Source organism: Euprymna scolopes, unplaced genomic scaffold, assembly GCF_053919585.1.
Source record: "Euprymna scolopes isolate OS-2025 unplaced genomic scaffold, ASM5391958v1 sca5, whole genome shotgun sequence".
Classification (NCBI taxonomy): domain Eukaryota; kingdom Metazoa; phylum Mollusca; class Cephalopoda; order Sepiida; family Sepiolidae; genus Euprymna; species Euprymna scolopes.
In genome coordinates, this window is record NW_027633546.1 from 65,753 (window position 1) to 137,841 (window position 72,089).

Below are 72,089 nucleotides of genomic sequence, written 5' to 3' on the forward strand. Positions count from 1 at the left end.
TCGGAAAAATTTGTGCCTGTTTGTTCCGATTCCAAAACCGATACTTTATAATTTTTCATTGCTGATACCGTTGATAAATATTTATTCCTTTTAAACTATTAGTAAAACTAACCTCTATAGATCATGATAACATTAAAAGATCTAAATATATTTTATCTGTGTAAAATAAACAAAATAAAATTCGCTAGATAACCTTTAGAAGAATGCAGTTTATTTGCAAGGTATTGAAAAATTGTTTAAATTTAAAGAAATATTTTGTCAATAAAAATAATATCAAACATTATTGCTAATTAAATCAAAAGTAGAATATAATAGTGTTGGATTTTGTCCGGTTAGGTTTTTGTCCGCTCCCTTACTCGGCATTTGCAAATATGACAAGGAATGGCGAAAAAAAGCAATTGATTTTGTTTTGTATTTTTGTAGGGGAATCGATTTCAACTTTCACTTCATTTTTTATTGTTTTAAGCAAATGTTTTAGAGGTCACTTGTCCATCCCCATATCAAACAGTTTAAAACGGTCGTGTATTTTTTCGCACCTAGTTGCCAAATGATTACAGGCCGCTTCCCAGGGAGTTCACAGAAAAATTCAAACGTCTGGGCGAGTTTTATTTTATTTTCCTGGAGCCACTTTGTCTGACACCAGCTGTTTTTTTATGGTATCATTCTCGGGGTTTCACAAACGTTAATATACACATGATTATATCACAATGAATTTATCAAAGTCTGGATAAAATAGATAAAGAGAAAACATTTAGAAAATTTTCAAATTGAAACAGAAATTATATCTACATTTAAAAATACCCCCCACCCACATTGAAATTCTACTTTTGAGCGATATCTGTGAACCCACTAAAAACAAAAGTATTTAAGAATTTAGGATGGAGAGTTAGTAGCCCATATAAATTAATCTCTAATTAAATATGTATAAATTTTTAAAGAATCGGAATCGGGAATCGGATCGGAATCGGAAATTTTGAAAGGAATCGGTAATTGTATCGGAATCGGGAAAAATTTTGGAACATACACACACACACACACACACACACACACATATATATATATATATATATATATATATATATATATATATATAATTGTATAAAATCAACATTAGGTTCTCTACAGTGCAATGTAGACTCAAATGTATTGAGGACTATGTAACTGCGGGGAAGATTGAAAATGGACGACTTTACCTATTTCGGTGAGAATAAAATATAGGCGAAGAAGCATTGATTGATCCTCATCCAATCCCAGGTAACGTCAGGTCTCCCTGCTATGTTTACAGTAAGCCAGTAAATGGTAGTGAAAAAAGACCTCTCTTGAACGTTCAACAAGAACATCCAAGAAGGGAAGAGTGTTATCTGTCTCACTTTCAATGTGTCTTTAGTGTCCATTAACGAAAAGTCGAAATCGTAATTTCTAGTAACGCAATCACTGTAGATGGACATTTAATAATAGTTCTGCTTTTCTAAATATTTAAATTCGCTTGACATGCGTATGAACTGTTAAAAAATTAAAAATTAAAAATAAACTAAGATGAATTTACAAAATTTATAACGATGTTTTTTAATTTTGACTCATTTTTGACCCCTTAAAAACTTTTTTAACCAGCTAAATACGCATAAAGGAACGATTCATAATAAACCCAATAATAATGATATAGTAATGATTTAAAAAGTAAAAAGAAAAATTCTCGTCCACCAACACCGAGAATAGAAACCAAAACGTTTACTTTTTTCTGACAGTGGTTTCAGTTAGACGGGTGTTTTTCGTGAAAGATTGACGAGGATTGGAGCTCAGACGAGCACTTGTTATGGAAGCGGATTAAGGACTATCCACTCATCTAGTGTTTCCTTTTCAGATTAAATATGTTTTTACCTCTTTTTCAAAGTGTTTTTAACATGTTTTATTAACTGTTTGCATGGAATAAGATTTTTTTTTTTGTTTTATGTGTATTCCTTGTTGAATAATAAAAATTTTGTAAAACATTACTCATAGGTTTTTAAATTTTTTTTTTTTAATTTCGATAAATTTTCTGTATCAATTCTTAAAATCTTATATATATACCGTCTAGCTGAATCCACTGTGAAGAATTCCCCCCCCCACTCTTTATCTGTGCCTAAATCAAAACGTGGATTCCATGAACAAAGCTTCTTTCTTAGAACTGCACGCCTGTGGAACTCTGTTCCGTCTGCCTGCTACCCACATAACTACAACTTGGATGTCTTCAAGTCCAACGTTAACAAATTCCTAATGAACCGCCACCTTAAGTAAACACTTCATCAAATCTCCACACTAACGTAATGTACTTTCAATAACCCTTATCCCTGAGTTGCTTCCGGGCCTTGATAAGGGGTGACCACTGCGTAAAAAAAATACTAGCCTGGGTACCCGGCGTTGGCTGGGTTGACATGAAGTTCCGTTTGGAACACACCTGCTATACTAATCACTTTCATCATGGGCAACGTGGATATCCCCACAACAATTCCCAAAAATAAAACATCGCCCCAAAAAGGTATTTTTGATATTTCGGCAGAAGGAGTACAAAGAGAATAAACTCTTCTCCGGATATTGAGCACTGGAAAGACCCCCCCCCTCCAAAAAAAATAATTAAAAATAAATAATTACAACTTTCGTTTCAATAAAAATAGCAGCAAAGGCCCGTGCGATCGCAAAAAAAAAACAACTTGCCAAGTAGGCAGAACCCATAAAAAAATGAATTCCAAAAACAATTAAATGAAATTTTTCGTCATTGTAATGCCCCTCCCCAAAGTGGGGGCTCATTTTGTTTATGAAATTGTTAGATAAAAGTACAGGGTTGTCTCATAAAAATGAATTAGATTTATCGTTATTTTATGTTTTAAATTCCCGTCTCCCTCACCCCTCCCACAAAAAAAGCAAATTGTATTTGTAATATTTTGCCCTTCCCCTCTTGAAAAGATGCTAGGGTTGGCATGTCTCATTGAGCGCTTGATAGCCAATATGTGAGTGCGCATTTTACGTTAAATTAATATGGAAAAATGATCCCCGACCCTAAAATATTAAATAAAAAGATTCCCGAGGTGGAACACAAATAAAAAGATTCCCGAGTCAGAACACAAATAAAAAAGATTCCCGAGTGTGAACACAAATAAAGATTCCCGAGTCAGAATGCACATAAAAAGATTCCCGAGTCTCATCACAAATAAAAAGATTCCCGAGTCTGAACACAACTTCCAAGGTTCCGGAGCCGGAAAACAAATAAAAAGACTCCTGAGTCAAGGTAGGGGCTATATTTTAGAACGCAAATAAAAAGATTCCGAGTCGGAACACAACTTATTAGATTCCCGAGTCTTAACACAAATAAAACTATTCCGGAGCCGGAAAACAGATATAAAGACTCCCGAGTCAGAACACGAATAAAAAAGACTTTTCGGTACGGGCTTTATTTTAGATAGTTTCACATTAGATTCAGTTTTTATGTTTTATTAAATTTCCTATTTGTTGACTATTCTTCCGTTTTGTTCTATTGAATTCGAAATATTCGCCGTGGCATTTCCACGGGTCTCGATTATTTCGTTTTATTAATCTTAAGTTTCATTGAATAAAAAGTTCAAATACAACTTTGCCGAGCCATTTGTAATCTATTTCATTTAACTTCCGTTCGACCCCGCACCCTGGCTCGTGCAGAGGACTCGACTCTTCCTCCCTTTCCTTTCCCCACCTCCTCTCTTTCCCTCTTCTATCGATTCTTTCTTTCTTCTTCCTGCTCGGTGACAAAACAGGGAACAACTTGTCGGCACGTGAAAGATTTAAGTTGTCCGTTGAAATAGACTTTTCGCCGCTAGACCACGAATTAAAAAGAATTACTTCAACCGACGTCGTTAAAGTTAAACATATTTTTTAATCTCTAAGTTTTTATTTCAGCAAATAACAAATATATATATTTTTAAAGGTTATAAACGATATAAATATATTTAATCATTTCCAAACAATAATCAAAAGCTCTGTCATTTTACTGCAGTTACACAGTATTATCATTGTTTTAAACCAAGTAGAATTGGGGCGTTAACGTTTATATCGATGTCGATTACTTGGTTGTAAATTCGATAACTGGCTGTGATAAGTTTAGTCTAGTCACACAAAAGAAGTGTGACACAGCGGAACACTCCGTAAGACTTTCGACTGTCGAATTAGCTGGTTGTAAATTCAATGACTGGCTCTGATATGTTTTAGTCCAGTCAACCTTAAGAACTGTGATACAGCGAAACAGTCCGTCTGTGGACAATTAGCGATACTAGCTTAACTCAGTAAAAGTGTTGGATTTAATTACCTGATTGTAAATTCGATGACTCGCTCTGACAAGTTTTAGTCTATTCAAACTTAAGAACTGTTATACAGCAAAACAGTCCGTCTGTGGACGATTAGCGATAATAGCATGACTCAGAAGAAATGCCAGATGTTGATTAGCTGGTTGTCAATTCGATTACTGATTCTGACAAGTGTTAGTCTAGTCACACTTAAGACCTGTGATACAGCGGAACAGTCCGTCTGTGGAAAATTAGTTATAATAGCATGACTCAGTAAAAGTGTTAACTGTCGATTAGCTGGTTATCAATTCGATAACTGGCTCTGATTAATTTAGTTTAGTCACAATTCAGAAATTTGATACAGCGAAACAGTTCGTCTGTGGACAATTAGCTCTTATCGCATGTCTCAATAAATTAGCTGGTTGTAAATTGGATAACTGGCTATGATGAGTTTTAGTCTAGTCACAATTAAGAACTATAATACAGCGGAACAGTACGATTCCCGAGTGTGAACACAAATAAAAAGATTCCCAAGTGTGAACTAAAAATAAAAAGATTCCCGAGTCAGAACAGAAATTAAAAGATTCCCGAGTGTGAACAGAAATAAATATATTCCCGAGCCGGAGCACAACTAAAAAGATTCCCGAGTCAGAACACGAATAAAAAAGACGATTCGGTTGGGGCTATATTTTAGATAGTTTCACATTAGATTCAGTTTTTATGTTTTATTACATTTCCTATTTGTTGACTATTCTTCCGTTTTTTTTCTATTAAATGCGAAATATTCGCCGTGGGATTTAGTCTAGTCACACTTAAGAACTGTGATACAGCGAAACAGTCCGTCTGTGGACAATTAGTGATACTAGCTTTACTCAGTAAAAGTGTTGGATTTAATTACCTGGTTGTAAATTCGATGACTCGCTCTGACAAGTTTTAGTCTATTCAAACTTAAGAACTGTGATTCAGCAGAACAGTCCGTCTGTGGACGATTAGTGATAATAGCATGACTCAGTAAAAGTGCCAGATGTCGATTAGCTGGTTGTCAATTTGATTACTGATTCTGACAAGTGTTAGTCTAGTAACACTTAAGAACCGTAATAGAGCGGACCAGTCCGTCTGTGAACAATTAGCGATAATAGCATGACTCAGTAAAAGTGTCGACTGTCGATTAGCTGGTTATCAATTCGATAACTGGCTCTGATTAATTTAGTTTAGTCACACTTCAGAACTGTGATACAGTGGAACAGTTCGTCTGTGGACAATTAGTGCTTATCGCATGTCTCAATAAATGTGTCGGCTGTCCATTAGCTGGTTGTAAATTGGATAACTGGCTATGATAAGTTTTAGTCTAGTCACACTTAAGAACTGTAATACAGCGGAACAGTCTGTCTGTTGAAAATGAAATGGAGAAGCCAATAATTATGATTCCTTTGTGCTCGTACACTAAAAGCGCCTTTCACCCTTGATGATAATAATTGTTGTTCTTAGTATTGTTATTCTTACTGGCTTCCATTTCTGTTGAAAACAGAAATCCATTCCAAACCAAACTTGTGAAGGCTGACCTTCTCCAAAGAAACAAGAACGCCGACACCCGACAATTTGTCGCCACTCAGATCTTCGCACTAGTACGTTAATAAGATTATTCTTCATGTATATATCTGAACGGGATCAAAATGGCGAATCTCAATTTGAGTGGAAAGTCAAGTTAGACACGAGAACAATTTATATAAATTATAACAGTTGATTTAATCTATTAAATGTAAAAACTTTGCACAACTTTCAATACATAAAGTCGTGCTAAAGTTTTTATAAACATTTTTCGAGTTATTTAATGTCAGGTGCAATCCGGCCATTTACTTTGCATTGTTTTATGGCATATCACCCCATTTTTGTGTTTCAAAATGGAGTACAAGATTCTCGAGTCAGAACAAATAAAAAGATTTCCGAGTTTGAACACGAATTAAAAAAAATCCCTTAATCAGAACACGAATAAAAAGGCTATAAAGGTGAAAAAATAAAAAGATTTCTGTATCAGAACACAAATAAAATGATTCCCGAGTAAAAACATGAATAAAATATTCCTGAATCAGTGTATGAATAAAAAGATACCCGAGTTAGAAAATTAATAAAAAAGACTCCAGGGTAAAAACACGGATAAAAACATTCCTTAATTAGGATATGAATATAAAGATTCCAGATTAAAACCACGAATAAAAACATTCCTGAATCAGAACAAGAATAAAAGGTTTTCCAAGTCTTACACGAATAAAATGATTCCAGGGTAAAACAACGAATTAGGAAAATTCCCGAATCAGAACACGAATAAAAAGGTTCCAAGGTAAAACCATGCATAAAAAAGTTCCTGAATTTGTATATGAAAAAATAGATTCCAGACTAAGAACATGAATAAAAGATTTCAGAACACGAATAAAAAATTTCCGACTCAAATATGAATAAAAACATCCCCGATTCACAACAATAATAAAAATATTCCCGAGTCAGTGAAAGAATAAAAATGATTCCCGACTCAAATATGAATAAAAAGATTCCCGAGTCGGAACACAAATAAAAAGATTCCCGAGTCAAAAGACACACAAAAAGATTCCCGAGTCAGAACACAAATATAAAGATTCTTGAGTCGGAACACAAATAAAAAGAGTGCCGAGTAATAACAGAAATAAAAAGATTCCCGAGTCTGAACACAAATAAAAAGGTTCCCGAGTTGGACACAAATAAAAAGATTCCTGAGTCGGAACACAAATAAAAAGATTCCCGAGTCTGAACACATATTAAAAGATTCCTAAGTCAGAAAACAAATTAAAAGGTTCCCGAGTCGGAACACAAATAAAAAGATTCCCGAGTCAGAACACAAATAAAAAGATTCCCGAGTCAGAACACAAATAAAAAGATTCCCGAGTCGGAACACAAATAAAAAGATTCCCGAGTCAGAACACAAATAAAAAGATTCCCGAGTAGGAACACAAATAAAAAGATTCCCGAGTCGGAACACAAATAAAAAGATTCCCGAGTGTGAACACAAATGAAAAGATTCCCGAGTCAGAACACAAATAAAAAGATTCCCGAGTCAGAACACAAATAAAAAGATTCCCGAGTCAGAACACAAATAAAAAGATTCCCGAGTCGGAACACAAATAAAAAGATTCCCGAGTCAGAACACAAATAAAAAGATTCCCGAGTCGGAACACAAATAAAAAGATTCCCGAGTCAGAACACAAATAAAAAGATTCCCGAGTGTGAACACAAATGAAAAGATTCCCGAGTGTGAACACAAATGAAAAGATTCCCGAGTGTGAACACAAATGAAAAGATTCCCGAGTGTGAACACAAATAAAAAGATTCCCGTGTCGGAACACAAATAAAAAGATTCCCGAGTAGGAACACAAATAAAAAGATTCCCGAGTAGGAACACAAATAAAAAGATTCCCGAGTCAGAACACAAATAAAAAGATTCCCGAGTAGGAACACAAATAAAAAGATTCCCGAGTGTGAACACAAATAAAAAGATTCCCGAGTGTGAACACAAATGAAAAGATTCCCGAGTGTGAACACAAATAAAAAGATTCCCGAGTAGGAACACAAATAAAAAGATTCCCGTGTCGGAACACAAATAAAAAGATTCCCGAGTCGGAACACAAATAAAAAGATTCCCGAGTCGGAACACAAATAAAAAGATTCCCGAGTGTGAACACAAATAAAAAGAACCCCGAGTCTTAACATAAATAAAAAGATTCCCGAGTCAGAACACAAATTTCCCGAGGTTCCCGAGTCAGAACACAAATGAAAAGATTCCCGAGTCGGAACACAAATGAAAAGATTCCCGAGTCGGAACACAAATGAAAAGATTCCCGAGTCGGAACGCAAATAAAAAGATTCCGAGTCGGAACACAACTTATTAGATTCCCGAGTCTTAACACAAATAAAACTATTCCGGAGCCGGAAAACAGATATAAAGATTCCCGAGTCAGAACACGAATAAAAAAGACGATTCGGTACGGGCTTTATTTTAGATAGTTTCACATTAGATTCAGTTTTTATGATATGTTTTATTAAATTTCCTATTTGTTGACTATTCTTCCGTTTTATTCTATTGAATTCGAAATATTCGCCGTGGCATTTCCACGGGTCTCGATTATTTCGTCTTAGGTTTCATAGAATAAAAAGTTCAGATACAACTTTGCCGAGCCATTTGTAATCTATTTCATTTAACTTCCGTTCGACCCCGCACCCTGGCACGTGCAGAGGATTCGACTCTTCCTCCCTTTCCTTTCCCCACCTCCTCTCTTTCTCTCTTCAATCGATTCTTTCTTTCTTCTTCCTGCTCGGTGACAAGACAGTGAACAACTTGTCGGCACGTGAAAGATTCAAGTTGTCCGTTGAAATAGACTTTTCGCCGCTCAACCACGAATTAAAAAGAATTACTTCAACCGACGTCGTTAAAGTTAAACATATTTTGTAGTTTTTTATTTCAGCGAGCTTATAACAAATATATATTTTTAAAGGTTATAAACGGTATAAATATATTTAATCGTTTCCAAACAATAATCAAAAGCTATGTCATTTTACTGCAGTTACACAGTATTATCATTGTTTTAAAGCAAGTAGAATGGGGGCATTAACGTTTATATCGATGTCGATTAGCTGGTTGTAAATTCGATAACTGGCTGTGATAAGTTTAGTCTAGTCACACATAAGAAGTGTGATACAGCGGAACACTCCCTAAGAGTTTCGACTGTCGAATTAGCTGGTTGTAAATTCAATGACTGGCTCTGATAGGTTTTAGTCTAGTCACACTTAAAAGCTGTGATACAGCGAAACAGTCCGTCTGTGGAAAATTAGCGATAATAGCATGACTCAGTAAAAGTGTTAGATTTAATTACCTGATTGTAAATTCGATGATACGCTCTGACAAGTTTTAGTCTAGTCAAACTTAAAAACCGTTATACAGCGGAACAGTCCGTCTGTGGACAATTAGAGATAATAGCATGACTCAGTAAAAGTGTTAACTGTCGATTAGCTGGTTATCAATTCGATAACTGGCTCTGATTAATTTAGTCTAGTCACACTTCAGAACTGTGATACAGTGGAACAGTTCGTCTGTGGACAATTAGTGCTTATCGCATGTCTCAATAAATGTGTCGGCTGTCCATTAGCTGGTTGTAAATTGGATAACTGGCTATGATAAGTTTTAATCTAGTCACACTTAAGAACTGTAATACAGCGGAACAGTCTGTCTGTTGAAAATGAAATGGAGAAGCCAATAATTATGATTCCTTTGTGCTCGTACACTAAAAGCGCCTTTCACCCTTGATGATAATAATTGTTGTTCTTAGTATTGTTATTCTTACTGGCTTCCATTTCTGTTGAAAACAGAAATCCATTCCAAACCAAACTTGTGAAGGCTGACCTTCTCCAAAGAAACAAGAACGCCGACACCCGACAATTTGTCGCCACTCTGATCTTCGCACTAGTCCGTTAATAAAATTATTCTTCATGTATATATCTGAACGGGATCAAAATGGCGAATCTCAATTTGAGTGGAAAGTCAAGTTAGACACGAGAACAATTTATATAAATTATAACAGTTGATTTAATCTATTAAATGTAAAAACTTTACACAACTTTAAATACATACAGTCGTGCTAAAGTTTTTATTAACATTTTTCGAGTTATTTAATGACAGGTGCAATCCGGCCATTTACTTTGCATTGTTTTATGGCATATCACCCCATTTTTGTGTTTCAAAATGAAGCACAAGTTTCCCGAGTTTGAACACGAATAAAAAAAATTCCTTAATCAGAACACGAATAAAAAAGATATCAAGTTGAAAACATAATAACATTTCTGTATCAGAACACGAATAAAATGATTACAGGGTAAAACCATTCATAAAAAGGTTCTTGAATTTGTATATGAAAAATAGATTCCAGAGTCAGAACATGAATATAAGATTCATGAATCAGAACACGAATAACAAAAATTTCCGTCTCAAATATGAATGAAAACATCCCCGATTCACAACAATAATAAAAAGATTCCCGACTCAGAAATAGAATAAAAAGATTCACGAATCAGAACAAAGATAAAAAGATTCCCGAATCGGAGCACAAATACAAAGATTCTCGAGTGTAAACACAAATGAAAAGATTCCCGAGTGTGAAAACAAATTATGAGATTCCCGAGTCAGAACACAAATAAAAAGATTCCCGAGTCAGAAAACAAATAAAAAGATCCCCGAGTCGGCACACAAATAAAAAGATTCCCGAGTCTGAACACAAATTAAAAAAATTACCGAGTCGGAATACAAATAAAACGGTTCCCGAGTGTGATCACAAATCAAAAAATTCCCGTGTAAGAACACAAATAAAACGATTCCTGGGTTGGAACAAAATAATAAGATTCCTGAGTGTGAACACAAATAAAAAGATTCCCGAGTCAGGACACAAATAAAAAGATTCCCGAGTCGGGACACAAATAAAAAGATTCCCGAGTCGGGACACAAATAAAAAGATTCCCGAGTCGGGACACAAATAAAAAGATTCCCGAGTCAGAACACAAATAAAAAAAATTACCGAGTCGTAACACAAATAAAAAGATTCCCGAGTCGGAATATAAACAAAAAGATTCCCGACTCAGAACAAAAATAAACAGATTCCAGAGTGTGAACACAAATGAAAGGATTCCCGAGTCGGAACACAAATAAAAAGATTCCCGAGTCGGAACACAAATAAAAAGATTACCAAGTCAGAACACAAATAAAAAGATTCCCGAGTCTGAACACAAATTAAAAAAATTACCGAGTCGGAACACAAATAAAACGATTCCCGAGTGTGATCACAAATCAAAAAATTCCCGTGTAAGAACACAAATAAAATGATTCCTGGGTTGGAACAAAATAATAAGATTCCTGAGTGTGAACACAAATAAAAAGATTCCCGAGTCAGGACACAAATAAAAAGATTCCCGAGTCGGAACACAAATAAAAAGATTCCCGAGTCGGGACACAAATAAAAAGATTCCCGAGTCGGGACACAAATAAAAAGATTCCCGAGTCGGGACACAATAAAAAAAATTCCCGAGTTGGACACAAATAAAAATATTCCCGATTCGGAACACAAATAAAAGATTCCCGAGTCGGAACACAAATAAAAAGATTCCCGAGTCAGATCACAAATAAAAAGATTCCCGAGTCTGAACATAAATTAAAAGGTTCCCGAGTCGGAAAACAAATAAAAAGATTCCCGAGTCGGAACACAAATAAAAAGATTCCCGAGTAGGAACGCAAATAAAAAGATTCCTGAGTGTGAACACAAATAAAAAGATTCCCGAGTCGGAACACAACTTATTAGATTCCCGAGTCTGAACACAAATAAAACTATTCCGGAGCCGGAAAACAGATATAAAGATTCCCGAGTCAGAACACGAATAAGAAAGATGATTCGGTACGGGCTTTATTTTAGATATTTTCACATTAGATTCAGTTTTTATGTTTTATTAAATTTCCTATTTGTTGACTATTCTTCCGTTTTGTTTTATTGAATTCGAAATATTCGCCGTGGCATTTCCACGGGTCTCGATTATTTCGTTTTATTAATCTTAGGTTTCATTGAATAAAAAGTTCAGATACAACCTTGCCGAGCCATTTGTAATCTATTTCATTTAACTTAGATCTTTGCACTAGTACGTTAATAGAAACAAGAACGCTGACACCCGACAATTTGTCGCCACTCAGATCTTCGCACTAGCACGTTAATAAGAGTATTCTTCATGTATATATCTGAACGGGATCAAAATGGCGAATATCTATTTGAGTGGAAAGTCAAGTTAGACACATTTAATGTCAGGTGCAATCCGGCCATTTACTTTTCATGGTTTTATGGCATATCAACCCATTTTCAAAATGAAGCACAAGTTTCCCGAGTTGGAAAACGAATAAAAAGATTTCCGAGTTTGAACACGAATAAAAAAAAAATCCTTAATCAGAACACGAATAAAAAGGCTATCAAGTTGAAAACATAAAAAAATTTCTGTATCAGAACACGAATAAAATGATTACAGGGTAAAACCATGCATAAAAAGGTTCCTGAATTTGTATATGAAAAATAGATTCCAGAGTCAGATCATGAATATAAGATTCGTGAAAAAAAAACACGAATAACAAAAATTTCCGCCTCAAATATGAATGAAAACATCCCCGATTCACAACAATAATAAAAAGATTCCCGAGTAAGAACACAAATAAAAAAGATTCCCGAATAAGAACAAAGATAAAAAGATTCCCGTATCAAATATAATATAAAAAGATTCCCGAGTTGGAACACAAATAAAAAGATTCCCGAGTCGGAACACAAATAAAAAGATTCCCGAGGGTGAACACAAATAAAAAGATTCCCGAGTGTGAACACAAATTATGAGATTCCCGAGTCAGAACACAAATAAAAAGATTACCACGTCAGAACACAAATGAAAAGATTCCCGAGTCAGAACACAAATAAAAAGATTCCCGAGTCTGAAAACAAATAAAAAGATTCCCGAGTTTGAACACAAATAAAAACGACTTTTCGGTACGTGCTATATTTTAGTAGAGTTTCACATTAGATTCAGTTTTTATGCTATGTTTTTTTAAATTGTTAGGTGAAAGTACACGATAATGTTTAAAGATCGCAGTAAAAAAAAATGGGATAAAAATTCTGCATAGTCATTCAAAATGATATCATGTTGTTTTTGTTAAATATTAATTAATATTATTATTAATAAATATTATATGATAACTGAATATAACTATATATTGAACGAGGAATAATTTCAAGTGAAAAATCGGGTGTCGCTTTTAGATAAACTCGACATCAGGTCAAATTCATTTAGTTTTGCTTTAGCTTCTTCACATGCATTTGAAGCATTTTTTTTTAAATTTTGCATGCATAATACGTAATGGATTTTAAATAGAAATGATTCATTTCATTTATTAATAATTAATAAAAATAATATAAAACTATTTTATTATTTTTTCGCCTTCTTCTCTGGTCTCCACCTTTAAAAATTACCCTGTATGCTACTAAGTACCGACTTTTCTATACGATAGCAAGACTGCGTAACGTAAACATTAGAATCGTATTCACTGCAGTTTCCGAGGATTTTCATTTCACGAAGCAAAAAAAAAAAAAATCAAAACAAACAAAACGTAAAATTTATGGACCATCGAATGAAGTTTCACATTTTAAATCTTGAGAAAAATTCGTCCTCCGTCAAATTTATTTTTTGTCATAATATTTTGTTTTCCGTGGCAGTGTCCAGATTTTTCCCCTCCTTCGATAACACCACCATTCCTAGACTTATCCCCCCCCCATCGAGAAATAAAATATTTAAATAAAACAAATAGACGGAGAGCTGGATTTTCTCACATTAAAATCGATCCTGTGTCAAACTCTGCCCTCGTAGGGAGGCAACTAACCATCATTCCCAGATTTCCAGCCTCCTATTTTAATAAGCATTGCAAATCAGTTTGCGTTATCGCAACAGCTGTTCACTATTTTGTCTTCTGTTCCCTCAACAAATTAATTTCTATTCAACAGTTTAAAGACTTAAAAATTACTTTTAAATTCTGAAAGTTGAAAGTTATTTTGAAGATGGTTTGGCTTTGACTCTTACTTCAACTGTTTTTTGCAGTTATTTAATGCTGAAACAGAACTTCGTAGTAAACTGTACATGCTATACAATTCATTTCCATTTCAAGCAAGTAATATCTTACATGAGCACACATAAGTTTAAGGCCATTCGAGGTCATTCAAAATTTGTAGGGCAGTTAACCAATGTTATGTTTTGCTATGGGAGATAAATTCTTTTCTTGTTATTTTACGAGCTGTCACTCCTCAAATAAGCATAAAAAATAATGTCTTTATTTGCAGTTGACTTCAGCGAGAGGGACTGGTGTGAACCAATATTTACGGCCATGGGGACCGATCTAAATAAGCACCAACGTTTGCTAGATTTTCTTCATTATTACAATAATAATTCTTTTAATATAGATATTCATCTTTATATGAAATTATTGTGAAATATATGAATGTTTTTGTTGTTTTAATTTTTTAAATTTCGGCCGAAAATTCTACATATATGTATATAAATATATATATATATATATATATATATATATATATATATATATATATATATATATATATATAGAGAGAGAGAGAGAGAGAGAGAGAGAGAGAGAGGGAGAGAGAGAGAGAGAGGGAGAGAGATAGATAGATAGATGTATAAAATACAATGTTTTTTTAATATTTTTATCACTTTTTAAAGTTTCGGGTGCTAACCCCCCCTCTCTCTCTTTCTCTCTCTCTCTCTTTCTCCCTCCCTCTCTCTCTCTCTCGCCCTCTCGGTCTCTATAAACTTGTGTGTGTGTGTGTGTGTGTGTGTGTGTGTGTGTGTGTGTGTGTGCGTGTGTCCACATCCCACTTCAAACCAAACAAGTTTAAATCAACCAATGAAAAGGCAGCTTCGTAACACAAACTCCATAAAAGGTAAAACGGTTGTAACGTCGACTGCGAACTTTGATTTTTCCCGGAAAAAGTTAACGGTTTTCACGCCGATAATGAAATATAAAAGAGCCCTAAAACGGGCTCGAAATTCAGTTTGACCGTGGCAGCGAGAAGAGTTTCCAGAATAATAGATGACCAGCCAGAAGACCCAGCTAACCCGACGCCCTACCGCTGCTATATTTCTGTTTGCTTCTCTGATGTCAAACAAATTTAAGGTAACAACACATTTTCATCGTTTCAAAATCCAAAAGTAGACGACGCATTTATTTCAGATGTGTAAACTGCACAAGTGTTCAAATGAACGTTGTTAGTATGAGCACAGTTCACAAACACGTCGAATTTCTTTTCAAATTTCGACACTTGTGTAGTTTACAGTATTTTCAAGTTTAACGTCTTTTTATATTTAATTTTTATACTGTTAGAAAGCGTGACACTTGTGCAGTTTAGATACACATATTACACACATATTATTATTTCAGGCCGGTCCGTAAACTATAGAATTAATCAAATGAGATTTCTTAGTATGACCACACCTTTTTTTTTCATTTATAATTTTATTTCAGTTTTATTTAATTTCAAATATTCACATCGCTTTTATTTTTATTTATTGAAATAACAAAAAAATCATAATTATATTGTTGGTAATAAAAAAAATAATCACATGTGAGATTCACTTGTGCAGTTTATAGACCGTGTTTTTCTTGGCTAGAATATTTCAATTTAAATAGAAATTAACGTCTTTTTTATAATTTGTTAGATGAAAGCACGCATATAATGTTATTATTTAAGGCCGGTCCGTAAACTGTAGAATTAGCGTGACAATTGTGCAGTTTATAGACCGTGTTTTCTTGGATAGAATATTCCAAACGTTAGTTTTTCTAATAGATATTTTAATTTTTAATAAAAAAAATACCGCCGACCGCCAAATTTCTCTAACGGCTTTTTTTTTTAAATTTTATTTATTTTTCTGTAACTGTCTTTGAAATGTTTTGTCATATTCCAAACGGTAGGTACTTTTTCTATTAGACATTTTAATTGTTAATAAAAATACCGCCGACCGCCAAATTTCTCTAACGGTTTTTTTTTTAAATTTTATTAATTATTTTTCTGTAACTGTCTTTGAAATGTTTTGTCATATTCCAAACGTTAGGTACTTTTTCTATTAGATATTTTAATTTTTAATAAAAAATACCGCCGACCGCCAAATTTCACTAACGGTTTTTTTTTTTTTAAATTTTATTTATTATTCTGTAACTGTCTTTGAAATGATTTGTCATATTCCAAACGGTTGGTACTTTTTAAAATAGATATTTTAATTTTTAATAAAAAATACCGCCGACCGCCAAATTTCTCTAAAGGTTTTTTTTTTTTAAATTTTATTTATTTTTCTGTAACTGTCTTTGAAATGTTTTGTCATATTCCAAACGTTAGGTACTTTTTCTATTAGATATTTTAATTTTTAATAAAAAAAATACCGCCGACCGCCAAATTTCTCTAACGGTTTTTTTTTTTAAATTTTATTTATTTTTCTGTAACTGTCTTTGAAATGTTTTGTCATATTCCAAACGTTAGGTACTTTTTCTATTAGATATTTTAATTTTTAATAAAAATACCGCCGACCGCCAAATTTCTCTAACGGCTTTTTTTTTAATTTTATATATTATTTTTCTGTAACTGTCTTTGAAATGTTTTGTCATATTCCAAACGTTAGGTACTTTTTCTATTAGACATTTTAATTGTTAATAAAAAATACCGCCGACCGCCAAATTTCTCTAACGGTTTTTTTTTTTTTAATTTTATTTATTGTTCTGTAACTGTCTTTGAAATGTTGTGTCATATTCCAAACGTTAGGTACTTTTTCTATTAGATATTTTACTTTTTAATAAAAATACTGCCGACCGCCAAATTTCTCTAACGGCTTTTTTTAAATTTTATATATTATTTTTCTGTAACCGTCTTTGAAATGGTTTGTCATATTCCAAACGTTAGGTACTTTTTCTATTAGACATTTTAATTGTTAATAAAAATACCGCCGACCCCCAAATTTCTCTAACGGTTTTTTTTAAATTTTATTTATTTTTCTGTAACTGTCTTTGAAATGTTTTGTCATATTCCAAACGGTTGGTACTTTTTCAAATAGATATTTTAATTTTTAATAAAAAATACCGCCGACCGCCAAATTTCTCTAACGGTTTTTTTTTTTAATTTTATTTATTATTTTTCTGTAACTGTCTTTGGAATTTTTTGTCATATTCCAAACGTTAGGTACTTTTTCTATTAGACATTTTAATTTTTAATAAAAAAAAATACCGCCGACCGTCAAATTTCTCTAACGGTTTTTTTTTTTTTAATTTTTATTTATTTTTCTGTAACTGTCTTTGAAATGTTTTTTCATATTCCAAATGTTTTTTTAATAGACATTTTAATTTTTAATAAAAATACCGCCGACCGCCAAATTTCTCTAACGGGGGTTTTTTTTTTTTTTTTAATTTTATTTATTATTTTTCTGTAACTGTCTTTGAAATGTTTTGTCATATTCCAAACGTTAGGTACTTTGTCTATTAGATATTTTAATTTTTAATAAAAATACCGCCGACCGCCAAATTTCTCTGACGTTTTTTTTTTTTTAATTTTATTTATCATTTTTCTGTAACTGTCTTTTAAATGTTTTGTCATATTCCAAACGTTAGGTACTTTTTCTATTAGACATTTTAATTTTTAATAAAAAATACCGCCGACCGCCAAATTTCTCTAACGGTTTTTTTAAAAAATTTTTTTTCTGTAACTGTCTTTGAAATGTTTTGTCATATTCCAAATGTTAGGTAGTCTTCTAAAGTATTTTATTTAATTGATATTTTTATTGTTAATAAAAAAAAACAGGACGTTTATGTTTATGTTCGAAAAACATTCAGTGTTTATCGATATATTTAAAGAAGACAAATGTTGGCGAGATTTCTCTTGAATACGTGAAGTTAAAATGAGTTTAAACTAGAAAATTATACAAAATGCTATTATAAACTCACTTAATATATGTTCCGGTCAGATAGGCGGACAAATATTGGGTGTGTTTCTGACAGTATTTTGTATAATTTTTTAGTTTTAACTCCTTTTCCTAACCTTAATGTAAAGCACGCGAATAGTAAGATTAGTAATTGTGGATGTGTATTTTCCCCCCTAAAGTCCAACCCTATCCTCACCGTGGTAGGGGGGTGTAACGTTGTAGTTTAACAGCTACACGGCTAAATGGGCTCTGGCAAAAAAGAAATCCAGAAAATGTCGGCATGAGTTTGTTGCGTCCGTCATCTGGTCGTCTTTTTATACGCTTGCATGTGGCGAGCAAAAAGGCGTGAAGGGGGGCAGGCTGAAAGGAGAACAATACCCGAAAGATGTAAACCGAACGAAAGAGAAAAATGGGCCTCCCGTTTGCTTCCAAGGCCCCAATTGAGCGTGTTCTCCCCAGCCTGCTCCCAGTTTCCCCGACTTTGCATGCAACTGGGTTTGAGCTTTTCGAAAGCTCTATTCTCAGTGTCAGGGTGTTGACTCCACTTCCAAGTTAACAAATAGCTGCAAGTCTGGGTACGGTCCGATTGGTTCCGAAGCTGTTCCGCTGTGAGGTGCGCTTTCGAATCTCCCCATGGGGGCTACCCTCTAAGCAGGCGACACGTGCTCGTGTTACTATGTAATGCATGCTTGCCTCGACTCGACCAAGGACGACTAGAGTTCGACTAGATTGTGTGCTCACAAGCCGCTTTAAGGCCGCTTTTATTATTCCTACTGTCTACAAACTCCGAAACGGTATGGTAGTGCATTTATATATGACGGTCCTCTGATACGAAATGGTAGTGCAATTATATATGACCGTCCTCCGATATGATAGTAGGAATGCCAGTTTTGTGAGCGATCATCGCCGTCTTATGAACACAAACTAGTGGTATCTTTACAAATCCTGTTGGGTAGAGAGAACACCTCTGTTTTCTGCTCCGCCTGTTATTCTGAGTAGAAACCGCTTTTTAGGAGATGTTTGCAGCAAAGCTTGTTTTTATATAGTGCCCCTCCTTTCGGGAGTTCATCACCTCGCTGCCCAGACGAGAGCTTTCCCAGGCGGAACCTCTTTTTTTTTTTTACTTTCCAGTTTAATGGCGAACGAACAGTCACCAGCAAGTGGTCTGCTCCGACAGGAAGATGAGTATAGTATCACCCTTTCTTCTTTCTATTTCGATTTCAATCTTTGTGATGTGAAAATTTAATTTAACTGTTTCCATTGTTCGAGCTTTCATACAGCAGTAGATTATCAACACTATAAATATGATCTGTTTTTTATAGATTGGAACAAGCAACGAAACCTAGCAGCATCACCGTTCCTGTCTCCACATGTGCTGTACAGTTTGAATCAAGTATTTCTTTCTTTGCGTTAAAGCACATCTGGGTACAATCAAACTGTGTATGATGTATGTCTATTTGTTTCTTCCAACATTAGCATCTCAAAGTCTTTGCAGCAATCATTGTCATAGAAGTAGAGTAAGTATTCTTTTTCTTTCCTTCTGTGTGTATATCTTTGTAATTTCATGTACTCCTCTTGATCATGATGGAATTCTACTATCAGCTGTTGTGAGAATTATGTGGATTGGAAAAAAACAACTGAATCCAGCAGCATCACCTATCCTGGCTGCCACATGTTTCCTGTAGTTACAGAAGTCCTCAAGTAAGTGTTTCTTTCTTTGTGTACATGCACATCTGGGTACAATCAAATTCTAAACTATTAGCTTTATTTAAATGAATGCAGTTCTGCTTGTATTTCTTCTCATCAGCTAACTTATGCAACTACAAAAAAAGTACATAGGTGTTTGATCATAGCCAGAAAGTTAAATATATCATTAAAAAAGATCCACTAGTTATATTATTGTCTCTCTTTATTATATAAATCTAAAAAAATGTTTTTAAATAATTAAAAGAAAAAAATCATCACAGTAAAAATTATATATATATGTAACAAAGAACACAAACAAACATTAAATTGCCATGAGTTTCAGCAAGAACCAGAAAAGAGAAAAAGTGAAGATAACACCTGGGAGGTAACAGGTAAGAATTTTCTTTATTTCTTTTATTTCTTGTCTTGAATAGCACATAGATTTTTTTCATGTGTCAATTAAAAAAAGATAACCCAAGTCAAAAAATTGATGGAAAAAAAATTCTAATAATTATGTGATCTATATACAAACACTTCTAATAATTATGTGATCTATATAAAAATTCTCAGTTGAATATATATATATACTAGCATGGGTTCCCGGCGTTGCCCGGTTTTTTGGCGTTGTATGCGTTGTATACCCCAACCAAAAAAAAAAAAAAAAAAAAAAAACCGTCAATTTTTTCAAGTTTGACCCCTATTATGAACCCTTAAAATTTATTGTTTTGTGCTCGAATCAAGTTATTAAGTTAGAGCCATGTTTAAGGAAACTATATCTAAAATTTCAAGTGTTCAGACCCATAATTGTCGGAGGAGTTTTGTAGAGTTCTCAAAGTTCAAATCGTTGAACTTTGACCCCTTAATCGCCAAATTTCTGTCCAAAAACTGATCACAGATTTTCACATATCTCAGTACCCTGTATATCAAATTTTGAGTCTGTAGACTAAAAATTGACAGTTATTGCGTAGGAAAATTTACACACACATACACAGACAGACATTTTCACTTTTATAGATAGATAGATAGATAGATAGATAATGAGAGACAGAAAGATAAATATATACAGTGATTAATGAATTAGTAGAGATAGTTGTTAAATTTTTGGAAATATGTATGGAATTTAGATGACAAGAGCTACTGCTAGAGTGCTCAATGCATTAGTAGAGCTAACTGTTAAGATTTAAAATATATATATAGAAATTGAAATGACAGGACTTATATGTAGAGTGCTCAATACATCAGTAGAGCAAGTTGATAAGTTAAAAAATGCATACGTCAATTTAGATGGCCACACTTTTTTGTATTGTTTTAATGACATATTATAATATACATTTTACTAATTTTATTCACATTTTTATGAATTCTCAATGAAAAATCTAAAATGTCAATATTGCTCTATGTATGATAAAGCACTCACATATAATTTTCTTTCATTAATATAAACGTTTGATAATATCAGCTCTTTCTAGTGTTGAGCACTATTTAAAGTGTAATTATTAAGTAAAACTCTAAATAAAATGTCTTTATTGTTCTATGTCTTATTGAGCACTCTTATATAACTCTGGTTAAATCTTAATATTTATTTACCTGTAATAAAATAAACGTTTTATAATATCAGCTCTGTCTAGTTTTGAGCACTATTGATAGTGTAATCATTAAGTAAAAATCTAAATAAAATGTCTTTATTGCTCTGTCTTATTGAGCACTCTTGTATAACGCTCGTTTATATCTATTTGAAGAAAAGTAACCTGTAATAATATCAGCTATTTTTTCCAAACTCTGTATTTAGTTTTGAAAACATTTGTCATTTATAGCAGAGAAATTTCCTTTAAGAGTGCTCAATGTATGAGTTAAGCTTTGAAGTTATTTGAAAAATATAAATTTCTGTTATGCGATCCAAAATTCTTTGAGACTGCAAAATAGATAAGTACAGCTCTGTAGTGAGTTTTAAAATTGTGTATTGCGAGTATGCTAGAAAAGTAATTACCAGAGTGCTTAATACTGTGGTAGACTCCTGTGGAAAGATTTGAAAGAATTTTTCTCATTTATTCTAGACAAATTTACTTCGAGTAAAGCTCTTTTGTAAGTTTAAAACATATATGCCAATGATGCTTGCATGTGCTCCATAGTTTAGTATAGCTGTGTAGTAAATTTTAAAATTGCATTGTTTAATTATGCAAGACGAATTTACTTTGAGAGTGCTCAATGAATTTATAGAGCTTTGTAGTAAGATTTGGAAACATTTTGGCAATTATTTTAGACAAATCTACTTCCAGGGTGCTCAATATATTAGTAGAGCTAAATAAAACATTTGAGAAACAGACATGGCATTTCAACTGCATAAATTTATTTTGACAGTGTTCAATATATTAGTCGAGCTAAATATAGACTTTCAGAAAACATGTATGGCAATTCAGCTACACGAATATACTTTGAGAGTGCTCAATACATTAATAGATGAAGGCATAAAATTCAGAAAACATGAAGAGCTCTGCAGTATGTTTTGAAAACATAAATGTCAATACATAAGGATAGATATACTGTAGTTTTTTAAAAATATATACATATACATATGACAAGAATTTGAAACAAGTTTCCTATTTGGGAGCTCTATGGTAACTTAAAAAAACATATTTCAAAATTATGTTGGACAAATTCTTTGAGAGTGCTCATTTCTAAGTAGAGCTCTGTAGAAAATTTTTGAGACATGTTCGGCAATTTAAGTTCATATCGGTTAATAAGTAGAGCTATATAGTGAGTTTTGCAAATTTATATGGCACTTATCCTAGACAAGTTAGCTCTTGTAGCTGTGCAATACATAAGTAGAGTTCTGCATTAGTTTTGGGGTATGGTTCTCACTTTATTAGGGCAATAACTTGGACACATTTTACTCTGGACAGATCTATTGAGGACAGCCAAAAGTACCCTGTTTTTTTTCCACTCTGCTGAATAAGACTTATCCGTCTTCGTTCACTCTTGGGACATTAAAACAAAAAAAAAGTGAAGAATTAAAAAATAAAAAAGAATGCAAACATGTAAATGTCTTTGCAAGTCATTCATTTTCACTTCATAACACAAAAAAATCTGTAAGAAATTGATGCACAAACAATAAAATACAACTTTACTGTCTTGGAACCTGAAATCAGCAGAAACTTCCCCTACTGAAATTCCCGCACACCTCAAGAAAAAAAAAATAAAATAAAAGAACCCTTCCAAATGCAATACTTTTCAAGCAATTACAGTGTCAGACTTGGTACTGCAATGACTCCGTAAACTAATATATACATATATATTAAAAAAAATGTTTAAGCAAAATTGATTCATGTTAACCTCTCTCCGATTGATTCATGTTAACCCCTCTCCCAACACCACAGGTTAACTAAAAAAAATACTTGATTAAAGCAAGACACAATTACAAATGTGTATGAAAAGAAAAAAAAATTAAACAAAATAAAAAGTCAACCAAACAATGGATCATGATTTTCTGGTGTTTGATGGAATGTAAGTAGGCATACAGCCTGGATAATTTTCAAAGGTGAGTGATGATATTCATTATTATTGTCTTTTTGGAGTAGTTCAGATATATCTCATAACTAATTGTTTTATGTATATATTTATGTCTAGATATTATGTGTGCTATTTGCTTGTTCCCTACAGAAAAAAATCTACATAAAATCTAAACGTGTATTCTGGTGTAAAATTAACCAGTAAAAACAATGCTTGTGTTCCCTGTCTCAGTTTATACCTCTGTATTTATCTAGATCTGTCTATCTCTCTCTTTTTATTCTTTATCCCTATTCCCCCTCTCGCCATCCCCTATGTGTGAACATAAATTTCAACATGTCTAGATTGATAATCTTCACATTTACCGGTACCTAACGCCCGTTTTGAACTTAGTAGTGTCAACTTGAATACACGTTGATATGTCAAGGTAAGAGTAGGCGCAGATCGGGCACTTCCAGACGCCAACCTACACGGTCCAGAGAAAGAAAAAAAACTAAGTCTCGATGGGCCTAGCAGATTAGAAAGCATTTTGCAACGTCTACATGTACCCAAGGTGGCAGCAGGCTCGATCGGGCATTCCAGATACTTCCTTACACTGTTTTGAACTTAGAAATTTTCAATTGAATACATGCTGACATGTCTTGGCCTATTAGCTTCTCATCTACCCATACCTACGTCTCCTCTTGTTTGGACTTAGAAATTTTCACCTAAATACACACTGACACGTCATGGCCTATTAGCTTCTCATCTACCGGTACCTACATCCCCTCTTGTTTGAACTTGGAAATTTTCAATTGAATACATGTTCACTTGTCTTTGTCTATAGGATGCTCATCTGTCGATACCTACACCCTCTACTGTTTAGACTTGGAAATTTTCATTTTAATACACGCTGACATGTCTTTGTCTAGTAGCTTCTTATCTGCCAATACCTACATCCCCTCTTGTTTTGACTTAGAAATTTTCATTTGAATACACGTTGAATTGTCTTGGCCTATTAGCTTCTTATCTACCTATACCTACATCCTCTCTTGTTTGGACATAGAAATATTCAATTGAATACACGTTTACTTGTCTTGGCCTATTAGATTCTCATCTACCTATACCTACATTCCCCTTTGTTTGGCCTTAGAGATTTTCATTTGAATACACGTTGACTTGTCTTGGTCTATAGGATTCTCATCTTCCTATACCTACATCCCCTCTTGTTTGGACTAAGAAATTTTCATTTGAATACACGCTGACATGTCTTAGTCTAGTAGCTTCTTATCTACCGGTACCTACATCCCGTCTTGTTTTGACTTAGAAATTTTCAATTGAATACACGTTGACTTGCCTTGGCCTATAAGCTTGTTATCTACCTATAACTACATCCCCTCTTGTTAGGACTTAGAAATATTCAATTGAATACACGCTGATATATCTTGGCCTATTAGCTTCTTATCTACCAATACCTACATCCCGTCTTGTTTTGACTTAGAAATTTTCAATTGAACACACGTTGACTTGTCTTGGTCTATAGGTTTTCATCAGCCTATACGTACATCCTCTATGTTTGGACTTAGAAATATTCAATTGAATACACTTTGACTTGTCTTGGCCTATCAGCTTCTTATCTACCGGTAGCTACATCTGCTCTTATTTGGAGTTAGAAATATTCAATTGAATACACGTTGACTTATCTTGATCTATTGGCTTCTCATCTACCTATATCTACATCCCTTCTTGTTTTGATTTAGAAAGTTTCATTTAAATACACGTTTACTTGTCTTGACCTATAAGCTTGTTATCTACCTATAACTACATCCCCTCTTGTTAGGACTTAGAAATATTCAATTGAATACACGCTGATATGTCTTGGTCTATCAGCCTCTTATCTACCGCTACCTACATCCCCTATTATTTGGACTTAGAAATTTTCAATTGAATACACTTTGACTTGTCTTGGCCTATTAGTTTCTTATCTTCCTATATCTACGTCCTCTATTGTATCGACTTAGAAATTTTTATTTGAATACACGCTTACATGTCTTTGTCCGTAGGATTCTCATCTACCTATACCTACATCCCCTTTTGTTTGGATTGGAAATTTTCATTTCAATACAAGCTGACTTGTCTTGGTCTAGGAGCTTCACATCTCCCGATACCTACATTCCCTGTTGTTTGGACTTAGAAAGTTGTATTTCAATACACGCTGACCTGTGTTTGTCTATTAGCTTCTCATCTACGTATACCTACATCCCCTCTTGTTTTGATTTAGAAATTTTCCTTTAAATACACGTTTACTTGTCTTGGTCTATAGGATTTTGATCTTCCTATCCCTACGTACTCTATTGTTTGGACTTAGCGTGTATTCCAATGGAAATTTCTGACATGTCTTTGTCTATAGGATTCTCATCTATCAATACATACATCCCCTTTTGTTTGGATTAGAAAGTTTCATTTGAATACAAGCCGACTTGTCTTGGTCTAGTAGCTTCTCATCTCCCGATACCTACATCCCCTCTTGTTTGGACTTAGAAATTTGTGTTTGAATACACGTTGACTCGTCCTGGTCTATTGGATTCTCATCTACATATACCTACGTTCTCTATAGTTTGGAGTTAGAAATTTTCACTTGAATACACGCTGACAGGTCTTGGTGAAGTAGCTTCTAATCTACTTATACCATCATCCCTTCTTGTGTGGGCTTAGAAATTTTCACTTGAATACACGTTGACATGTCTTGGCCTATTAGCTTCTTATCTACCGGTACCTACATCCTCTATTGTTTGGACTTAGAAATTTGCATTTAAATACACGTTGACTTGTTTAGGTCTATAGGAGTCTCACCTACCTATACCTCCGTCCTATATTGTTTGGACTTAGAAATGTTCATTTGAATACACGTTGACTTATCTTGGTCTATGGGATTCTCATCTACCTATACTTACGTCCCGTCTTGTTTGGAGTTAGAAATTTTCATTTGAATACACGCTGACATGTGTTGACTGTTGGTCTATTAGCTTCTCATCTACCTATACCTACACCCTCTCTTGTTTGGACTTAGAAATTGTCAATTGAATACATGTTGACATGTCTCGGTCTACTAGCTTCTTATTTACCGCTACCTATATACTCTCTTGTTTGAGCATAGAAATTTTAATACACGTTGACATGTCTTGGTCTATAAGCTTCCCATCTACCGGGACCTTCATCCTCTCTTGTTTGGACTAAGAAATTGTCAATCGAATACACGTTGACGTGTCTTGGCCAATAAGCTTCTTATCTACCGGTACCTACATCCCCTCTTGTTTAGATTTAGAAATTTTCAGTTGGATACATGCTGACACGTCATGGCCTATTAGCTTCTTTTCTACCGGTACCAACATCCCCTCTTTTGGAGTTAGAAATTTTCATTTGAATACACGCTGACATGTTTTGGTCTAGTAGCTTCTCATCTACCTATATTTACATACCCTTTTGTTTGGATTAGAAATTTTCATTTGAATACAAGCTGACTCGTCTTTGTCTAGTAGCTTCTCATCTCACGATACCTACATCCCCTCTTGTTTGGACTTAGAAATTTGTGTTTGAATACACGTTGACTTGTGTTGGTCTGTTGGATTCTCATCTACCTATACCTACGTTCTCTATGGTTTGGAGTTAGAAATTTTCAATTGAATACACGCTGACATGTCTTGGTGAAGTAGCTTCTCATCTACTGATACCTACACCCCCTCTTTATTAGAGAGAAATTTTCACTTGAATGCATGCTAACATGTCTGAGCCTATAAGGTTTTTATCTACCTATACCTACATCCCCTCTTGTTCGGACTTAGAAATTTTCAAATGAATACACGTTGACTTGTCTTGGTCTATAGGATTCTCATCTACCTATACCTACGTGCTCTATTGTATGGACTTAGAAATTTTCATTAGAATACACGCTGACATGTCTTTGTCTGTAGGATTCTCATCTACCTATACCTACATCCCCTTTTGTTTGGATTGGAAATTTTCATTTCAATACAAGCTGACTTGTCTAAACATTTTGAATTTTAGATGTAGGTTACTTAAACATAAATCAATATTTTTAATTCGAGTCAAAGTTTTAAAAAATTGACCTCTGCAGTCTCTACCAAATTACTCAGCCAATTCTTGGTCTAAACATTTTAAATTTTACATAGAGTATTCAGACATAGGGCAAGCTTTTTAATAGATACTTATTATATACTTTCTTTAATTCATAGTTTATGTTATAATTTCTATTGTATTCTGTCTTAAGTGATAGGATATTTTATGTTATAATTGCTATTGTATAATCTCTTAAATTTATAGGATAGTTTATGTCATAAGTGCTATTGTATTCTTTTTTAAATTCATAGAATAGTTTGTTATAATTGCTATTGTATTATCTCTTAAATTCATAGGATAGTACATATGTTATAATTGCTATTGCATTCTCCCTTTAATTCATAGGATATTTTATGTTATAATTGCTATTGTATTCTCTCTTAAATTCATAGAATAGTTTATATGTTATAATTGCTACTTTATTCTCCCTTTAATTCATAGGATAGTTTATGTTATAATTTCTGTTGTATGATTTCTTAAATGTATAAGATAGTTTATATGTTATAATTGCAATTCTATTCTTTCTTATATTTATAGTATAATTTACATGTTATAATTTCTATTGTATTCTCTCTTAAATTCATAGGATAGTTTATCTGTTACAATGGCTTTAACTGACAATGTACTTTCAGATAATATTATGTATCTATTTAAAAGGTTTCATAGCCTAAAATTCTTAATATAAAAAGAACAGAATAGAACAAAATTTTCGCTTGTTTAAAGTGTAATGAAATTATACAAATAAGGCTATTACGAATGAAATATCGATTTATCTGATGACAGTTAAAAATATAATGGAGGAATACAAAAAGTATGCTAGTTAGAATCAAATATCGCAGTATAAATATATAAATTATTTTCTCATAACACTCTTAGATGTTCTTTAGCGATTTGATCTTTATTTCTGACTTGAAAATTATAGATGTTAAAAATATTAATAGGAATTAGAGTTCAGGTACGACGCAAAATACACCGGGGTCCATATTCGTTTCCAATGATTAATTCTATAGTACGATGTTTTTTATTAAAAAAAACAAAATAGAACTATATTTGTAAAAATAGTGTGGAAGGAGACATAATATATATATATATATATATTAATAGGACAGTGTGTTTGTTATTTTCTATGTCACTCTTACATCCATTTCTTGTAATAAGACGTTCCGATCCTGTCTCTGCTTTATCGTTATTTTCATGGCAAATGCTCACCAGAGCGTCAATCTATGGTCTCCCCTTGCCAAACTTTCACGAAAAACACTCGTCTTACCAAAACCACTATCAATAATTTCCCACACTCTTTATCTGTGTGTTTGAACCTAAATGGAGATTCCATGAACAAAGCTTCTCTCTTAGAACTGCACGCATGTGGAACGCTCTTCCGATTGCCTGCTTTCCAGCTGACTACAACCTGATTGTCTTCAAGTTCTTGATGAACCATCCCCCCAAGTAATCCAAGTTACAAAATTCCCGCTACACTATTGTTACAATATTTTTTATGCATAAGTGGGTGGTTATTTAAATTGCTGCCCGCCTCAGCAAAATGTGGCACAAATAGAACTATATCCAGAGGTTTTGAGGAGTTTTGATTCAAATGCACTTATGGCGGCAGCCTATATACGCAACAAGTGCTTTAACAAAACACTATCTAAAAATCCATATGAATCTGTCTGTGGTAAAAAAAAATTTAAGCAGAATGCATATATTTGGTTCAGCTTGCTTCGCATATATAGATCAAAAGAGTAAATTGAATATGAAAGCCGACAGAGGTATATTTCTTGAATACGATAAAAACAGTCCAGCCAATTTAATATTTTTTTCCAGAGAAAAATAAAATAAAAAGAACCCGATGTGTAAAATTCACAGACACGTTTAATTTTAAAGACAATACCCCGTCATATGAAGAAGATGAAATTATATTTCCTCAAATTATTAAAACAAATGAAAGCAAAATAATTCACGGATACAAGAGTATCCATAATGATGATGATGATGTGATGATGGTGATGATAAAGTCGAAAGATATCCCAAAAGAAATAGAAGGCGACCCGATTTTTTTGTGGTCGACAATATAAAAGATTATCAAAACGACTATTGCTATTCTATGTAAAATGCGCCAAAAAGCTTTAACGAAGCAATTAATTCAGAACATTGTGATGAATGGAAAATTTCCATGAAAAAAGAAATAGATGCTTTAACCGAAAATGATACCTATACGGTAGTGCCTCTCCCAAAAGATAAACATGTTATTTCTACAAGATGGGTCTTTACAAAAAAGACTACAGCATCAGGCGTAGAACAGTACAAAGCTAGATTTGTTGCTAAAGGGTACTCTCAGATTTACGGTATAGAATATTTTTCTACGTTTTCACCGACCACAAACCTAACGACAATCAGAGTTTTACTGCAGGTCGCATCACAATATGACCTAAACATCCATCAAATGGACGTAAAAAAATGTTTATTTGAATGAGCCAATAGACTGTGAAATTTATATTACCCCTCCAGAGGGATTTATAATGAAAAATAAAAATAGCGTGTGGCAACTTAACAAGTCATTATATGGTCTAAAGCAGAGTTCTCGGTGTTGGAACACAGTATTTCATGATTATATTATTAAACAACAATTTAGACAATGCGCTGCAGACCCCTGTTTATATACCCAACACAAAGACGATAAACTACTGATTTTGGTTTTGTGGGTCGATGATATTTTAATCGCATCAAATTGTGACATAATGTTAACCGATGTTAAGAACAAATTAAGTAAAAGATTCAAAATGACCGATCTCGGCAAAATATCCTGGTTTTGGGGGATAGAATTTACTCAAAGCACAGGACTTGTCACGATGAATCAACCGAGATACATCGACAAAATACTATTAAAATTTGGAATGGGAGATTACAAGAAACGCTCTACACCGGTCGAAAATGATATTAATAAAATATACATACAGAATCTGAAATAATAAATGATAAATTATACCGGGAAATTATAGGTAGTCTTATATATTTAATGACTGTGACCAGACCCGATATATGCTATACAGTAACAAAACTATCACAAAAATTATCACAACCGACAATGAAGGATTTAAACAGAGCTAAACCAGTCCTTCGTTATTTAAAAGGAACTAAAGAACAGAAGTTAGTATTTAGAAAATAAAAAAAAAATCCCCCAATATTAGAAGGATTTTCGGATTCAGATTGGGGAAACGACTAATATCGAAAAAGTATATCTGGATATTGTTTCAGACTCTCAGAAAATGGGCCTATTATTTCATGGAAATCTAAAAAGCAACAGATTGGATCTCTCTCTACGTATGAAGCAGAATTTATCGCGATCACACACACGACCCAGGAAGCACTTTACCCTAAAAATATCCTAAATACTATTTTAGAGCTAGAATTAACTAAAAGCCTCGTAGTAATTAATTGTGATAATCAAGACAGTATAGTCTTAGCACAGAACTCGATAATCAACCAAAGATTTAAGCATATAGATATACAATGCCATTTCGTAAAAACCGAGGTGAAAAAGGAATCCATTATTTTGAATTACATATCATAAAAAATATCGCTGATGTATTCACGAAACCCGCAATTAGAATAAAGTTAAAGCGTTTTTCTTCGAAACTCGTTGGGAGATTCGATTGAATAATTTTTTCCACGGGCCTGTATGTATATAAATTTCTATATATTAAAAAAAAGTAGTCCTGGGTAAAGACGTTAAGCTGCATCCATTTTGTTTGTATTAACACTTTAATCTACTAATGCGTAACTAATACTTTTACTAAAATAAATTTAAAAAAAAAGAAAAAAGTAACTTGTTAAAAACCTCTTCTTTGTAATTTTCCTTTTCGACAAATACTTTTTGCATGCTTATTTTAAGGCAGACATAAATTAAAATTGACTTTTATTTTTTTGGTGCACATCAGTTTTCTTTCTTATTTTTCAAAAATGTCTTATTTTGTGCATTGTTTTAATCAACAAAAAAACAAAACAAAAAAAAAACAAAACAAAAAAACTTTCTTTAAACGTATGTTTATTTTCATGCATACTTGTTTATATGTATACATGTATGCGTTTTTTCTTTCTCTTTTTTACAAAACTGCATAATTAAATTTAAGAAATGGCTTCTTTTTTACATACCCACCCCTTTTTAAGGTAAAAATACCTTCCATATATTTTATTTCTCTTTTTTGTACACAGATATATCTGTTTTGACATCTGAACGGCGTCTTTTTACATGCTAAAATTTTAAGATCCAAATGATTTCTAATTTTTGTTATGTATAATTGAATATAAAAATATATATTGATTTTTGAGCAGAACGAACACAAGGGACCTCCCCATTATAAGAATAGGGGGGATGTTACAATATTTTTGATGCATAATGGGGTATGATCCTACACAGTCGGGCGATTCTATTTATAGACGATGCTGCTAGGAACTGACGAATCGAATTAATTCACGTTCTGCTACCAACCAAATAGAAATCAGAATTGCTCCATAAATATTAAACCTTTTCTGTAGCAATTTCGCATATTTTTTTTTCGTCTCGACACGGTAAGAATCTTTTTCTCTGTGGAACTGTCTAGTTAAAACCAGTCACCTCTCAGGATTAGTGTGGAAGAACGAACCATCGGAAACTGTTCTGTCTACTGCAAACCAGTTACCTCTAAGGATTAGTGTGGAACAACGAACCATCGGAACTGTTCTGTCTACTGCAAACCAGTTACCTCTAAGGATTAGTGTGGAACAACGAACCATCGGAACTGTTCTGTCTACTGCAAACCAGTCACATCTCAGGACAACGAACCATCGGAAACTGTTCTGAAACTAAACATGGCTTGTACTTCTAATTACATTGACTAATGTATACCTGTGTAAAAGTACCCTGGGATCCTTATTCGTTTCCATTGATTAATTCTATAGTACAATTTTTTTATTAAAAAAGAACAAAATAGAACTATATTTTGCTTTGTAAAAATATAGTTGAAGAAGACATAATATATATACATTAATACGACAGCGTTTGTGCTACTTTCTGTGTCACGCTTACATCCGGGTCGTTTAATTGTTATATACTTCCATTTCTTGTCATGAATAATTTTACCAAGAATTCTTCATAAGTTTTGGTTTCAGTTTCGATTATGACTGATAGCACTCCAGTAATTTTTTTATTAATAATTTTATCAAGAATTCTTCATAAGCTTTAGTTTCGGTTTCGATTATGGCTGAAGGAGCTTAAGTTACATATATATATATATATATATATATATATATATATATATATATATATATATATATATATATCATAAGTTTTTATTTCGGTTTCGATTCAAGCTAATGCACCCAAATGCTATGAATATATGTATTTTTTATTTTTGAAATCGAAATTTTATAAAATATGAAAATCGATAGAACATTAACTCTATAATAATAGATAGAAAAACTGCAATATTTAAAATATCATATTTAAGCGTACTTGCCGGACCTTCGTGCTAGCTCAGATTACAGTTTTAACAAAAAAGCTAAAATAATATCAGAGAGTCTCCATTAACACTGAACATCTACAGAATGCTAACATCAATATATTACATATGAAAGTGTCCTCTGTGGAACTTCCACAGATCCCACTAGTGAAAAATCATATGCTAGTTAGAAGCGAATATCGATTTTACTGATAATATATCTATCTATAACATATTGAAGAATAGACCGCGTTTATTTCCATATAATATTTTGAAATTCACTCATGAGAATGGGGTTTTGTAGTGTGGCTTGATTTCCTTGTTTTTATATGTTTTGTTTTGTCGATCGTGATTTTTATTTTAAAGGGTTTTATTTTCTTGCAGATGATTATGGATATGAATATGATGATGGTGATTATGGAGTTACAGAGGATTGGGCATTTCAAAATGATGATGAAACTAAAGATGATGATGCCGTTACACATTATGATGATGCATTACCAGATAATGGTGGAGTTACATATGATGATGATGCAGTTAAACCTGATGATGATGGGGGTAAAGATGATGCATTACCAGATAATGGTGGAGTTACAGATGATGATGATGCAGTTAACCCTGATGATGATGGGGGTAAAGATGATGCATTACCAGATAATGGTGGAGTTACAGATGATGATGATGCAGTTAACCCTGATGATGATGGGGGTAAAGATGATGCATTACCAGATAATGGTGGGGTTACAGATGATGATGATGCAGTAAACCCCGATGCTGATGGGGGTAAAGATGATGCATTACCAGATAATGGTGGAGTTACAGATGATAAGGTACTTCCGGACGATGATGCTAAAGGTGGGGATGAAGTTGGTTTTTGCCAGCAGTCATACAAAACCATCGATGCGGCCATGAGAAGTAAGTGTTACATATTTTTTGTATAACTCTTAAGCTCCGATTCGAAAGTTTAGCGTGATTCTCACAATGTGAACGGAATTCTCGAGTGGACTATGAGCATTTGTTACATAATTCCCGGCAACTGTCGTCAGAAATAAATCTATAAGTGAGACTTACTGATCCTGTCGATCTGGGAGACGAGTCGGGAACGTGACTGTCTTAGAATGGGATATGGAAAAGCTATGTGTGAGAAACTAATCCAATTACTATGATATTAAACTCACCAAATGCAGGTACTTGGGCACCAATGTCTAAAAAAAAGTGTTGCATCTATGCTGTCGGAGACTTAATTGTTTAGGGTACAGTCCTGGGTCGAGATAAAGGGTAAAGAAAATATAAGTAGCTATTGTTACAAGTTTAGTCTAAGGCACATTGAGGCCAGGTTGTTTGATTTTAGTTTGGATTCTCTCATCAAGGAGAGTGTGTTTCGAATATAGACTCCAAGTCCGTGCAATTCTGCCTGATTCCTTACGGCAGAGTGGGAGATAATCAAGCATCTTAGAGTGGTTAGACGGGCGAGTGTAAGTTAATTTTTTTTAGAACTAAGATATCCGGGGACTTTGCTAAGAAATAATTTTCTACATTATCTAAATTAGTTATAAATCCACGGATATTTCTGACTGCGAACATCAAGGAAAAAGGCGATTTAGTTTTATTTGGATTTGTGCCTCGTTTGATTGTAGTTTTTGTTTAAGCTGTCATTTTAGTTAATGGTTTCAGTTTGAGGGCGAGTAGTGCTGGATAAATTGGATGTACATAAGTACCAAACAGGCAAAATGTAGACCATCTGCCAACTCTTCATCCACATGATTGTGGCCTTGGGAATGCTCATCGGAGATATGTGCAGGGCCCCTTTCATTGCCCACTACGACTATACTAATATAATAAAACAGCCGCTCCAATAGGATAGGTTCTAAACCAAGTATTCCTGCGCTCCCGCATGGTAATTTGGGTTAATTGAGTTCGCACTAAGTATATATATGTTTACTGAAAAGTTACACTCGTCAAAAGAATTAAAGTGCTTCCTTCAAGCTGTTAGGCTTAACATTCACAAACAATATGAATTTACACATGGACTCTCTCTACCGTGCTAAGAGATTACTCACACCTGAAAGTACCCTGTATCTTTACAAAGCAACTATTCGCATATGCATGGAGTATTGTTGTCACATCTGTGCTGGTGCATCTACCAGTAGCCTGTCGCTCTTAGATAAAGTTCAGAAAAGAGTCGTCAATCTAATAGGTTCCACACTGTCGGCCTAACTCCAATCACTGTCCCATCGCCGAAATGTGGCATTCCCGTGCCTGTTTTACAAGTGCTTCAATAAAAAATAAAAAAGGCTCGGACGAACTCAACATAGTAGAGCTCCCACGACATTAATGGCCCGAGAAGTAGTAAAATACCATCTTTTCACTGTTGATGACGTAAATAATTCGAGATGCTTCAAAGCTTTCTACTCAAACAGCTTCTTTCCTCAAACTCCTAGACTTTAGAATTACCTCCCGGGCCCATACTTCCGTGACTGTACTGACATGCAAAAGTTCAAGTGTAATGTGCCCAACTCCCTATAAAGTATTCCTGCAAATCTGATCCCAAATAGAATCCCCTATGAGTTAGTGCAGAGAAAGTATCGTTCTATTTTTTAAAATAGTATTTTCAAGTAAAATCCACGTTTTACTGTATCTTTTTTTATGAAATTGTAAGGTTAAAGTACAGAATACTTACAAAACACCCTTCTCTCTCCATGTTAAGATTGAGGTTCTAAATAATAACGTTATTATTTCAGCACGGTATCTATTCTGCATAAGTACTTAATTTTAAAAGATTTTAATTATTTTTCTGTTTTCAGTAAAAGAAGTAGATTTTGTGTTTGTTGACCAAGGAGAAGTTATTGACGGACAAAATGGAAAAAAGACGCCTGTCCAAACTCTTTTCCCCGGTGGTCCGGATTTGGTACAAGCCGCTGTATATTCAAAGAAAACCAGCAAAGCTTATTTATTTAAAGGTAAATGTATTTCTAATTAGTATCACATCTTCCAGGTGTGAATCTTATAAAATACGAAATACGGTTCGCACTGAAAGTTTTGTAACGTTTATAATTAAAATCAAAAAGTACATAGTATATCAAAATGTGGTCTGATATTTATTGCTTGTACGTATTGAAATGAGTTTGAATTATAAATGGAGGTACGAAAATATAGCTAAACATTTATTGATACTTTTTTTTTCATTTTCACACAAAACAAATGCCACTTTGATGTAGGGGTAGGGGTCTACTATCTGGGGCGTAAATTGCAAGGATGCTATGTAGGGAGTTGAGCAGCAAGATCTCTGTTTACATTACAATTGAACTTCAGCATAGTACAGTCAGGGAAACAGGGACCCGGACGGAAATTCCAAAGTCTTGCATTTTTGGAGAAGAAACTATTAGAGTAGAATATTTTCTGGCATCTGGGGATCTCTACTGTGTAGGGGTGGGATTTTGCTGTTGCCGGGTCTGTTAGGTGATATTTACGACGAGGTGCTACAAGAATTTGTAATTCGTCGGAGCATCCACCATTAAAATACTTGTGAAACAGGCAGAGGGATGCAAGATTTCGTCGATGGGACAAAAGCTGAAGCCAGCTAACAGTTCGGGACCTATAAGGTTGGCGACTCTCTTTTGAATTCTGTCCATGAGCGAGAGACTAGTAGTAGATGCACAAGCCCAAATATGATAACAATTCTCCATGCATGAGAGAAAAGTTTTATTGATCATACGTTCATATGTTGTCCATGTGTAATAGTCTGCGCATTCAAAGGGTTTTGCTTAATATTTCAGTTGTTTTACTTATTTGCTTTTCTTCTTCTTCTTCTTCTTGTTTTTGTTCTTCTTATTATTATTCTTCTTATAATTATTATTCAGATGAAAAAGTATGGGCGTATACGGTAAATTCCGCAGGGCAATTCACTTTGTCTGAAACTTCTCCAAAAGCTACCTCGAACGAAAAGAGCCACAGCCCCGAATGTGCAATTCAGTATTATGATGGCGGTGAACGCATTTTTCTTTACAAGGTTTGTACAATGTTACACACAAAAGCACGCACGCACACACACACACACACACACACACACACAGATATATATATTAATAATAGCTTTGAACAAGATATCCGGAGACATACCGAGCTGGGAAATAAATAATAAAGGGGAAAGCGTTAATAAAAACGATTTAAGAGTAAATTTATATATTTATAAATAGTGATTATAAAAAAAACTAAAATAAACCTCGAGACGTCTTTCAACCGATATATTGTCAAGAGAAAACATCGATTAAGAAAGTATATATATATATATATATACATATATATATACATACATATATATATATATATATATATATATATATATATATATATATATATATACAGTCCTGATCAAAACCACTTAAGAAAGTAAGCGTTTACGCATATTATCGAATTTTTAATCAAACAAATGGTTGAAACCATTGCTAAAAGGGAAAATTATTATGTTAAAAACTTCTTTCATGTATGTACATTAATCTTATTCTGAAAAGAAATATTCGTCAATAATTCTCCTTTGAAAATGATATTTCACCACTGACGCTTCTCGCCGTTTTATGTGATCTAATCATATCAGGTCTCCCAAGCTTCTTCCATGTACGTACATTAATAATGGAAATGTCAGACCTACCATCAAGCTGTAGTCTTACTTTCTTTTTAAACATTTTAACATATTTCTGGATATTTCGTTCTTCAGATTCAATTTTGTGAGTTTAATGGATGTCTTTTTTCTAAGAGATTTTTTCCTACAATGTGATGCCTCATGTCATTTCTGGTAGCATATGTCACACTGTTTAAATTTGTAGGGACACTCATTTTACCAATGTTTATCTTCAAACCTCCAACACTGTCCAGGTGGATCTTTTCCCTGTTTTTTTCCTCTGGTTATTTTTTTAAGTTAATTTTTTCGTCTGATGGATCATTTTAATGTGCGATACTCCGTTTTCCTCTATGTCACGACTGTCCTGCTTCAACTCAATAAGCCGTTCACAGTCTTCGGCTAAGCTTTGTAGTTTTTCATTCGGCTCGTTTTCAAGTTTATTTAAAACACGACGCCTGGTTTCAGCGTCTTTATTAAAAACCAGCCCTTGCACAAAAATTGTCTGTTTCATAACTAGCACAAAGAAAAATGTTAACTTGTTCGAACATAAACAAAATGATGTCATCAGATTACTTAAAAATACACGTATGAGTTTGTCAAGAATTGGGAGTCAGAGAGAGCAGACCTAGTTGGTAGGCAGAAGGAGCCATTACGGTCCTCAGACCATAATGGCTCCGAGTAGAGGAAAACATCGATAGTAAAAATCTAATGAGCAGTGTTACAGCTTTCCAATGAGGGAAACATCAAAAATAAAGCTGCTGAAAATAGCAACAAAACTTTATTTTCCGAGGATCCGTCAAATGAACATGAACCCAGATGGATAAGGTATTTTTTACACAGGCATCACCACATTATCAAGGCCAAGAGGCCACTCAAGGATAAGGGTTAAAGAGTGTACAGTAGAAATTGGACAATATACTAATCATTAGTAATGACAATTTGGTAAATTTGATAACTTATATGGAACGGCTCATCAAGAACTTATTTACGTTAGACTTGAAGACAACCATATTGTAGTCAGCCGGAAAGCAGGAAAACGGAAGACAATTCCACAGGCGTGCAGTTCTAAGAAAGAAGCTTTGTTCATGGAATCTACGTTTAGGTTTAGGCACAGATAAAGAGTGGGGGGAATTATTGATAGTGTTTACAGCTAGACGAGTGTTTCTTGTGAAAGTTTGGCGAGGGGGGACCATAGATTGAAGCTCAGTGGAACACTTTCCATGACAATAACGATACAACAGAGACAAACTCGCAACATCTCTTCTGTGAGATAGAGGTTGCAAGGAAGAGAAAAGGACATCTCCTACGAGGTTACGAAGTCTACTGTGAACTCTATCAAGGCAGGACCAGTCCTGGTATGTTTCTTTATTGACCGATGTGAACCCTAAGAGACTGTTATTTGTCCCTGTTTGTTATAATTGTTATAGACGATGAAATATATCGACACGTAAGCAATATATACTCGACAATGCTAAACAAGATTGAAATGTAGAGATGTAGGCGGTTTAATAATTTTACAAATATTGTTGTTTGCATTTTTGCAGGAGGGCCATTTTTACATATTCTATCCGAAAGATGAGGACGTCGATCAGAGGGATAAATACCCAGTAAATCAATACTTCCGTGGTATTCCCAGCAAAATAGACGCCGCAATTTCATCCGATGATGAAATAAACTTCATAGTGGACAAGCAGTAAGTAGTCGTGTGGTATAATTATGGATACTATCTTTGCCCATGTACAAGTTGATTTAATAGTTTATATATATATATATATATATATATATATATATATATATACACACATATGTGTGTATATATATATATATATATATATATATACATATATATACATATGGTAAGTTATAAAAACATATATGGCAATTAAACTACACAGAATATTCTGCATTTCATTCTCGTGAGATTGCGTCAGGCGTACGAGAATGAAACGCGAAATAGTCTGTGTAGTTTAATTTTTATAACTTACTACCTAGCTCTACATATGTATTGAGCACCGTTGAAGTAAATACTGAACATTTACGCATAAAATTATATTTTCGTATATTAATTTAGGTGATTAAATAAAGTAGTTGATCGACAATACACACAAGAATCCCGAGTTTCCTTCGAAGTAAACTTCTACGACTGCAATGCACTTGCTGTGCCGTTCAAACAACTCCTGGGATGCCCAATTGAAATCCTTTTGTGAAAGCGTGTCAATGGCCCTCGTCACGGACTCTTTTCTCATCTCAATTTTCTCATAATGACAGCCTATTTAAATAAAATTAAGTGTAGGTTCTCTACAAAGCAATGTAAGCTACAGTGTATTTTGGACTAAGATACTGTTCGGAGGCATGTGAAGCTTCCTCCAGCTATGGGTCCTAACCAGGAGCATGTAATCAATCGAACATGAGACGGGCCTTAAAGTAAATACCGGATTTTTGGGGCAGATTTGCAATTTAGTTGTATAATATCCTCAAACCAGGTAATCACTAAAAGGGACTTAAAAGTTGTTACCTGTATCGATCAAAATTTAAAACCACTGATTATATGTCAGCCTACATCACAGTAACATATACTGAGTGAGTTCCTAACAGTATTTTGTATAGTTTTTTAGTTTAAACTCATTTTCCCAAAATTTCCCCAAACTTAACATGTTCGATACAGTCTGCCGCCATTTGTATTTTTCAAATATACCGATAAACACTGCATGTTTTTGAACTGATTAAACATTATACATTACATAAAAACACTACAATCTTATCCAGTTAGGTAGAACATTTACTTTTCTTGCCTTTGATAACATTTATTTGTTATATATTCATTTTTTGACAACTTCTTTGTATCTGTTAATACAAACCCTTTTCATTTAATGTAACGTTTAGTCAGCTCGAAAAACTGTTTATCGTTGTATTTGAAAGATACAAATGGTGGCGGACACTGTTAATTATGGTAAGTTTGAGAAAGTGAGTTAAAACTAAAAAACTATAAAAAATACTGTCACAAACCCACCGATTATGTCAGCCTATGTCATGGTAACGTATTCGGTGGGTTTTTGACACTGTATTGTATAGTTTTTAGTTTTCAACTTCATTTCCCAAACTTAACGTATTCAACAGTTTGCAACCATTTCTGTTTTTCCAGCCGATTAAACATTTTACCTTACATAAAAACACTAAACAACTATCCAGTTAGGTAGAAATGTAACTTACCTTACCTTTGCTTTCATTTGTTTTTGGACAACTTTTTCGAATCTGTGTATAGTAACCCCCCCCATCACTCAAATATTAATTACTAACTCACATTTTTGTATACAGAAAAAAAAAATTAGCGTTTCAACGTTAGCTTTATCCACTGATTGTTGGTCGAGCCCAAGCCATGATTGACGGCAATCCTGAGGATCAGGATCCAATTCTGCAAGAGTACCATTTTTTTCATATTTTTCTTTTTTTTTTAGAGTGGATTGCTGTACTAAGAATATAAGAAACATGCATTTTCTCTTTTTATTAGAATTTTCCATTACACCAAATTTAGCCAGAGCAACGCGTGGCAGGGTACAGTTTTATTTATTTATATTTATATTTATATATTCATATATATATATATATATATATATATATATATATATATATATATATATTGAATGAATAACCAAAGTCTATATTCCAAAGTTCATGATGTTGAGAATCTTATAATGTATTCCTTTAATTCAGTTGACATTTACAATACTTGAAAGTATGTTTCATAGCGCAAAATCAATCAGCTTATTATATTAATCAATGAATCTATTTTGCCCTTAACTCATCAGAAAAATAGCAACAATCAACCTATCAAAAGGAAATAAAGTTTTTACATGATTAAAATCCGAAAATTGTAAGAGAAGCTACCAATACCTTATATTATGTTTCCATTACGCCATTTTGAATTTCGATTTATACGGTAGTTACAGCTTCTGAATAAAAAGAAATAAATTATAAGATGGTCACCCTCATGAACTTTGGAATATAGACTTTTGTCGTTTATTTATCTATATAGGAAGCCCGGGTGGAGATAGGTGTAAAAAAAAACGGTAGTAGCGGGATGGATCAATACAACAGAAGGCAGCTCAGGTGAGGATAGGTGGGAAATGAAGACACTTTCGAAGAACGTTATGTAATAAATTTCTTATTTAAACTTGGTAAAAAAAAAATGCCACAGAAACGTACAGAATGCTTCAGACTGCTTTTGGACCATCTTTTATGAATCGAGCATCAGTTTTTGAGTGGCATAAGAGAGTCAAAGAGGACAGGGAGTCTGCGATGGATGATGAGAGGAGATGGAAGAGTAAAGAAGATTACAGTTGATTGACCAAATAAAGAATTTCATGGATAAGGATCGTCGTGTAGAGACAATAAGTGCACAGTTTGATATCAGTGTGGGAACTGTACACACAATTATTTGCGGGAAACTCAAGATGCGGAAGATTTGCGCGAAATTTCTCAGAAGGATGTTCAGAAAGAAAGAAAGACGTTGCCATGACAGCAGGAAGATGGCCGAGTTGATCAATTCAGATTCTCACCCTCCCTATAGTCCAGACCTTGAACCGTGTGGCTTTTGGTTATTCCCTAAGCTCAAGGAAACTTTAAAGGCTGTCATTATGAGACAATTGAGGAGATGAAAGTGGCTGTGAGGAGGGTGATTGACATACTCACCCAAGAGGACTTCCATTGAGCCGTGCAGACGTTATTAGAACGGTACAATAACTTCGTTGCAACCGGGGGAGATTACTTCGAAGGGGACTAGAGTTTAATGCATGCACTATCAATAAAAGTTCACATACGAAAAAAGTCTAGAAACTTATTGAAAACATCTCGTATAGTTACACGTTTGTAATGAAAACATTGTTTCAGATTTATAATTGTAGATATTTTCCCTTTGTTGCAGGGCGTTCAAAATGCCAATCCACACGCGTACTGTAAGCAAGGAAGGAAAACCAGTGGAGTCGGTTTTCAACAAATGCAAAGCTTGATGGAATTTTAATTTTAAACAAGATGGTTCCGTGAATAAATGAGTTTAAATAAAATAAAACTTTAGTTTAATTTTATTTGATTTTGTGTCATTGATTTTTTTTTTAATTTATTTTGTTGTAGAAATTCTTTGAAATTGTTAACTGCTTTATTATTTTTGTGTGTTACAAACAGTAAAAAAGTCAATATCTTAATATTTCATCCAAATGAAGAGAGCTTGATAAGGATACCTTAAACGGGCCTTATTATCGGGCTTGAAACCGACGGTACCAATGATCTGTTTCAACTAACAACTTTCTGTACACAAAATATAAATACGCTCTTACATTTTGGATTTTCCTTTTAATTGAGCACTCTGCTGGAATTCTTTTTCAAAAAAAAACTAATCATATATATATATATATATATATATATATATATATATATATATATATATATATATATATATAGTGTTGTACCGATTAATCGGAATTGGGGATCGGAAAAATCGGTAGTTTTCGGGGTATCGGTATCGGAATCGGAAAAATTTGTGCCTGTTTGTTCCGATTCCAAAACCGATACTTTATAATTTTTCATTGCTGATACCGTTGATAAATATTTATTCCTTTTAAACTATTAGTAAAACTAACCTCTATAGATCATGATAACATTAAAAGATCTAAATATATTTTATCTGTGTAAAATAAACAAAATAAAATTCGCTAGATAACCTTTAGAAGAATGCAGTTTATTTGCAAGGTATTGAAAAATTGTTTAAATTTAAAGAAATATTTTGTCAATAAAAATAATATCAAACATTATTGCTAATTAAATCAAAAGTAGAATATAATAGTGTTGGATTTTGTCCGGTTAGGTTTTTGTCCGCTCCCTTACTCGGCATTTGCAAATATGACAAGGAATGGCGAAAAAAAGCAATTGATTTTGTTTTGTATTTTTGTAGGGGAATCGATTTCAACTTTCATTTCATTTTTTATTGTTTTAAGCAAATGTTTTAGAGGTCACTTGTCCATCCCCATATCAAACAGTTTAAAACGGTCGTGTATTTTTTCGCACCTAGTTGCCAAATGATTACAGGCCGCTTCCCAGGGAGTTCACAGAAAAATTCAAACGTCTGGGCGAGTTTTATTTTATTTTCCTGGAGCCACTTTGTCTGACACCAGCTGTTTTTTTATGGTATCATTCTCGGGGTTTCACAAACGTTAATATACACATGATTATATCACAATGAATTTATCAAAGTCTGGATAAAATAGATAAAGAGAAAACATTTAGAAAATTTTCAAATTGAAACAGAAATTATATCTACATTTAAAAATACCCCCCACCCACATTGAAATTCTACTTTTGAGCGATATCTGTGAACCCACTAAAAACAAAAGTATTTAAGAATTTAGGATGGAGAGTTAGTAGCCCATATAAATTAATCTCTAATTAAATATGTATAAATTTTTAAAGAATCGGAATCGGGAATCGGATCGGAATCGGAAATTTTGAAAGGAATCGGTAATTGTATCGGAATCGGGAAAAATTTTGGAACATACACACACACACACACACACATATATATATATATATATATATATATATATAATTGTATAAAATCAACATTAGGTTCTCTACAGTGCAATGTAGACTCAAATGTATTGAGGACTATGTAACTGCGGGGAAGATTGAAAATGGACGACTTTACCTATTTCGGTGAGAATAAAATATAGGCGAAGAAGCATTGATTGATCCTCATCCAATCCCAGGTAACGTCAGGTCTCCCTGCTATGTTTACAGTAAGCCAGTAAATGGTAGTGAAAAAAGACCTCTCTTGAACGTTCAACAAGAACATCCAAGAAGGGAAGAGTGTTATCTGTCTCACTTTCAATGTGTCTTTAGTGTCCATTAACGAAAAGTCGAAATCGTAATTTCTAGTAACGCAATCACTGTAGATGGACATTTAATAATAGTTCTGCTTTTCTAAATATTTAAATTCGCTTGACATGCGTATGAACTGTTAAAAAATTAAAAATTAAAAATAAACTAAGATGAATTTACAAAATTTATAACGATGTTTTTTAATTTTGACTCATTTTTGACCCCTTAAAAACTTTTTTAACCAGCTAAATACGCATAAAGGAACGATTCATAATAAACCCAATAATAATGATATAGTAATGATTTAAAAAGTAAAAAGAAAAATTCTCGTCCACCAACACCGAGAATAGAAACCAAAACGTTTACTTTTTTCTGACAGTGGTTTCAGTTAGACGGGTGTTTTTCGTGAAAGATTGACGAGGATTGGAGCTCAGACGAGCACTTGTTATGGAAGCGGATTAAGGACTATCCACTCATCTAGTGTTTCCTTTTCAGATTAAATATGTTTTTACCTCTTTTTCAAAGTGTTTTTAACATGTTTTATTAACTGTTTGCATGGAATAAGATTTTTTTTTTGTTTTATGTGTATTCCTTGTTGAATAATAAAAATTTTGTAAAACATTACTCATAGGTTTTTAAATTTTTTTTTTTTAATTTCGATAAATTTTCTGTATCAATTCTTAAAATCTTATATATATACCGTCTAGCTGAATCCACTGTGAAGAATTCCCCCCCCACTCTTTATCTGTGCCTAAATCAAAACGTGAATTCCATGAACAAAGCTTCTTTCTTAGAACTGCACGCCTGTGGAACTCTGTTCCGTCTGCCTGCTACCCACATAACTACAACTTGGATGTCTTCAAGTCCAACGTTAACAAATTCCTAATGAACCGCCACCTTAAGTAAACACTTCATCAAATCTCCACACTAACGTAATGTACTTTCAATAACCCTTATCCCTGAGTTGCTTCCGGGCCTTGATAAGGGGTGACCACTGCGTAAAAAAAATACTAGCCTGGGTACCCGGCGTTGGCTGGGTTGACATGAAGTTCCGTTTGGAACACACCTGCTATACTAATCACTTTCATCATGGGCAACGTGGATATCCCCACAACAATTCCCAAAAATAAAACATCGCCCCAAAAAGGTTGTATGTAATACCCTCTCCACCAGATATTTCGGCAGAAGGAGTACAAAGAGAATAAACTCTTCTCCGGATATTGAGCACTGGAAAGACCCCCCCTCCAAAAAAAATAATTAAAAATAAATAATTACAACTTTCGTTTCAATAAAAATAGCAGCAAAGGCCCGTGCGATCGCAAAAAAAAACAACTTGCCAAGTAGGCAGAACCCATAAAAAAATGAATTCCAAAAACAATTAAATGAAATTTTTCGTCATTGTAATGCCCCTCCCCAAAGTGGGGGCTCATTTTGTTTATGAAATTGTTAGATAAAAGTACAGGGTTGTCTCATAAAAATGAATTAGATTTATCGTTATTTTATGTTTTAAATTCCCGTCTCCCTCACCCCTCCCACAAAAAAAGCAAATTGTATTTGTAATGTTTTGCCCTTCCCCTCTTGAAAAGATGCTAGGGTTGGCATGTCTCATTGAGCGCTTGATAGCCAATATGTGGGTGCGCATTTTACGTTAAATTAATATGGAAAAATGATCCCCGACCCTAAAATATTAAATAAAAAGATTCCCGAGGTGGAACACAAATAAAAAGATTCCCGAGTCAGAACACAAATAAAAAAGATTCCCGAGTGTGAACACAAATAAAGATTCCCGAGTCAGAATGCACATAAAAAGATTCCCGAGTCTCATCACAAATAAAAAGATTCCCGAGTCTGAACACAACTTCCAAGGTTCCGGAGCCGGAAAACAAATAAAAAGACTCCTGAGTCAAGGTAGGGGCTATATTTTAGAACGCAAATAAAAAGATTCCGAGTCGGAACACAACTTATTAGATTCCCGAGTCTTAACACAAATAAAACTATTCCGGAGCCGGAAAACAGATATAAAGACTCCCGAGTCAGAACACGAATAAAAAAGACTTTTCGGTACGGGCTTTATTTTAGATAGTTTCACATTAGATTCAGTTTTTATGTTTTATTAAATTTCCTATTTGTTGACTATTCTTCCGTTTTGTTCTATTGAATTCGAAATATTCGCCGTGGCATTTCCACGGGTCTCGATTATTTCGTTTTATTAATCTTAGGTTTCATAGAATAAAAAGTTCAAATACAACTTTGCCGAGCCATTTGTAATCTATTTCATTTAACTTCCGTTCGACCCCGCACCCTGGCTCGTGCAGAGGACTCGACTCTTCCTCCCTTTCCTTTCCCCACCTCCTCTCTTTCCCTCTTCTATCGATTCTTTCTTTCTTCTTCCTGCTCGGTGACAAAACAGGGAACAACTTGTCGGCACGTGAAAGATTTAAGTTGTCCGTTGAAATAGACTTTTCGCCGCTAGACCACGAATTAAAAAGAATTACTTCAACCGACGTCGTTAAAGTTAAACATATTTTTTAATCTCTAAGTTTTTATTTCAGCAAATAACAAATATATATATTTTTAAAGGTTATAAACGATATAAATATATTTAATCATTTCCAAACAATAATCAAAAGCTCTGTCATTTTACTGCAGTTACACAGTATTATCATTGTTTTAAACCAAGTAGAATTGGGGCGTTAACGTTTATATCGATGTCGATTACTTGGTTGTAAATTCGATAACTGGCTGTGATAAGTTTAGTCTAGTCACACAAAAGAAGTGTGACACAGCGGAACACTCCGTAAGACTTTCGACTGTCGAATTAGCTGGTTGTAAATTCAATGACTGGCTCTGATATGTTTTAGTCCAGTCAACCTTAAGAACTGTGATACAGCGAAACAGTCCGTCTGTGGACAATTAGCGATACTAGCTTAACTCAGTAAAAGTGTTGGATTTAATTACCTGATTGTAAATTCGATGACTCGCTCTGACAAGTTTTAGTCTATTCAAACTTAAGAACTGTTATACAGCAAAACAGTCCGACTGTGGACGATTAGCGATAATAGCATGACTCAGAAGAAATGCCAGATGTTGATTAGCTGGTTGTCAATTCGATTACTGATTCTGACAAGTGTTAGTCTAGTCACACTTAAGACCTGTGATACAGCGGAACAGTCCGTCTGTGGAAAATTAGTTATAATAGCATGACTCAGTAAAAGTGTTAACTGTCGATTAGCTGGTTATCAATTCGATAACTGGCTCTGATTAATTTAGTTTAGTCACAATTCAGAAATTTGATACAGCGAAACAGTTCGTCTGTGGACAATTAGCTCTTATCGCATGTCTCAATAAATTAGCTGGTTGTAAATTGGATAACTGGCTATGATGAGTTTTAGTCTAGTCACAATTAAGAACTATAATACAGCGGAACAGTACGATTCCCGAGTGTGAACACAAATAAAAAGATTCCCAAGTGTGAACTAAAAATAAAAAGATTCCCGAGTCAGAACAGAAATTAAAAGATTCCCGAGTGTGAACAGAAATAAATATATTCCCGAGCCGGAGCACAACTAAAAAGATTCCCGAGTCAGAACACGAATAAAAAAGACGATTCGGTTGGGGCTATATTTTAGATAGTTTCACATTAGATTCAGTTTTTATGTTTTATTACATTTCCTATTTGTTGACTATTCTTCCGTTTTGTTCTATTAAATGCGAAATATTCGCCGTGGGATTTAGTCTAGTCACACTTAAGAACTGTGATACAGCGAAACAGTCCGTCTGTGGACAATTAGTGATACTAGCTTTACTCAGTAAAAGTGTTGGATTTAATTACCTGGTTGTAAATTCGATGACTCGCTCTGACAAGTTTTAGTCTATTCAAACTTAAGAACTGTGATTCAGCAGAACAGTCCGTCTGTGGACGATTAGTGATAATAGCATGACTCAGTAAAAGTGCCAGATGTCGATTAGCTGGTTGTCAATTTGATTACTGATTCTGACAAGTGTTAGTCTAGTAACACTTAAGAACCGTAATAGAGCGGACCAGTCCGTCTGTGAACAATTAGCGATAATAGGATGACTCAGTAAAAGTGTCGACTGTCGATTAGCTGGTTATCAATTCGATAACTGGCTCTGATTAATTTAGTCTAGTCACACTTCAGAACTGTGATACAGTGGAACAGTTCGTCTGTGGACAATTAGTGCTTATCGCATGTCTCAATAAATGTGTCGGCTGTCCATTAGCTGGTTGTAAATTGGATAACTGGCTATGATAAGTTTTAGTCTAGTCACACTTAAGAACTGTAATACAGCGGAACAGTCTGTCTGTTGAAAATGAAATGGAGAAGCCAATAATTATGATTCCTTTGTGCTCGTACACTAAAAGCGCCTTTCACCCTTGATGATAATAATTGTTGTTCTTAGTATTGTTATTCTTACTGGCTTCCATTTCTGTTGAAAACAGAAATCCATTCCAAACCAAACTTGTAAAGGCTGACCTTCTCCAAAGAAACAAGAACGCCGACACCCGACAATTTGTCGCCACTCAGATCTTCGCACTAGTACGTTAATAAGATTATTCTTCATGTATATATCTGAACGGGATCAAAATGGCGAATCTCAATTTGAGTGGAAAGTCAAGTTAGACACGAGAACAATTTATATAAATTATAACAGTTGATTTAATCTATTAAATGTAAAAACTTTGCACAACTTTCAATACATAAAGTCGTGCTAAAGTTTTTATAAACATTTTTCGAGTTATTTAATGTCAGGTGCAATCCGGCCATTTACTTTGCATTGTTTTATGGCATATCACCCCATTTTTGTGTTTCAAAATGGAGTACAAGATTCTCGAGTCTGAACAAATAAAAAGATTTCCGAGTTTGAACACGAATTAAAAAAAATCCCTTAATCAGAACACGAATAAAAAGGCTATAAAGGTGAAAAAATAAAAAGATTTCTGTATCAGAACACAAATAAAATGATTCCCGAGTAAAAACATGAATAAAATATTCCTGAATCAGTGTATGAATAAAAAGATACCCGAGTTAGAAAATTAATAAAAAAGACTCCAGGGTAAAAACACGGATAAAAACATTCCTTAATTAGGATATGAATATAAAGATTCCAGATTAAAACCACGAATAAAAACATTCCTGAATCAGAACAAGAATAAAAGGTTTTCCAAGTCTTACACGAATAAAATGATTCCAGGGTAAAACAACGAATTAGGAAAATTCCCGAATCAGAACACGAATAAAAAGGTTCCAAGGTAAAACCATGCATAAAAAAGTTCCTGAATTTGTATATGAAAAAATAGATTCCAGACTAAGAACATGAATAAAAGATTTCAGAACACGAATAAAAAATTTCCGACTCAAATATGAATAAAAACATCCCCGATTCACAACAATAATAAAAATATTCCCGAGTCAGTGAAAGAATAAAAATGATTCCCGACTCAAATATGAATAAAAAGATTCCCGAGTCGGAACACAAATAAAAAGATTCCCGAGTCAAAAGACACACAAAAAGATTCCCGAGTCAGAACACAAATATAAAGATTCTTGAGTCGGAACACAAATAAAAAGAGTGCCGAGTAATAACAGAAATAAAAAGATTCCCGAGTCTGAACACAAATAAAAAGGTTCCCGAGTTGGACACAAATAAAAAGATTCCTGAGTCGGAACACAAATAAAAAGATTCCCGAGTCAGAACACAAATAAAAAGATTCCCGAGTCAGAACACAAATAAAAAGATTCCCGAGTCGGAACACAAATAAAAAGATTCCCGAGTCAGAACACAAATAAAAAGATTCCCGAGTAGGAACACAAATAAAAAGATTCCCGAGTGTGAACACAAATGAAAAGATTCCCGAGTGTGAACACAAATAAAAAGATTCCCGTGTCGGAACACAAATAAAAAGATTCCCGAGTCGGAACACAAATAAAAAGATTCCCGAGTCGGAACACAAATAAAAAGATTCCCGAGTGTGAACACAAATAAAAAGAACCCCGAGTCTTAACATAAATAAAAAGATTCCCGAGTCAGAACACAAATTTCCCGAGGTTACCGAGTCAGAACACAAATGAAAAGATTCCCGAGTCGGAACACAAATGAAAAGATTCCCGAGTCGGAACACAAATGAAAAGATTCCCGAGTCGGAACGCAAATAAAAAGATTCCGAGTCGGAACACAACTTATTAGATTCCCGAGTCTTAACACAAATAAAACTATTCCGGAGCCGGAAAACAGATATAAAGATTCCCGAGTCAGAACACGAATAAAAAAGACGATTCGGTACGGGCTTTATTTTAGATAGTTTCACATTAGATTCAGTTTTTATGTTTTATTAAATTTCCTATTTGTTGACTATTCTTCCGTTTTGTTTTATTGAATTCGAAATATTCGCCGTGGCATTTCCACGGGTCTCGATTATTTCGTCTTAGGTTTCATAGAATAAAAAGTTCAGATACAACTTTGCCGAGCCATTTGTAATCTATTTCATTTAACTTCCGTTCGACCCCGCACCCTGGCACGTGCAGAGGATTCGACTCTTCCTCCCTTTCCTTTCCCCACCTCCTCTCTTTCTCTCTTCAATCGATTCTTTCTTTCTTCTTCCTGCTCGGTGACAAGACAGTGAACAACTTGTCGGCACGTGAAAGATTCAAGTTGTCCGTTGAAATAGACTTTTCGCCGCTCAACCACGAATTAAAAAGAATTACTTCAACCGACGTCGTTAAAGTTAAACATATTTTGTAGTTTTTTATTTCAGCGAGCTTATAACAAATATATATTTTTAAAGGTTATAAACGGTATAAATATATTTAATCGTTTCCAAACAATAATCAAAAGCTATGTCATTTTACTGCAGTTACACAGTATTATCATTGTTTTAAAGCAAGTAGAATGGGGGCATTAACGTTTATATCGATGTCGATTAGCTGGTTGTAAATTCGATAACTGGCTGTGATAAGTTTAGTCTAGTCACACATAAGAAGTGTGATACAGCGGAACACTCCCTAAGAGTTTCGACTGTCGAATTAGCTGGTTGTAAATTCAATGACTGGCTCTGATAGGTTTTAGTCTAGTCACACTTAAAAGCTGTGATACAGCGAAACAGTCCGTCTGTGGAAAATTAGCGATAATAGCATGACTCAGTAAAAGTGTTAGATTTAATTACCTGATTGTAAATTCGATGATACGCTCTGACAAGTTTTAGTCTAGTCAAACTTAAAAACCGTTATACAGCGGAACAGTCCGTCTGTGGACAATTAGAGATAATAGCATGACTCAGTAAAAGTGTTAACTGTCGATTAGCTGGTTATCAATTCGATAACTGGCTCTGATTAATTTAGTCTAGTCACACTTCAGAACTGTGATACAGTGGAACAGTTCGTCTGTGGACAATTAGTGCTTATCGCATGTCTCAATAAATGTGTCGGCTGTCCATTAGCTGGTTGTAAATTGGATAACTGGCTATGATAAGTTTTAGTCTAGTCACACTTAAGAACTGTAATACAGCGGAACAGTCTGTCTGTTGAAAATGAAATGGAGAAGCCAATAATTATGATTCCTTTGTGCTCGTACACTAAAAGCGCCTTTCACCCTTGATGATAATAATTGTTGTTCTTAGTATTGTTATTCTTACTGGCTTCCATTTCTGTTGAAAACAGAAATCCATTCCAAACCAAACTTGTGAAGGCTGACCTTCTCCAAAGAAACAAGAACGCCGACACCCGACAATTTGTCGCCACTCTGATCTTCGCACTAGTCCGTTAATAAAATTATTCTTCATGTATATATCTGAACGGGATCAAAATGGCGAATCTCAATTTGAGTGGAAAGTCAAGTTAGACACGAGAACAATTTATATAAATTATAACAGTTGATTTAATCTATTAAATGTAAAAACTTTACACAACTTTAAATACATACAGTCGTGCTAAAGTTTTTATTAACATTTTTCGAGTTATTTAATGACAGGTGTAATCCGGCCATTTACTTTGCATTGTTTTATGGCATATCACCCCATTTTTGTGTTTCAAAATGAAGCACAAGTTTCCCGAGTTTGAACACGAATAAAAAAAATTCCTTAATCAGAACACGAATAAAAAAGATATCAAGTTGAAAACATAATAACATTTCTGTATCAGAACACGAATAAAATGATTACAGGGTAAAACCATTCATAAAAAGGTTCTTGAATTTGTATATGAAAAATAGATTCCAGAGTCAGAACATGAATATAAGATTCATGAATCAGAACACGAATAACAAAAATTTCCGTCTCAAATATGAATGAAAACATCCCCGATTCACAACAATAATAAAAAGATTCCCGACTCAGAAATAGAATAAAAAGATTCACGAATCAGAACAAAGATAAAAAGATTCCCGTATCAAATAAAAAGATTCGCGAGGCAGATCAAAAATAAAAAGATTCCCGAATCGGAGCACAAATACAAAGATTCTCGAGTGTAAACACAAATGAAAAGATTCCCGAGTGTGAAAACAAATTATGAGATTCCCGAGTCAGAACACAAATAAAAAGATTCCCGAGTCAGAAAACAAATAAAAAGATCCCCGAGTCGGCACACAAATAAAAAGATTCCCGAGTCTGAACACAAATTAAAAAAATTACCGAGTCGGAATACAAATAAAACGGTTCCCGAGTGTGATCACAAATCAAAAAATTCCCGTGTAAGAACACAAATAAAACGATTCCTGGGTTGGAACAAAATAATAAGATTCCTGAGTGTGAACACAAATAAAAAGATTCCCGAGTCAGGACACAAATAAAAAGATTCCCGAGTCGAGACACAAATAAAAAGATTCCCGAGTCGGGACACAAATAAAAAGATTCCCGAGTCGGGACACAAATAAAAAGATTCCCGAGTCAGAACACAAATAAAAAAAATTACCGAGTCGTAACACAAATAAAAAGATTCCCGAGTCGGAATATAAACAAAAAGATTCCCGACTCAGAACAAAAATAAACAGATTCCAGAGTGTGAACACAAATGAAAGGATTCCCGAGTCGGAACACAAATAAAAAGATTACCAAGTCAGAACACAAATAAAAAGATTCCCGAGTCTGAACACAAATTAAAAAAATTACCGAGTCGGAACACAAATAAAACGATTCCCGAGTGTGATCACAAATCAAAAAATTCCCGTGTAAGAACACAAATAAAATGATTCCTGGGTTGGAACAAAATAATAAGATTCCTGAGTGTGAACACAAATAAAAAGATTCCCGAGTCAGGACACAAATAAAAAGATTCCCGAGTCGGAACACAAATAAAAAGATTCCCGAGTCGGGACACAAATAAAAAGATTCCCGAGTCGGGACACAAATAAAAAGATTCCCGAGTCGGGACACAATAAAAAAATTTCCCGAGTTGGACACAAATAAAAATATTCCCGATTCGGAACACAAATAAAAGATTCCCGAGTCGGAACACAAATAAAAAGATTCCCGAGTCAGATCACAAATAAAAAGATTCCCGAGTCTGAACATAAATTAAAAGGTTCCCGAGTCGGAAAACAAATAAAAAGATTCCCGAGTCGGAACACAAATAAAAAGATTCCCGAGTAGGAACGCAAATAAAAAGATTCCTGAGTGTGAACACAAATAAAAAGATTCCCGAGTCGGAACACAACTTATTAGATTCCCGAGTCTGAACACAAATAAAACTATTCCGGAGCCGGAAAACAGATATAAAGATTCCCGAGTCAGAACACGAATAAGAAAGATGATTCGGTACGGGCTTTATTTTAGATAGTTTCACATTAGATTCAGTTTTTATGTTTTATTAAATTTCCTATTTGTTGACTATTCTTCCGTTTTGTTTTATTGAATTCGAAATATTCGCCGTGGCATTTCCACGGGTCTCGATTATTTCGTTTTATTAATCTTAAGTTTCATAGAATAAAAAGTTCAGATACAACTTTGCCGAGCCATTTTTAATCTATTTCATTTAACTCAGATCTTTGCACTAGTACGTTAATAGTAACAAGAACGCTGACACCCGACAATTTGTCGCCACTCAGATCTTCGCACTAGCACGTTAATAAGAGTATTCTTCATGTATATATCTGAACGGGATCAAAATGGCGAATATCTATTTGAGTGGAAAGTCAAGTTAGACACATTTAATGTCAGGTGCAATCCGGCCATTTACTTTTCATGGTTTTATGGCATATCAACCCATTTTCAAAATGAAGCACAAGTTTCCCGAGTTGGAAAACGAATAAAAAGATTTCCGAGTTTGAACACGAATAAAAAAAAAATCCTTAATCAGAACACGAATAAAAAAGCTATCAAGTTGAAAACATAAAAAAATTTCTGTATCAGAACACGAATAAAATGATTACAGGGTAAAACCATGCATAAAAAGGTTCCTGAATTTGTATATGAAAAATAGATTCCAGAGTCAGATCATGAATATAAGATTCGTGAAAAAAAAAACACGAATAACAAAAATTTCCGCCTCAAATATGAATGAAAACATCCCCGATTCACAACAATAATAAAAAGATTCCCGAGTAAGAACACAAATAAAAAAGATTCCCGAATAAGAACAAAGATAAAAAGATTCCCGTATCAAATATAATATAAAAAGATTCCCGAGTTGGAACACAAATAAAAAGATTCCCGAGTCGGAACACAAATAAAAAGATTCCCGAGGGTGAACACAAATAAAAAGATTCCCGAGTGTGAACACAAATTATGAGATTCCCGAGTCAGAACACAAATAAAAAGATTACCACGTCAGAACACAAATGAAAAGATTCCCGAGTCAGAACACAAATAAAAAGATTCCCGAGTCTGAAAACAAATAAAAAGATTCCCGAGTTTGAACACAAATAAAAACGACTTTTCGGTACGTGCTATATTTTAGTAGAGTTTCACATTAGATTCAGTTTTTATGCTATGTTTTTTTAAATTGTTAGGTGAAAGTACACGATAATGTTTAAAGATCGCAGTAAAAAAAAATGCGATAAAAATTCTGCATAGTCATTCAAAATGATATCATGTTGTTTTTGTTAAATATTAATTAATATTATTATTAATAAATATTATATGATAACTGAATATAACTATATATTGAACGAGGAATAATTTCAAGTGAAAAATCGGGTGTCGCTTTTAGATAAACTCGACATCAGGTCAAATTCATTTAGTTTTGCTTTAGCTTCTTCACATGCATTTGAAGCATTTTTTTTAAATTTTGCATGCATAATACGTAATGGATTTTAAATAGAAATGATTCATTTCATTTATTAATAATTAATAAAAATAATATAAAACTATTTTATTATTTTTTCGCCTTCTTCTCTGGTCTCCACCTTTAAAAATTACCCTGTATGCTACTAAGTACCGACTTTTCTATACGATAGCAAGACTGCGTAACGTAAACATTAGAATCGTATTCACTGCAGTTTCCGAGGATTTTCATTTCACGAAGCAAAAAAAAAAAAAATCAAAACAAACAAAACGTAAAATTTATGGACCATCGAATGAAGTTTCACATTTTAAATCTTGAGAAAAATTCGTCCTCCGTCAAATTTATTTTTTGTCATAATATTTTGTTTTCCGTGGCAGTGTCCAGATTTTTCCCCTCCTTCGATAACACCACCATTCCTAGACTTATCCCCCCCCCCATCGAGAAATAAAATATTTAAATAAAACAAATAGACGGAGAGCTGGATTTTCTCACATTAAAATCGATCCTGTGTCAAACTCTGCCCTCGTAGGGAGGCAACTAACCATCATTCCCAGATTTCCAGCCTCCTATTTTAATAAGCATTGCAAATCAGTTTGCGTTATCGCAACAGCTGTTCACTATTTTGTCTTCTGTTCCCTCAACAAATTAATTTCTATTCAACAGTTTAAAGACTTAAAAATTACTTTTAAATTCTGAAAGTTGAAAGTTATTTTGAAGATGGTTTGGCTTTGACTCTTACTTCAACTGTTTTTTGCAGTTATTTAATGCTGAAACAGAACTTCGTAGTAAACTGTACATGCTATACAATTCATTTCCATTTCAAGCAAGTAATATCTTACATGAGCACACATAAGTTTAAGGTCATTCGAGGTCATTCAAAATTTTTAGGGCAGTTAACCAATGTTATGTTTTGCTATGGGAGATAAATTCTTCTCTTGTTATTTTACGAGCTGTCACTCCTCAAATAAGCATAAAAAATAATGTCTTTATTTGCAGTTGACTTCAGCGAGAGGGACTGGTGTGAACCAATGTTTACGGCCATGGGGGCCCGATCTATATAAGCACCAACGTTTGCTAGATTTTCTTCATTATTACAATAATAATTCTTTTAATATAGATATTCATCTTTATATGAAATTATTGTGAAATATATGAATGTTTTTGTTGTTTTAATTTTTTAAATTTCGGCCGAAAATTCTACATATATGTATATAAATATATATATATATATATATATATATATATATATATATATATATATATATATATAGAGAGAGAGAGAGAGAGAGAGAGAGAGAGAGAGAGAGAGAGAGAGAGGGAGAGAGAGAGAGAGAGGGAGAGAGATAGATAGATAGATGTATAAAATACAATGTTTTTTTAATATTTTTATCACTTTTTAAAGTTTCGGGTGCTAACCCCCCCTCTCTCTCTTTCTCTCTCTCTCTCTTTCTCCCTCCCTCTCTCTCTCGCCCTCTCGGTCTCTATAAACTTGTGTGTGTGTGTGTGTGTGTGTGTGTGTGTGTGTGTGTGTGTGTGTGTGTGCGTGTGTCCACATCCCACTTCAAACCAAACAAGTTTAAATCAACCAATGAAAAGGCAGCTACGTAACACAAACTCCATAAAAGGTAAAAAGGTTGTAACGTCGACTACGAACTTCGATTTTTCCCGGAAAAAGTTAACGGTTTTCACGCCGATAATGAAATATAAAAGAGCCCTAAAACGGGCTCGAAATTCAGTTTGACCGTGGCAGCGAGAAGAGTTTCCAGAATAATAGATGACCGGCCAGGAGACCCAGCTAACCCGACGCCCTGCCGCTGCTATATTTCTGTTTGCTTCTCTGATGTCAAACAAATTTAAGGTAACAACACATTTTCATCGTTTCAAAATCCAAAAGTAGACGACGCATTTATTTCAGATGTGTAAACTGCACAAGTGTTCAAATGAACGTTGTTAGTATGAGCACAGTTCACAAACACGTCGAATTTCTTTTCAAATTTCGACACTTGTGTAGTTTACAGTATTTTCAAGTTTAACGTCTTTTTATATTTAATTTTTATACTGTTAGAAAGCGTGACACTTGTGCAGTTTAGATACACATATTACACACATATTATTATTTCAGGCCGGTCCGTAAACTATAGAATTAATCAAATGAGATTTCTTAGTATGACCACACCTTTTTTTTTCATTTATAATTTTATTTCAGTTTTATTTAATTTCAAATATTCACATCGCTTTTTTATTTTTATTTATTGAAATAACAAAAAAATCATAATTATATTGTTGGTAATAAAAAAAATAATCACATGTGAGATTCACTTGTGCAGTTTATAGACCGTGTTTTTCTTGGCTAGAATATTTCAATTTAAATAGAAATTAACGTTTTTTTATAATTTGTTAGATGAAAGCACGCATATAATGTTATTATTTAAGGCCGGTCCGTAAACTGTAGAATTAGCGTGACAATTGTGCAGTTTATAGACCGTGTTTTCTTGGATAGAATATTCCAAACGTTAGTTTTTCTAATAGATATTTTAATTTTTAATAAAAAAAATACCGCCGACCGCCAAATTTCTCTAACGGCTTTTTTTTTTTTAATTTTATTTATTTTTCTGTAACTGTCTTTGAAATGTTTTGTCATATTCCAAACGTTAGGTACTTTTTCTATTAGACATTTTAATTGTTAATAAAAATACCGCCGACCGCCAAATTTCTCTAACGGTTTTTTTTTAAATTTTATTTATTTTTCTGTAACTGTCTTTGAAATGGTTTGTCATATTTCAAACGTTAGGTACTTTTTCTATTAGACATTTTAATTGTTAATAAAAATACCGCCGACCGCCAAATTTCTCTAACGGTTTTTTTTTAAATTTTATTTATTTTTCTGTAACTGTCTTTGAAATGTTTTGTCATATTCCAAACGTTAGGTACTTTTTCTATTAGATATTTTAATTGTTAATAAAAATACCGCCGACCGCCAAATTTCTCTAACGGTTTCTTTTTTTAATTTTATTAATTATTTTTCTGTAACTGTCTTTGAAATGTTTTGTCATATTCCAAACGTTAGGTACTTTTTCTATTAGATATTTTAATTTTTAATAAAAGATACCGCCGACCGCCAAATTTCACTAACGGTTTTTTTTTTTTTTTAATTTTATTTATTATTCTGTAACTGTCTTTGAAATGATTTGTCATATTCCAAACGGTTGGTACTTTTTAAAATAGATATTTTAATTTTTAATAAAAAATACCGCCGACCGCCAAATTTCTCTAAAGGTTTTTTTTTTTTAATTTTATTTATTTTTCTGTAACTGTCTTTGAAATGTTTTGTCATATTCCAAACGTTAGGTACTTTTTCTATTAGATATTTTAATTTTTAATAAAAATACCGCCGACCGCCAAATTTCTCTAACGGTTTTTTTTTTTTACATTTTATTTATTTTTCTGTAACTGTCTTTGAAATGTTTTGTCATATTCCAAACGTTTGGTACTTTTTCTATTAGATATTTTAATTTTTAATAAAAATACCGCCGACCGCCAAATTTCTCTAACGGCTTTTTTTAAAATTTTATATATTATTTTTCTGTAACCGTCTTTGAAATGGTTTGTCATATTCCAAACGTTAGGTACTTTTTCTATTAGACATTTTAATTGTTAATAAAAATACCGCCGACCCCCAAATTTCTCTAACGGTTTTTTTTAAATTTTATTTATTTTTCTGTAACTGTCTTTGAAATGTTTTGTCATATTCCAAACGGTTGGTACTTTTTCAAATAGATATTTTAATTTTTAATAAAAAATACCGCCGACCGCCAAATTTCTCTAACGGTTTTTTTTTTAAATTTTATTTATTATTTTTCTGTAACTGTCTTTGGAATTTTTTGTCATATTCCAAACGTTAGGTACTTTTTCTATTAGACATTTTAATTTTTAATAAAAAAAATACCGCCGACCGTCAAATTTCTCTAACGGTTTTTTTTTTTTTAATTTTTATTTATTTTTCTGTAACTGTCTTTGAAATGTTTTTTCATATTCCAAATGTTTTTTTAATAGACATTTTAATTTTTAATAAAAATACCGCCGATCGCCAAATTTCTCATACGGGGTTTTTTTTTTTTTTTTAATTTTATTTATTATTTTTCTGTAACTGTCTTTGAAATGTTTTGTCATATTCCAAACGTTAGGTACTTTGTCTATTAGATATTTTAATTTTTAATAAAAATACCGCCGACCGCCAAATTTCTCTGACGTTTTTTTTTTTTTTAATTTTATTTATCATTTTTCTGTAACTGTCTTTTAAATGTTTTGTCATATTCCAAACGTTAGGTACTTTTTCTATTAGACATTTTAATTTTTAATAAAAAATACCGCCGACCGCCAAATTTCTCTAACGGTTTTTAAAAAAAAATTTTTTTCTGTAACTGTCTTTGAAATGTTTTGTCATATTCCAAATGTTAGGTAGTCTTCTAAAGTATTTTATTTAATTGATATTTTTATTGTTAATAAAAAAAAACAGGACGTTTATGTTTATGTTCGAAAAACATTCAGTGTTTATCGATATATTTAAAGAAGACAAATGTTGGCGAGATTTCTCTTGAATACGTGAAGTTAAAATGAGTTTAAACTAGAAAATTATACAAAATGCTATTATAAACTCACTTAATATATGTTCCGGTCAGATAGGCGGACAAATATTGGGTGTGTTTCTGACAGTATTTTGTATAATTTTTTAGTTTTAACTCCTTTTCCTAACCTTAATGTAAAGCACGCGAATAGTAAGATTAGTAATTGTGGATGTGTATTTTCCCCCCTAAAGTCCAACCCTATCCTCACCGTGGTAGGGGGGTGTAACGTTGTAGTTTAACAGCTACACGGCTAAATGGGCTCTGGCAAAAAAGAAATCCAGAAAATGTCGGCATGAGTTTGTTGCGTCCGTCATCTGGTCGTCTTTTTATACGCTTGCATGTGGCGAGCAAAAAGGCGTGAAGGGGGGCAGGCTGAAAGGAGAACAATACCCGAAAGATGTAAACCGAACGAAAGAGAAAAATGGGCCTCCCGTTTGCTTCCAAGGCCCCAATTGAGCGTGTTCTCCCCAGCCTGCTCCCAGTTTCCCCGACTTTGCATGCAACTGGGTTTGAGCTTTTCGAAAGCTCTATTCTCAGTGTCAGGGTGTTGACTCCACTTCCAAGTTAACAAATAGCTGCAAGTCTGGGTACGGTCCGATTGGTTCCGAAGCTGTTCCGCTGTGAGGTGCGCTTTCGAATCTCCCCATGGGGGCTACCCTCTAAGCAGGCGACACGTGCTCGTGTTACTATGTAATGCATGCTTGCCTCGACTCGACCAAGGACGACTAGAGTTCGACTAGATTGTGTGCTCACAAGCCGCTTTAAGGCCGCTTTTATTATTCCTACTGTCTACAAACTCCGAAACGGTATGGTAGTGCATTTATATATGACGGTCCTCTGATACGAAATGGTAGTGCAATTATATATGACCGTCCTCCGATATGATAGTAGGAATGCCAGTTTTGTGAGCGATCATCGCCGTCTTATGAACACAAACTAGTGGTATCTTTACAAATCCTGTTGGGTAGAGAGAACACCTCTGTTTTCTGCTCCGCCTGTTATTCTGAGTAGAAACCGCTTTTTAGGAGATGTTTGCAGCAAAGCTTGTTTTTATATAGTGCCCCTCCTTTCGGGAGTTCATCACCTCGCTGCCCAGACGAGAGCTTTCCCAGGCGGAACCTCTTTTTTTTTTTTACTTTCCAGTTTAATGGCGAACGAACAGTCACCAGCAAGTGGTCTGCTCCGACAGGAAGATGAGTATAGTATCACCCTTTCTTCTTTCTATTTCGATTTCAATCTTTGTGATGTGAAAATTTAATTTAACTGTTTCCATTGTTCGAGCTTTCATACAGCAGTAGATTATCAACACTATAAATATGATCTGTTTTTTATAGATTGGAACAAGCAACGAAACCTAGCAGCATCACCGTTCCTGTCTCCACATGTGCTGTACAGTTTGAATCAAGTATTTCTTTCTTTGCGTTAAAGCACATCTGGGTACAATCAAACTCTGTATGATGTATGTCTATTTGTTTCTTCCAACATTAGCATCTCAAAGTCTTTGCAGCAATCATTGTCATAGAAGTAGAGTAAGTATTCTTTTTCTTTCCTTCTGTGTGTATTTCTTGTAATTTCATGTACTCCTCTTGATCATGATGGAATTCTACTATCAGCTGTTGTGAGAATTATGTGGATTGGAAAAAAACAACTGAATCCAGCAGCATCACCTATCCTGGCTGCCACATGTTTCCTGTAGTTACAGAAGTCCTCAAGTAAGTGTTTCTTTCTTTGTGTACATGCACATCTGGGTACAATCAAATTCTAAACTATTAGCTTTATTTAAATGAATGCAGTTCTGCTTGTATTTCTTCTCATCAGCTAACTTATGCAACTACAAAAAAAGTACATAGGTGTTTGATCATAGCCAGAAAGTTAAATATATCATTAAAAAAGATCCACTAGTTATATTATTGTCTCTCTTTATTATATAAATCTAAAAAAATGTTTTTAAATAATTAAAAGAAAAAAATCATCACAGTAAAAATTATATATATATGTAACAAAGAACACAAACAAACATTAAATTGCCATGAGTTTCAGCAAGAACCAGAAAAGAGAAAAAGTGAAGATAACACCTGGGAGGTAACAGGTAAGAATTTTCTTTATTTCTTTTATTTCTTGTCTTGAATAGCACATAGATTTTTTTCATGTGTCAATTAAAAAAAGATAACCCAAGTCAAAAAATTGATGGAAAAAAAATTCTAATAATTATGTGATCTATATACAAACACTTCTAATAATTATGTGATCTATATAAAAATTCTCAGTTGAATATATATATACTAGCATGGGTTCCCGGCGTTGCCCGGTTTTTTGGCGTTGTATGCTACACCCCACCCCAACCAAAAAAAAAAAAAAAAAAAAACCGTCAATTTTTTCAAGTTTGACCCCTATTATGAACCCTTAAAATTTATTGTTTTGTGCTCGAATCAAGTTATTAAGTTAGAGCCATGTTTAAGGAACCTATATCTAATATTTCAAGTGTTCAGACCCATAATTGTCGGAGGAGTTTTGTAGAGTTCTCAAAGTTCAAATCGTTGAACTTTGACCCCTTAATCGCCAAATTTCTGTCCAAAAACTGATCACAGATTTTCACATATCTCAGTACCCTGTATATCAAATTTTGAGTCTGTAGACTAAAAATTGAAAGGTTATTGCGTAGGAAAATTTACACACACATACACAGACAGACATTTTCACTTTTATAGATAGATAGATAGATAGATAGATAATGAGAGACAGAAAGATAAATATATACAGTGATTAATGAATTAGTAGAGATAGTTGTTAAATTTTTGGAAATATGTATGGAATTTAGATGACAAGAGCTACTGCTAGAGTGCTCAATGCATTAGTAGAGCTAACTGTTAAGATTTAAAATATATATATAGAAATTGAAATGACAGGACTTATATGTAGAGTGCTCAATACATCAGTAGAGCAAGTTAATAAGTTAAAAAATGCATACGTCAATTTAGATGGCCACACTTTTTTGTATTGTTTTAATGACATATTATAATATACATTTTACTAATTTTATTCACATTTTTATGAATTCTCAATGAAAAATCTAAAATGTCAATATTGCTCTATGTATGATAAAGCACTCACATATAATTTTCTTTCATTAATATAAACGTTTGATAATATCAGCTCTTTCTAGTGTTGAGCACTATTTAAAGTGTAATTATTAAGTAAAACTCTAAATAAAATGTCTTTATTGTTCTATGTCTTATTGAGCACTCTTATATAACTCTGGTTAAATCTTAATATTTATTTACCTGTAATAAAATAAACGTTTTATAATATCAGCTCTGTCTAGTTTTGAGCACTATTGATAGTGTAATCATTAAGTAAAAATCTAAATAAAATGTCTTTATTGCTCTATGTCTTATTGAGCACTCTTGTATAACGCTCGTTTATATCTATTTGAAGAAAAGTAACCTGTAATAATATCAGCTCTTTTTTCCAAACTCTGTATTTAGTTTTGAAAACATTTGTCATTTATAGCAGAGAAATTTCCTTTAAGAGTGCTCAATGTATGAGTTAAGCTTTGAAGTTATGTGAAAAATATAAATTTCTGTTATGCGATCCAAAATTCTTTGAGACTGCAAAATAGATAAGTACAGCTCTGTAGTGAGTTTTAAAATTGTGTATTGCGAGTATGCTAGAAAAGTAATTACCAGAGTGCTTAATACTGTGGTAGACTCCTGTGGAAAGATTTGAAAGAATTTTTCTCATTTATTCTAGACAAATTTACTTCGAGTAAAGCTCTTTTGTAAGTTTAAAACATATATGCCAATGATGCTTGCATGTGCTCCATAGTTTAGTATAGCTGTGTAGTAAATTTTAAAATTGCATTGTTTAATTATGCAAGACGAATTTACTTTGAGAGTGCTCAATGAATTTATAGAGCTTTGTAGTAAGATTTGGAAACATTTTGGCAATTATTTTAGACAAATCTACTTCCAGGGTGCTCAATATATTAGTAGAGCTAAATAAAACATTTGAGAAACAGACATGGCATTTCAACTGCATAAATTTATTTTGACAGTGTTCAATACATTAGTCGAGCTAAATATAGACTTTCAGAAAACATGTATGGCAATTCAGCTACACGAATATACTTTGAGAGTGCTCAATACATTAATAGATGAAGGCATAAAATTCAGAAAACATGAAGAGCTCTGCAGTATGTTTTGAAAACATAAATGTCAATACATAAGGATAGATATACTGTAGTTTTTTAAAAATATATACATATACATATGACAAGAATTTGAAACAAGTTTCCTATTTGGGAGCTCTATGGTAACTTAAAAAAAACATATTTCAAAATTATGTTGGACAAATTCTTTGAGAGTGCTCATTTCTAAGTAGAGCTCTGTAGAAAATTTTTGAGACATGTTCGGCAATTTAAGTTCATATCGGTTAATAAGTAGAGCTATATAGTGAGTTTTGCAAATTTATATGGCACTTATCCTAGACAAGTTAGCTCTTGTAGCTGTGCAATACATAAGTAGAGTTCTGCATTAGTTTTGGGGTATGGTTCTCACTTTATTAGGGCAATAACTTGGACACATTTTACTCTGGACAGATCTATTGAGGACAGCCAAAAGTACCCTGTTTTTTTTTCCACTCTGCTGAATAAGACTTATCCGTCTTCGTTCACTCTTGGGACATTAAAACAAAAAAAAAGTGAAGAATTAAAAAATAAAAAAGAATGCAAACATGTAAATGTCTTTGCAAGTCATTCATTTTCACTTCATAACACAAAAAAATCTGTAAGAAATTGATGCACAAACAATAAAATACAACTTTACTGTCTTGGAACCTGAAATCAGCAGAAACTTCCCCTACTGAAATTCCCGCACACCTCAAGAAAAAAAAAAAATAAATAAAAGAACCCTTCCCAATGCAATACTTTTCAAGCAATTACAGTGTCAGACTTGGTACTGCAATGACTCCGTAAACTAATATATACATATATATTAAAAAAAATGTTTAAGCAAAATTGATTCATGTTAACCTCTCTCCGATTGATTCATGTTAACCCCTCTCCCAACACCACAGGTTAACTAAAAAAAATACTTGATTAAAGCAAGACACAATTACAAATGTGTATGAAAAGAAAAAAAAAAATTAAACAAAATAAAAAGTCAACCAAACAATGGATCATGATTTTCTGGTGTTTGATGGAATGTAAGTAGGCATACAGCCTGGATAATTTTCAAAGGTGAGTGATGATATTCATTATTATTGTCTTTTTGGAGTAGTTCAGATATATCTCATAACTAATTGTTTTATGTATATATTTATGTCTAGATATTATGTGTGCTATTTGCTTGTTCCCTACAGAAAAAAATCTACATAAAATCTAAAAGTGTATTCTGGTGTAAAATTAACCAGTAAAAACAATGCTTGTGTTCCCTGTCTCAGTTTATACCTCTGTATTTATCTAGATCTGTCTATCTCTCTCTTTTTATTCTTTATCCCTATTCCCCCTCTCGCCATCCCCTATGTGTGAACATAAATTTCAACATGTCTAGATTGATAATCTTCACATTTACCGGTACCTAACGCCCGTTTTGAACTTAGTAGTGTCAACTTGAATACACGTTGATATGTCAAGGTAAGAGTAGGCGCAGATCGGGCACTTCCAGACGCCAACCTACACGGTCCAGAGAAAGAAAAAAACTAAGTCTCGATGGGCCTAGCAGATTAGAAAGCATTTTGCAACGTCTACATGTACCCAAGGTGGCAGCAGGCTCGATCGGGCATTCCAGATACTTTCTTACACTGTTTTGAACTTAGAAATTTTCAATTGAATACATGCTGACATGTCTTGGCCTATTAGCTTCTCATCTACCCATACCTACGTCTCCTCTTGTTTGGACTTAGAAATTTTCACCTAAATACACACTGACACGTCATGGCCTATTAGCTTCTCATCTACCGGTACCTACATCCCCTCTTGTTTGAACTTGGAAATTTTCAATTGAATACATGTTCACTTGTCTTTGTCTATAGGATGCTCATCTGTCGATACCTACACCCTCTACTGTTTGGACTTGGAAATTTTCATTTTAATACACGCTGACATGTCTTTGTCTAGTAGCTTCTTATCTGCCAATACCTACATCCCCTCTTGTTTTGACTTAGAAATTTTCATTTGAATACACGTTGAATTGTCTTGGCCTATTAGCTTCTTATCTACCTATACCTACATCCTCTCTTGTTTGGACATAGAAATATTCAATTGAATACACGTTTACTTGTCTTGGCCTATTAGATTCTCATCTACCTATACCTACATTCCCCTTTGTTTGGCCTTAGAGATGTTCATTTGAATACACGTTGACTTGTCTTGGTCTATAGGATTCTCATCTTCCTATACCTACATCCCCTCTTGTTTGGACTAAGAAATTTTCATTTGAATACACGCTGACATGTCTTAGTCTAGTAGCTTCTTATCTACCGGTACCTACATCCCGTCTTGTTTTGACTTAGAAATTTTCAATTGAATACACGTTGACTTGCCTTGGCCTATAAGCTTGTTATCTACCTATAACTACATCCCCTCTTGTTAGGACTTAGAAATATTCAATTGAATACACGCTGATATATCTTGGCCTATTAGCTTCTTATCTACCAATACCTACATCCCGTCTTGTTTTGACTTAGAAATTTTCAATTGAACACACGTTGACTTGTCTTGGTCTATAGGTTTTCATCAGCCTATACGTACATCCTCTATGTTTGGACTTAGAAATATTCAATTGAATACACTTTGACTTGTCTTGGCCTATCAGCTTCTTATCTACCGGTAGCTACATCTGCTCTTATTTGGAGTTAGAAATATTCAATTGAATACACGTTGACTTATCTTGGTCTATTGGCTTCTCATCTACCTATATCTACATCCCTTCTTGTTTTGATTTAGAAAGTTTCATTTAAATACACGTTTACTTGTCTTGACCTATAAGCTTGTTATCTACCTATAACTACATCCCCTCTTGTTAGGACTTAGAAATATTCAATTGAATACACGCTGATATGTCTTGGTCTATCAGCCTCTTATCTACCCTACCTACATCCCCTATTATTTGGACTTAGAAATTTTCAATTGAATACACTTTGACTTGTCTTGGCCTATTAGTTTCTTATCTTCCTATATCTACGTCCTCTATTGTATCGACTTAGAAATTTTCATTTGAATACACGCTTACATGTCTTTGTCCGTAGGATTCTCATCTACCTATACCTACATCCCCTTTTGTTTGGATTGGAAATTTTCATTTCAATACAAGCTGACTTGTCTTGGTCTAGGAGCTTCACATCTCCCGATACCTACATTCCCTGTTGTTTGGACTTAGAAAGTTGTATTTCAATACACGCTGACCTGTGTTTGTCTATTAGCTTCTCATCTACGTATACCTACATCCCCTCTTGTTTTGATTTAGAAATTTTCAAATGAATACACGTTTACTTGTCTTGGTCTATAGGATTTTGATCTTCCTATCCCTACGTACTCTATTGTTTGGACTTAGCGTGTATTCCAATGGAAATTTCTGACATGTCTTTGTCTATAGGATTCTCATCTATCAATACATACATCCCCTTTTGTTTGGATTAGAAAGTTTCATTTGAATACAAGCCGACTTGTCTTGGTCTAGTAGCTTCTCATCTCCCGATACCTACATCCCCTCTTGTTTGGACTTAGAAATTTGTGTTTGAATACACGTTGACTCGTCCTGGTCTATTGGATTCTCATCTACATATACCTACGTTCTCTATAGTTTGGAGTTAGAAATTTTCACTTGAATACACGCTGACAGGTCTTGGTGAAGTAGCTTCTAATCTACTTATACCATCATCCCTTCTTGTGTGGGCTTAGAAATTTTCACTTGAATACACGTTGACATGTCTTGGCCTATTAGCTTCTTATCTACCGGTACCTACATCCTCTATTGTTTGGACTTAGAAATTTGCATTTAAATACACGTTGACTTGTTTAGGTCTATAGGAGTCTCACCTACCTATACCTCCGTCCTATATTGTTTGGACTTAGAAATGTTCATTTGAATACACGTTGACTTATCTTGGTCTATGGGATTCTCATCTACCTATACTTACGTCCCGTCTTGTTTGGAGTTAGAAATTTTCATTTGAATACACGCTGACATGTGTTGACTGTTGGTCTATTAGCTTCTCATCTACCTATACCTACACCCTCTCTTGTTTGGACTTAGAAATTGTCAATTGAATACATGTTGACATGTCTCGGTCTACTAGCTTCTTATTTACCGCTACCTATATACTCTCTTGTTTGAGCATAGAAATTTTAATACACGTTGACATGTCTTGGTCTATAAGCTTCCCATCTACCGGGACCTTCATCCTCTCTTGTTTGGACTAAGAAATTGTCAATCGAATACACGTTGACGTGTCTTGGCCAATAAGCTTCTTATCTACCGGTACCTACATCCCCTCTTGTTTAGATTTAGAAATTTTCAGTTGGATACATGCTGACACGTCATGGCCTATTAGCTTCTTTTCTACCGGTACCAACATCCCCTCTTTTGGAGTTAGAAATTTTCATTTGAATACACGCTGACATGTTTTGGTCTAGTAGCTTCTCATCTACCTATATTTACATACCCTTTTGTTTGGATTAGAAATTTTCATTTGAATACAAGCTGACTCGTCTTTGTCTAGTAGCTTCTCATCTCACGATACCTACATCCCCTCTTGTTTGGACTTAGAAATTTGTGTTTGAATACACGTTGACTTGTGTTGGTCTGTTGGATTCTCATCTACCTATACCTACGTTCTCTATGGTTTGGAGTTAGAAATTTTCAATTGAATACACGCTGACATGTCTTGGTGAAGTAGCTTCTCATCTACTGATACCTACACCCCCTCTTTATTAGAGAGAAATTTTCACTTGAATGCATGCTAACATGTCTGAGCCTATAAGGTTTTTATCTACCTATACCTACATCCCCTCTTGTTCGGACTTAGAAATTTTCAAATGAATACACGTTGACTTGTCTTGGTCTATAGGATTCTCATCTACCTATACCTACGTGCTCTATTGTATGGACTTAGAAATTTTCATTAGAATACACGCTGACATGTCTTTGTCTGTAGGATTCTCATCTACCTATACCTACATCCCCTTTTGTTTGGATTGGAAATTTTCATTTCAATACAAGCTGACTTGTCTAAACATTTTGAATTTTAGATGTAGGTTACTTAAACATAAATCAATATTTTTAATTCGAGTCAAAGTTTTAAAAAATTGACCTCTGCAGTCTCTACCAAATTACTCAGCCAATTCTTGGTCTAAACATTTTAAATTTTACATAGAGTATTCAGACATAGGGCAAGCTTTTTAATAGATACTTATTATATACTTTCTTTAATTCATAGTTTATGTTATAATTTCTATTGTATTCTGTCTTAAGTGATAGGATATTTTATGTTATAATTGCTATTGTATAATCTCTTAAATTTATAGGATAGTTTATGTCATAAGTGCTATTGTATTCTTTTTTAAATTCATAGAATAGTTTGTTATAATTGCTATTGTATTATCTCTTAAATTCATAGGATAGTACATATGTTATAATTGCTATTGCATTCTCCCTTTAATTCATAGGATATTTTATGTTATAATTGCTATTGTATTCTCTCTTAAATTCATAGAATAGTTTATATGTTATAATTGCTACTTTATTCTCCCTTTAATTCATAGGATAGTTTATGTTATAATTTCTGTTGTATGATTTCTTAAATGTATAAGATAGTTTATATGTTATAATTGCAATTCTATTCTTTCTTATATTTATAGTATAATTTACATGTTATAATTTCTATTGTATTCTCTCTTAAATTCATAGGATAGTTTATCTGTTACAATGGCTTTAACTGACAATGTACTTTCAGATAATATTATGTATCTATTTAAAAGGTTTCATAGCCTAAAATTCTTAATATAAAAAGAACAGAATAGAACAAAATTTTCGCTTGTTTAAAGTGTAATGAAATTATACAAATAAGGCTATTACGAATGAAATATCGATTTATCTGATGACAGTTAAAAATATAATGGAGGAATACAAAAAGTATGCTAGTTAGAATCAAATATCGCAGTATAAATATATAAATTATTTTCTCATAACACTCTTAGATGTTCTTTAGCGATTTGATCTTTATTTCTGACTTGAAAATTATAGATGTTAAAAATATTAATAGGAATTAGAGTTCAGGTACGACGCAAAATACACCGGGGTCCATATTCGTTTCCAATGATTAATTCTATAGTACGATGTTTTTTATTAAAAAAAACAAAATAGAACTATATTTGTAAAAATAGTGTGGAAGGAGACATAATATATATATATATATATATTAATAGGACAGTGTGTTTGTTATTTTCTATGTCACTCTTACATCCATTTCTTGTAATAAGACGTTCCGATCCTGTCTCTGCTTTATCGTTATTTTCATGGCAAATGCTCACCAGAGCGTCAATCTATGGTCTCCCCTTGCCAAACTTTCACGAAAAACACTCGTCTTACCAAAACCACTATCAATAATTTCCCACACTCTTTATCTGTGTGTTTGAACCTAAATGGAGATTCCATGAACAAAGCTTCTCTCTTAGAACTGCACGCATGTGGAACGCTCTTCCGATTGCCTGCTTTCCAGCTGACTACAACCTGATTGTCTTCAAGTTCTTGATGAACCATCCCCCCAAGTAATCCAAGTTACAAAATTCCCGCTACACTATTGTTACAATATTTTTTATGCATAAGTGGGTGGTTATTTAAATTGCTGCCCGCCTCAGCAAAATGTGGCACAAATAGAACTATATCCAGAGGTTTTGAGGAGTTTTGATTCAAATGCACTTATGGCGGCAGCCTATATACGCAACAAGTGCTTTAACAAAACACTATCTAAAAATCCATATGAATCTGTCTGTGGTAAAAAAAAATTTAAGCAGAATGCATATATTTGGTTCAGCTTGCTTCGCATATATAGATCAAAAGAGTAAATTGAATATGAAAGCCGACAGAGGTATATTTCTTGAATACGATAAAAACAGTCCAGCCAATTTAATATTTTTTTCCAGAGAAAAATAAAATAAAAAGAACCCGATGTGTAAAATTCACAGACACGTTTAATTTTAAAGACAATACCCCGTCATATGAAGAAGATGAAATTATATTTCCTCAAATTATTAAAACAAATGAAAGCAAAATAATTCACGGATACAAGAGTATCCATAATGATGATGATGATGTGATGATGGTGATGATAAAGTCGAAAGATATCCCAAAAGAAATAGAAGGCGACCCGATTTTTTTGTGGTCGACAATATAAAAGATTATCAAAACGACTATTGCTATTCTATGTAAAATGCGCCAAAAAGCTTTAACGAAGCAATTAATTCAGAACATTGTGATGAATGGAAAATTTCCATGAAAAAAGAAATAGATGCTTTAACCGAAAATGATACCTATACGGTAGTGCCTCTCCCAAAAGATAAACATGTTATTTCTACAAGATGGGTCTTTACAAAAAAGACTACAGCATCAGGCGTAGAACAGTACAAAGCTAGATTTGTTGCTAAAGGGTACTCTCAGATTTACGGTATAGAATATTTTTCTACGTTTTCACCGACCACAAACCTAACGACAATCAGAGTTTTACTGCAGGTCGCATCACAATATGACCTAAACATCCATCAAATGGACGTAAAAAAATGTTTATTTGAATGAGCCAATAGACTGTGAAATTTATATTACCCCTCCAGAGGGATTTATAATGAAAAATAAAAATAGCGTGTGGCAACTTAACAAGTCATTATATGGTCTAAAGCAGAGTTCTCGGTGTTGGAACACAGTATTTCATGATTATATTATTAAACAACAATTTAGACAATGCGCTGCAGACCCCTGTTTATATACCCAACACAAAGACGATAAACTACTGATTTTGGTTTTGTGGGTCGATGATATTTTAATCGCATCAAATTGTGACATAATGTTAACCGATGTTAAGAACAAATTAAGTAAAAGATTCAAAATGACCGATCTCGGCAAAAT

At 33.6% G+C, this 72,089-nt stretch overlaps 1 protein-coding gene across 1 annotated transcript; it reads left to right on the forward strand.

Annotated features, from left to right (window-relative positions):
- The first annotated feature begins 32,943 nt into the window (after window positions 1-32,943).
- LOC145274885 (uncharacterized) lies at window positions 32,944-42,286 on the forward strand. The gene is made up of 5 exons (XM_080127498.1): window positions 32,944-33,544; window positions 35,434-35,589; window positions 36,490-36,638; window positions 38,792-38,940; window positions 42,169-42,286. Exons 1-5 carry the CDS (start codon window positions 32,959-32,961, stop codon window positions 42,251-42,253), a joined length of 1,125 nt encoding a protein of 374 aa, XP_079983624.1. The 5' UTR covers window positions 32,944-32,958; the 3' UTR covers window positions 42,254-42,286.
- The last annotated feature ends 29,803 nt before the right edge of the window (window positions 42,287-72,089 follow it).

What these genes read in the sequence shown, in the direction of transcription:
- LOC145274885 (XM_080127498.1), top strand. Translation starts at nt 32,959, where the DNA reads ATGTTTTGTTTTGTCGATCGTGATTTTTATTTTAAAGGGTTTTATTTT. An exon ending in CAAAGCTTATTTATTTAAAG is followed by an intron (nt 35,590 to 36,489) that starts GTAAATGTATTT and finishes ATTATTATTCAG; the next exon opens with ATGAAAAAGTATGGGCGTAT. An exon ending in AACGCATTTTTCTTTACAAG is followed by an intron (nt 36,639 to 38,791) that starts GTTTGTACAATG and finishes GCATTTTTGCAG; the next exon opens with GAGGGCCATTTTTACATATT.